We start from the raw sequence: 72,089 nt of genomic DNA on the forward strand, positions 1-72,089 counted from the left end.
CAGGACAAAACAGACAACACGGGGCTTGTAGTCAAGATGTTTTACTCCCTGTTAGTCTCACAGTTGCGCTGACCAATTACCCGTGGTATGCCAGGATTCACTGTCGTGGGCCTCCGCCGATCCCGAATAGTTCAAGGGTCAGTACCAGTGCACCCCTCAATCTGTCCTTCCTGGCTGTTTCACTAGCACTGACCTTCACTAGACTGTCCTGCACCTCCGCCACTGAGCCTGTCCAAAGGGTGGCTGACCTCAGTTCTTTTAATGCTCCCCCTTGCAAGTGATGGGTGGCAGGTTATGGCCTCGGGTGCCTGAAGCAACCTCCCCGGCCATCGACTTTTTATCATTCTAAAAGAAAAACAAATTAGCAGCAATATATTTCAAAACTTTTTACATTAAAGTTCCGACCACCCAAAGTTCAGTGGACCGGTTGTCCATTTTTATCAACATAAACAGGGGATCAGGGTGCCATCTTCAAAAAGAACAAGGGGCTAAGGAAAGATTAGGGTGACATTTTGACAAAGAAAATAGGCGCTAGAAAGGGGCTCTTTACATGTTGCGATTCCGGTATCTTACAGATTAGGATCCTGCTCTGGCACGGCTCCAGGTACCAGGTAGGCTGCTGATAGCATTGTCTGAGTTCCCTGGTTTTGGGAGCTTGCTGCAGGAAGACTCCTCTGTTGGTACTGTATCCTCCCGGTGAATATGGACGTCCAGAGCGTACCATCTGCGTGCACCCATTTGCCGGGTGTACTTTACTGTATCACCTAGGTGTACGTCCCGTCCTGGGTGACCTCTTTGCAGATGGGCCTCAATGTCCCTCCGGGACACAAAGATGTCTCTTTTCAGTCCCGGTTCTCGAATTAACCCCCATCCTCTTTCCAGGCTGAAGTCTATTATTTGGCCCTGCCGTACTGGGCCACGAGCAGCTCGTCTGGTCTTACGCAGCTTTTGTTTGGCTGCCAAATTTTCAGGCTCTTTTTCTTCCTGCTGAGCCCTCCGCTGCTCTCTCTCTATCCGGTACTGGGTCAGCTGCCAAGCTGCCATGTACAAAAGATTTCCGTGGCCGTCTGGGTCAGGACAGGTTGCGGGGGGACAGTCAGCCCACTATCTCTGACCAGTAATGCATCCCTGGAGAAGCAGGGCGATACTGCATCGGGTGCTCGGGCAGGAGGACTGGGAAGGGGCCCTACGAGGGTATCTGGGCTCTGCTGGGTTGCTGGGATTACTTCCTTACCGGTCTCCACTGCGGCAGCTAAGGGTATCTCACTTTCTGTGATGCAGGACGCCGTCTGGTTCACTGGCGCACGCTCCGGTTTGGTCATCTCCACTTCAGCTGCTCGCTGCTCGGCTCTGGTCTCGAGCTTTAGCAACCGCTGCTCCAGCCGCTTCTCCTCCTCAGCCAGGAAGCTCAGGCCTGGGACCGGTCTTAAATCCAAGGCACCTCCCGGTGTTTCAGAGAGATTGAACTCCGCCATGCCGCCTTTCAGGTCATCCCGGTTTCCCGCTCGTCATCTCTGCTCTGGAGCGCTCACCACCAGTCGACCCTTCATTGCTCTGAACGAATCTTCTCACTTCTGGAGTTGGGGTGGGTACGGCTGGCTGACAGTAGGTCATTACCCAGCCCACTAAGGGTGGCATCCCTCCACCCACTGCCCAGTACATCTTGACTGTTACTTTTGCTGGCCGCCACAGTCTCAATTTTCAAAAGTCCAGTCTCTTAGCGCACCATTTTTCAACACTCAGCAGAGCACGGAGGGGGCGGGGCTTATTTTCTCGCTCTTTCTCAACTGCTCTCTGTATGACGGAGTTTAATTTCTGTGGTAAATTAATGGCGACTTCAGTTTCCACACAGTAAAACAGTCTATCAAACACAGTTCTGAGGCACACAGTTCCCGGTGGCACCGGGCACGATCATCCTGTTCGTGACGCCAAAATGACTCCCCCACCCCCGGGCCTTAGGTGACTCGGTGTCGGGCCGGACTAGTCCGGGGTAATCAGCGGTGGCGGGGCCCGACTCCGTGACCCTGGCGGAGTCAATTAATGTGGCGGTATGGGGGAAGGGGGTAATAAAGTTTGTAAAGATTCGTGACGCCACCTGTGGATTGCGGCTTTGGAGCCGCGGCTACTGGACGGGACCTCCGGGGCTGGTGTTGTGGAAGCTGAGGTGTTTCTTGCTCCCTACAGGTGGAGCAGGTAACCCCGGGGCAACCGTTTGTAGAGTCTATGGTGAATGTTGACGAAGTGCAAGACAAAACAGACGACAAGGGGCTTGTAGTCAAGATGTTTTACTCACTGTTAGTCTCACAGTTGTGCTGACCGATTACCGATAGTATGCCAGGATTCACTGTCGTGGGCCTCCGCCGATCCCGAATAGTTCAAGGGTCAGTACCAGTGCACCCCTCAATCTGTCCTTCCTGGCTGTTTCACTAGCGCTGACCTTCACTAGACTGTCCTGCGCCTCCGCCACTGAGCCTGTCCAAAGGGTGGCTGACCTCAGTTCTTTTAATGCTCCCCCTTGCAAGTGATGGGTGGCAGGTTATGGCCTCGGGTGCCTGAAGCAACCTCCCCGGCCATCGACTTTATCATTCTAAAAGAAAAACAAATTAGCAGCAATATATTTCAAAACTTTTTACATTAAAGTTCCGACCACCCAAAGTTCAGTGGACCGGTTGTCCATTTTTATCAACATAAACAGGGGATCAGGGTGCCATCTTCAAAAAGAACAAGGGGCTAAGGAAAGATTAGGGTGACATTTTGACAAAGAAAATAGGCGCTAGAAAAGGGCTATTTACATGTTGCGATTCCGGTATCTTACAGATTAGGATCCTGCTCTGGCACGGCTCCAGGTACCAGGTAGGCTGCTGATAGCATTGTCTGAGTTCCCTGGTTTTGGGAGCTTGCTGCAGGAAGACTCCTCTGTTGGTACTGTATCCTCCCGGTGAATATGGACGTCCAGAGCGTACCATCTGCGTGCACCCATTTGCCGGATGTACTTTACTGTATCACCTAGGTATACGTCCCGTCCTGGGTGACCTCTTTGCAGATGGGCCTCAATGTCCCTCCGGGACACAAAGATGTCTCTTTTCAGTCCCGGTTCTCGAATTAACCCCCATCCTCTTTCCAGGCTGAAGTCTATTATTTGGCCCTGCCGTACTGGGCCACGAGCAGCTCGTCTGGTCTTACGCAGCTTTTGTTTGGCTGCCAAATTTTCAGGCTCTTTTTCTTCCTGCTGAGCCCTCCGCTGCTCTCTCTCTATCCGGTACTGGGTCAGCTGCCAAGCTGCCATGTACAAAAGATTTCCGTGGCCGTCTGGGTCAGGACAGGTTGCGGGGGGACAGTCAGCCCACTATCTCTGACCAGTAATGCATCCCTGGAGAAGCAGGGCGATACTGCATCGGGTGCTCGGGCAGGAGGACTGGGAAGGGGCCCTACGAGGGTATCTGGGCTCTGCTGGGTTGCTGGGATTACTTCCTTACCGGTCTCCACTGCGGCAGCTAAGGGTATCTCACTTTCTGTGATGCAGGACGCCGTCTGGTTCACTGGCGCACGCTCCGGTTTGGTCATCTCCACTTCAGCTGCTCGCTGCTCGGCTCTGGTCTCGAGCTTTAGCAACCGCTGCTCCAGCCGCTTCTCCTCCTCAGCCAGGAAGCTCAGGCCTGGGACCGGTCTTAAATCCAAGGCACCTCCCAGTGTTTCAGAGAGATTGAACTCCGCCATGCCGCCTTTCAGGTCATCCCGGTTTCCCGCTCGTCATCTCTGCTCTGGAGCGCTCACCACCAGTCGACCCTTCATTGCTCTGAACGAATCTTCTCACTTCCGGAGGCGGAGTTGGGGTGGGTACGGCTGGCTGACAGTAGGTCATTACCCAGCCCACTAAGGGTGGCATCCCTCCACCCACTGCCCAGTACATCTTGACTGTTACTTTTGCTGGCCGCCACAGTCTCAATTTTCAAAAGTCCAGTCTCTTAGCGCACCATTTTTCAACACTCAGCAGAGCACGGAGGGGGCGGGGCTTATTTTCTCGCTCTTTCTCAACTGCTCTCTGTATGACGGAGTTTAATTTCTGTGGTAAATTAATGGCGACTTCAGTTTCCACACAGTAAAACAGTCTATCAAACACAGTTCTGAGGCACACAGTTCCCGGTGGCACCGGGCACGATCATCCTGTTCGTGACGCCAAAATGACTCCCCCACCCCCGGGCCTTAGGTGACTCGGTGTCGGGCCGGACTAGTCCGGGGTAATCAGCGGTGGCGGGGCCCGACTCCGTGACCCTGGCGGAGTCAATTAATGTGGCGGTATGGGGGAAGGGGGTAATAAAGTTTGTAAAAATTCGTGACGCCACCTGTGGATTGCGGCTTTGGAGCCGCGGCTACTGGACGGGACCTCCGGGGCTGGTGTTGTGGAAGCTGAGGTGTTTCTTGCTCCCTACAGGTGGAGCAGGTAACCCCGGGGCAACCGTTTGTAGAGTCTATGGTGAATGTTGACGAAGTGCAAGACAAAACAGACGACAAGGGGCTTGTAGTCAAGATGTTTTACTCACTGTTAGTCTCACAGTTGTGCTGACCGATTACCGATAGTATGCCAGGATTCACTGTCGTGGGCCTCCGCCGATCCCGAATAGTTCAAGGGTCAGTACCGGTGCACCCCTCAATGTGTCCTTTTTGGCCATCTCACTAGCGTTGACCTTCACTAGACTGTCCTGCGCCTCCGCCACTGAGCCTGTCCAAAGGGTGGCTGACCTCAGTCCTTTTATTGCTCCCCCTTGCAGGTGATCGGTCGCAGGTAGTGGCCCCAGGTGCCTGAAGCAACCTCCCGGGCCGTCGAATTGCTAAAGGAAATGTCTTTCTTCTTTAGCCTGGGGTCCGTCCCCGTTTTGCAGCCAGATTCCTCCACCCAGTGTTTCTAGTTGAAAAAGCCCACGAAGGCCTCCCGCACATCCGTGGCACTCTGGAATCCCTTAAATCAGTGTCACCTGGACCTCGCAAGACCCCAGAATCTTCACCAACAACTTCCTTTTTTGGCTAGACTCCTCACTGACTAGATCTTTCTGTCCACTGTCACTTCTCTGACAGACTACCTCAACTGACTGAACTCGCCCAAACTGGTCCTAACCAGTTCTCCTCAACTGTTCACTTTTTAAACCTAGCTCCGCCCACTTTTTCTACTGACCCACTGACTCCTCCTACACCCCCCCTTGCCAGGCTCCACCTCTTTAGGCCAGTGAAAGGGACTTAAGGCTCCATACCCAGGTATACTGGTTGCTGCTTCTCAGCATTAATGGAGTACCTGCCTTAAACCCTGACCCAGTGTGTGACCTAACAATTGGTGTGTGCAGGTTTTGTCTGTGAACCAGTAGATGACTCCCTTCTTACCCAGGATGGGATACCACACCTCTGGCTGAGGTGCAGTACTTCTGTGGCGCCGAAAGCCTAAGGTGCGCCACATGCCAAGTTGGACTTATCATAAATTTTAAACTTTACAAACTAATATCTCTGCAATGGAAAGGAGAAATTAAAAAAAAATTAAAACTACATTTTACTCTGTTCTGCAATGAGTATTCCATGATATGGATAGTTTATCATGCTACATTGGTAAAAGATTCTCTAAGAAAGGTAACATATTAATAAAAACTTCTGAATGAGAGTCATTTTCAAATAGAGGGCTGCCTGTGCCTGTGGACATGCACAATTTGCTTACTAATTCAATGAGTGATTGCTACTTCTGTATTATTTAAAGTAATGAGAGCTTTGAAAGTCTATTAAATAGGATAGGTGTCATGGCATTGATTCAGTTTGCTATTTTGCTTAAATCAATGAAAACCCCCCAAAATGTTTGAATTGTGTGAATCCATTAAAAGTATTACACTTATGAGGTGAGATTTTAGTATGCTTGTTGACTTTGAAATACAATGATGTAAAAAAAAATAACATTTATAGTTTGTTAGGAAAAGTCAAAGGGTGTTTATTAAATTTAATAACAAAATTTGCACTTAGCAACTAAAATCTTGCATTATTTAAAATCAATGATTCTCAAAACTTTCTGTAGATTGATATGGATATTCTTATTTTTAGTTCTCTTGACACTGCACCGAGTTTTAAAATTCAGCCAATTTTATTTTCTGATGTATGTGTTTGCCATTTGCCATGGAAGAAAACTCTATTTAAGAAAACCTATCAATCTATTACAATCTGTTTCAATAGTCATTTGTCACTCACTTAGGAGATCAAATGTCAGGCAGATACAGCACACATCACTAGTCTTCACACAGATAACCATCCGCTCAATGTTTTCAGTTACCTGGAAAAATAAGTAAAACAATATACTAAAATGAAAGAAACGGTCTAAAAAAATTACACAATATTGTCCAACTAATTGAGGGAATTCTATGTTGTCCTTTTTCCTACTGGTTTCAAGTTCTAGAATTTCTAGTCATAACATGCATAAACTTGCTGTGTAACTTTATACACTATCGGGAGAAAAGTGTTGGGACATTTATAATATTGCATTCTAAATCCATACACACTAATTAGAGATGAGTGAGTACCGTAATATTAGTAATCGCTACACTTGTAACGAGTACTTTGTAATATTTGTCTATTTATTACGAATAGCGAGTACAATGCAAGTCAATGGGAAATGCGAGTAATTTTCCGCTGGATCCAACAGAGAGGTGTGGCCTAAGGAAAAGGCTGAAATGGATGGGAAAGTGAGGAAAGGGAATGAGGAGAGCCTGGAGACTGTACTTGTATGCATTTATGACTCACTTTTGTTTCTGGGAATGATGATGTCACAGTATTACGCCACTTATTCTCTCTCTCTTTCTTTTCATACTCACCGATCACCAGCAAGGCATGGCTGTTACACTGCTCCCGTGGCCTCAGATTCTTCTTCCCTACTCACTCATTAGCCTCATCACATATTCACTGCTTCTCCCTGTGATTGGTTGCAGTCAAACTCGCCCCAAGCTGAGTGACAGCTGTCTGACTGCAACCAATCACGTGGGTGGGTCTCTATCATATGGTAAAAAAAACCCCAAAGAATTAAAAAAATAGCTTGTGGTTCCCTCAATTTTGATACTCAGCCAAGGTAAAGCCTCACACCTGAGTGTTGGTATTCTCAGGCTGGGGAGACGCCCCCAGCCTAAAAATATCTGCCACCAGCCGCCGGAATTGCCGCATCCATTTGATGTGACAATCCCGGAACTTTACCTCGCTCATCCTGATTACGCTGGTGTGATGGCAATCGGGGTAATAAGGAGTTAATGGCAGCCCATAGCAGTCACTAAGTCCTAGATTAATCATTGCAGGCGTCTCTGAGACACCTCTCATCATTAATCTGTAAGTAAAAGAAAATAAACACAAACACCAAAAGAATCCTTTATGTGGAATAAAATGCAAACAGCACTCTCTTTCACCACTTTATTAACTCCAAAACAACCAAGTCCGAGTTAATGCACACGAGGTCCCATGACTTTCCTGGCTCTGCTACATCCGAACCTGGAGAGACCCCAAACATGTCCGATGTCTCCAGGCTCCGGGAAACACTGACAAAAAGGACCCATCTTGCAGCAGTGAAATCACTTAGTTCATCGGCAGTCATACCCGGGTTCCCACGGTATGACCTCTGGTGACCTGAAGCACTCTGGCATAAAGTGCGGGACCGTGTCCCGCACCCTGTCAGTACTTTAACAGTGACAGTTCCGGCATGGAGGTGCGAGCTGCCCCGCACTACCAGGACGGCATTGCCAGTGTTAAAGTGCGGGGCCTGTCCGGCTCCCCGCCAGCACTTCAACACTGACAATGCCGTCCCGGGGAGTGGTGCATAGCCTGACATCTGCTGTGAGCTAGGTGTGTCTCAGCAGTTCCTCCTGGCAGAGCACATAACTCTACTAGATGGAACTGCCGAGTAGTGATTTTGAGTACATGCTGTGGCAAGCGATGATCACAGCCCACCATCTGCTTTGAGCCAGGTGTGTCGGCAGCTCCTCCTAGCAGAGCTGTATGCTCTCCTAGGAGGAGCTGCGGACTCACTCCCGGGTGACAGCAGATGGTGGGCTGTGATCCCCACTTGCCGCAGCATGTACTGACCTCGGTCTACAGAAGCTCATCCTGGCAGAGCTTTATGCTCTGCCAGGTGAAGCTGCTGAGACACACCCGGCCCACAGCAGATTGCAGGGTGTGATCACTGCTCGCTGCAGCATGTACTAACCTCAGTCCTCAGCAGCTCCTCCTGGCAGAGCTGTGTGCACCACTCCCCCTGGACAGCATTGGCAGTGTTGAAGTGCTGACTGGGAGCGGGACAGGTTATGCACTTTAACACTAACAATGCCATGCAAGGAGTACGCGATAGTGCAGACTCCAGAGTGCTTCAGGTCACCAGAGGTCATACCAAGGGAACCCAGGTATGACCGCCGATGAACTGAGTGACCTCACTGCTGCTAGATGGGTCCTTCTTTTCACTGTTTCCTGGAACTGGAGAGATTGGAGATGTTTGCGGTCTCTCCAGGCTCAGATGTAGCAGAGCCAGGTCTGTCGTGGGACCTCGTGTGAATTACCTCGGACTTGGGTGTTTTGGGGTTAATAAAGTGTTGTAAGAGGGTGGTCTTGTATTTTATTACAAATAAAGGATTCTTTCGGTGTTTGTGTTTATTTTCTTTCACTTACAGATTAACGAAGAGAGGTGACTCAGAGACGCCTGCCATGATTAATCTAGGACTTAGTGGCTGCTATGGGCTGCCATTAACTCCTTTTTACCCTGATTGCTACCACACCAGGGTAATCGGGATGAGCGACGTAAAGCCCTGAGAATGTCACATCTAATGGATGTGGCAATTCCAGGCGTCTGCTGGCTGATATTTTTAGGCTGGGGGGCTCCCAAAAACGTGGGTCTCCACAGTCTGAGAATACCAGCCCTCAACTGTGAGGCTTTATCTTGGCTGCATATCAAAATTGGGGGGGACCGAATGCAGGTTTTTAAATTATTTATTTTACTGTGTGATATAGACCCGCCCACTGACAGCTGTGATTAGTTGCAGTCAGACAAATGTCACTTAGCGTGCAGGCGCGTCTGACTGCAACCTATCATGGCCACTGGTATATGGGGAAAGCAGTGAATACTGTATGTAATGAGGCTAATGTGATAGGTAAGAAGAATGAGGGGCAGTGGGAGAAGCATGACAGCCACGCGCGCAGGTGATCGGTGAATATGAAGCACTTGGAAAGAGATGCTGGCAATGTACTGTGCACAAAATGGCTGCGGCATTACTGTGATTGGTTAACCCTGCTGTTCTGTTCGGGTCATAGTGACCCATAGACACTTTTTTGTGGCCTTGTAGATATTTTTCTATAAGTTTCTAAAACTTGAGGTTACTTGACTTTTCCTCATTTGGGGGGACCTATCTATGAGTATTTTTTTTGTGTTTACTTTTAGCTACACGCCAATTTGTACAGTTGTCATGTTCGGGTCATAGTGACCCGGCATCATTTTTTACAGCTGTGAGGCCATATTTTCAGTGAAATAAAGGCGTTATAACCTCAGTTGGGTCTATTTATTGCATCTACTATTGTATATCAATTTATTTATTTCCTAAAGTAGTTCAATAGGGGTCGTACACACGATCTGCCGGGTGTATGCATTGAGATCTGCGCACCATAAAAATGGCTTTATATTGATTATTTTTGGTACACAGTCTATACTAAAATGTAGAGCGCATCCAGAGAGATCACTAGATGTGTACTAAACATGTATATTCTGCGCAGAATGGACTGTGCAGAATGCGTTGTGTAAGAGGGCCTTATTTTGTAAAACTGAGCTCTAAATGCCTCCAAATGATTTTTTTTTTGCTAAGTAAATCTGTCTTCCTGGCTTAGCTCCTTGTTTTCAGAAGGGTTCTTATCTTCTCTGCTCTTATCAGTAACATGCTCAGGAAAGTGAAACCATGGCTTCAACAACCACTTCTATCCCCATGGCCTCTACCAGCGGTGCTTCAAGAATACAAAGAAAAAGGTGCAACTATTGCCCTTATTCTTGTGATAATAAAACAAGTATTACATGTTCTGGATGCCAAAAATTCTTATGGAAAGCCCATGTTTATTGTTCTTCATGCAAGAATACATAAAGTAATATTACCATGTGAATATGTTCAAATCGAAGTGTTTATTATCTTTAATTTTTTTTCACGAAATGTTTGATTTGCTTGTTTTTTTGTTTTTTTTTTACCACATATGTGTAGTTTGCTATTTTTCGCTTTGCTTATTATTAAGTTTTTTCTGAATAAAAAAAAAAAAAAAAAATTTCAATTTCATTTTCTTTTTTTTATTTCCAAACATGTTCCCATACAGTCTAGTAAGCAAAAGGTATAAACATAATTGAGTTAGAGTATCTAAAATCAAGATTTAATAAACCGGGTCATAGTGATCCAGGAGCAATACAAGTGTATAGTGCATGGGAACAGAACAGCAGGGTAGCCCAAAGAAGCCCAACATGTTTAGTGGCTGCAAATCAGGCGCCAAAACAGCTAGGCGGGACATCTGATTATAGACAGGCAAACACACCATTACTCGCTATATAACGGATATACCAAGTGCCATACTATTCTGTGAATAGCGAAAAGTAACAAATACACTTGCTCATCACTAACACTAATATTTTGATATTTTGATGGTTCCCCCTTAGTAGCTAAAACAGCTTCCACTTATCTGGAAAGACTTTCTGCAAGATTTTAGAGAGTATCTTTGGGAATTTGTGCCCATTCATTCATAAGAATATGTGTAACATTAGGTATTGATAAGACGGCCAAGCTGAAAGTCTGGTTGTAATAAATAGATACTCACCAGTCTATAATCCTACAATAACTCTGACATTGTGCAAGTACATCAAGAATTAATGGTGAATAGAAGGCAAAGAATGGTGACATTAAAGGGAATCTGTCAGTAGATTCAATCCCCATAAAGCATCTATAAGCTTATTTAAAATGAAAGGGGGCATTACCAGTGTGAGACATGTAGATCAGGAGAACAGACTGCCAATCATTTACTTGTCATTCGTTTACAATGGGTGCTTAAATAACACAGGTCTGCGACTAAAAAGCTGTTTGATTATTTTCATCTAATTTCCATGTATTTTGGTGTGCTGAAAATTAAAAAAATATTGAAAACAAATCAGTCAGGATTTGCCACAAAATGCAAAATTCTCTTCAAATTTAGTAATTTTTTCATATTTTTTTTCGTTTTTTTTCAATTGTTTTATCTTTGTTCTCGCCTGTTCACACTGTTTAATCTCAGTTCGTGTTAGCTCTTCATATTCAACCGTGTTTCCCAAAATTAGCATTATGGCTCAGCGGAAGTGTATTAATTCGTCTGACAGTTTCTGTTACATTTGTGGTGAATATACAGTGTTGAAACAACAGCTGAATATTACAGATTTTGTAAAAAAAGTATGCTTCGCATATTTCGGACTAAAGCTTGGAGATCAAGATAAAGCTTGGGCGCCTCATAAAGTGTGCAAACGGTGTGTTGAGGACCTCCAAAATTGCTTCAAGGGTAAGAAAAAAGCTTTTCGTTTTGGGATTCCTATGGTATGGTGAGAGCAAAAGAACCATAGTGACGATTGTTACTTTTGTTCATGCAATGTGAAAGGGTATAATTCAAAATGGAAGCATTCCATTTCATACCCCAATATTCACTCAGCAATTCGTCCCATCCCCCATGGCTCGGATATGTTGCGGGCGGGGGGTTGGGAACGTCGCTCGTCTGGAATCGCTGGCGCTCAGGTCCGGTGCTTCTGCTCCTCGGTGGCTCGAGCACGAGGCCGGACCCGGGGCTCGAGCAGCGCCTCCTCACCCACGAGTGAAAAGGGGATGTATTTGGTGGGTATTTGGGATGTCGGTCATGACGCCACCCACGGGTTGTGGTGATGGTGGACACCACCGCTGCTGGTGATGGGGGATCCCGGGACCGATGGTGGAGAGCAGATGAGGTTTTGACCACTCTGTGGGTAGGGGTGTTGGTCCCGGGGCCCCCGTTGGGGAGTAGGGAGGAGGTATAGGTGCAGGTGCCGAGGTGGAGAGGCAGCGTTGGCGCGGATACAACGTTGCGGTGCAGCGCGGTGCCAAATGGCACTGTTGTACTCACTCAGAAACAGAAGGACAGAGTCTCTGGTAAACCAAATGGGTGGATGGACGGGGCCCACAGCCGGCTGCGGTGTTCTCACTCTCCCCGGACGATTGATGGTGGCTGTCGTTTTCCTGCACCTGTGTAAGTGTATTTGACTCCTATGGCTTTCCTCGGATAGTCCGCTCCCCAGCGTGTATGTGTCAGGAGAGCCCGTTTGCCCGCAGACACTGGCCCTTGGATCTCTGGCCCCTGGCGGTGACACTTATCTGGACGGGTTGGGCTGTTGCCTTCTGACGGGACTTAGGTGGGAATGAACCCCTGAGGTCCAGACCGCAATCAGATAATTTGACCTTTACAGCGGCTCCTAGCCTGGTTGGGGTCTGAGTACCCTGCCTTGGTGCTTGGCTTCAATCTGCTCCCCGGTTTGGTACCGGTGGGCCACCGCCCGACCCCGGTCCTATGGTTCCGCTGACCTCCACCAACTCCTGCAGATGGCCACCACCGTCTGCTGACCTTGCTGAATGTGCCTGGGCTCCAACCCAGACGCCAACAGTTTTCACTCCTCTCACTTTCACTGCCTAACACAATCTACTGTCTTTTCCCGCCTCCAGGCCTGTGAACTCCTCCGTGGGTGGGGTCAACCGCCTGGCTCCGCCCCACCTGGTGTGGACATCAAGCCTGGAAGGTGGCAACAAGGATTTGATTGACTGGTGTCACCTACCCAGGGGAGGGGGTTGTCTGTGTGATGTTAGTGTACTATGACCCCTTGGGGGCCAGGGCATCACAGATATACCAGTACCCAAGGCCCCTTCTACCTTGGAAAAGATAACTATGTCCGATGAAGGTGGAGTCATACCTGAACCAGATGAATCAAGTTCTGACTTTGAAGATGATACAAGACCAAAATTGTTTTCCCAGGAGGAGATGAATGATTTTTTAAGAGACTTAAATCTTCCCAAAGATGCCACTGACTTACTCAGCTCAAGGCTCAAAAGCAAGAAATTATTGTTGCCAGGAGTGTCTTTTTCATGGTTCAGACATCGTGAAGACGAGTTCGTTCCTTACATTGCCCAGTAAGATAAGTTGGTTTATTACATCGATGTCAAAGATTTGATGGGTCAATTCAAAATCCAATATGATTCAGCGCAATGGCGTCTTTTTATAGATTCTTCAAAAAGAAGTCTCAAAGCAGTTTACTCCACAACGGCAGTTTTTATGCTTCCATCCCTGTAGGTCATTCCGTACACCTCAAGGAAATCTACGAGAACTTGGAATTGGTTCTTCGTAAACTTAAATATGAAGACCACGGTTGGCAAGTGTGCAGGGATTTGAAAGTCTTGTGCATGCTGCTCGGGCAACAAGCTGGGTATACAAAATACCCTTGTTTTCGGTGTCTATGGGACAGTCGAGACTGAGAAAATCACTGGACCAAGAAGAATTGGCAGCTGAGGTTGCTCATAGTTGGTGAAAAAAATGTCCTCCGAGAAACTTTGGTTCCTCCCCATAAAGTTCTTCTACCACCTCTCCACATCAAATTGGGATTGATGAAGCAATTCATAAAATCACTTCCAAAAGATGGAGAATGCTTCAAATACTTGGTCGTCAAGTTTCCAGGCCTCTTGAAGGCAAAATTGAAGGAAGGTGTGTTCGTCGGACCAGACATTAAAAGGCTTACAGCTGATCAAGAGTTTATCAATACCATGACGCATCCTCAAAAAGAAGGGTGGATTGCATTTAAAGAGGTCACAAAGAAATTTTTAGGCAATAACAAGGACCCTGATTACAAACAAATCGTCAGACGAATGCTGAAAGCATTTCAAGCTTTAGGTTGCCTGATGAGTTTGAAAGTACATTTCCTCCATTCCGACCTTGACAACTTTCCTGAAAATTTGGGAGCTGTGAGTGAAGAGCAAGGTGAACGATTCCACCAGGACATTAAAGAGATGGAAAGAAGATACCAGGGAAGATGGAGCATAACAATGATGGCAGACTACTGTTGGACGCTTCAGAGAGACATTACAGATGCTACTGACAAGCGTAAATGTACCAAGAGAAGCCTCACAGGGAAGAAGAATCGATTTAAGTGTGTGATAGTGAGCTCATTGCAGTTAAAAAAATGATTTTCATGAAACATTTGTAATAAAAAATGAATTTTATGAGCCTATTTTCATTTATTTTGAGGTACTGTCTTATTTAACATAGTTACTTAAATTGACAGAAAACGTGATGTCCTATGACAAAATGGAGGAAATTTTTGGATTCAGCGCACTCAAAAAGATAAAGATTACGTGGAATAACCAAAACAGCTCTCGAAAAGGTTTTTTTGCAGACCTGTGTAATAGAAAATAGAAAATAGATAACACCACTGTAAAAGGGACATATAATACAAATATATTTCCATCTCACTTGTTTTTCACCAGGTTATCCAATATAACTGCACAAAATTTAGAAATAAACATTTCTGACATGCAAAAACAAAACCTCAAAAAAAATTACTGACCAATATAGCCACCTTTCTTTATGATGACACTCAGCAGCCTACCATCCATATATTTTGTCAGTTGCTTGATCTGTTTACGATCAACATTGCATGCAGCAGCCACCACAGCATCCCAGCCATGTGTATGTGATGGAACATTGTCCTTCTTGACAATCATGTTTTTCTTGAATGATACTGGCTTCTTCCTGCACGACTGCTTGAAGAAGTTGTCTTCATGAAACTGGCAATAGGTCTGGGAGTTAATAATAATAATAATCTTTATTTCTATAGCGCCAACATATTCCGCAGCGTTTTACAAATCAGGAGGAACATATACAATAAAGTAACAGTTATAGAAAATACAATATTTAGAGGGGAAAAAAAAGACAACCCTGCTCATGAGAGCTTACACTCTACAATGTTGAGCTTCACTCCATCCTCAACCCAAAAAAGGTCCCACAAGTTAATTTTTGATGATACCAGTCCATACCAGTACCCCACCTGCACCTTGCTGGCGTCTGAGTCGAAGTGAAGCTCTCTGCCCTTTACTGATCCAGCCTCTGGCCCATCCATTTGGCCCATAAAAAGTCACTCTCATTTCATCAGTCCATAAAACCTTTGAAAAATCAAATCTTGAGATATTTCTTGGCCCAGTCTTAACGTTTTATCTTATGTTTCTTGTTTAAAGGTGGTAGTTTTTCAGCCTTCCTTAACTTGGCCATGTATCTGAGTAAGGCACACCTTGTGTTGTTTGATACTCCAGTAATGTTGCAGCTCTGAAATATGGCCAAACTGGTGGCAAATGGCATCTTGGCAGTTTCACGCTTGATTTTCCTCAATTAATGGGCAGTTATTTTACGCCTTTTTTGCCCAACACGCTTCTTGCGAACCTGTTGGCTATTTGTCATGAAACGATTGATTGTTCGGTGATCAGGCTTCAAAAGTTTGGCAATTTCAAGACTGCTGCATCCCTCTGCAAGACATCTCACAATTTTGGACTTTTCAGAGCCCGTCAAATCTCTCTTCTGACCCATTTTGCCAAAGGAAAGGAAGTTTCCTAATAATTAAGCACACCTTATATAGGGTGTTGATGTCATTACACCACACCCCTCCTCATTATAGAGATGTACATCATCTGATTTACTTAATTGGTAGTTGTCACTCAAGCCTATTCAGCTTGGAGTAGGACAACATGTATAAAAAGTATCATGTGATCAAAATACTCATTTGCCTAATAATTCTGCACACAGTGTATTACTGCCACTGCACTTGCATGGACATATGCATACATATTAACCAAACTTACATGGATATACTTAAACCCAATTTTATCTGATAGGTGGAATTAGCCATACAAATTTTCACCGCACACACTTTCACCACTTACATGAACACACTCATATTGTCACGCTAGGTATGGGGAAGTACCACGCGTATGGCAACAGGGAAGGGAAACCCTGAGTCTAGGGAAGGGAGAGGTGGTGACTCTTGACCAATCCTTCCACCAGCCCTTGACTCCTCTGACCCATCTAGATAGATTCCGCACCTATGCGCCTAGCAGGATACCTAGCCCTGGCTTACCTTGAACTGGTCCCTAGGTAAGAAACGGGTAGGATGTGCAGTTAGTCAACCCAACTAAGCTCTAAGGAAAACGCAGGGAGAACAAACAGGGGGAAGTGAATAACTAACTTAGCTCCAAGAGTACTCAGGGAGAGGAAAGGAAACAACAATGTTTATTCAGTTGAAAATAAGCTTATTGCTCCAAGGCAAAGCTGTATAAGAATATAACTCTATCACCAGTAATCATCAAGGGAAAATATGGGTTTTAAGGATATAAGAGAAAGTGATGATGATTAACAGCTGAAAGGTGAGGATATCTGCAGGGTCCTAAATGTAAAGGGATTAACCTCAACCAGACCAGATACATAGGATACCATTGACACCAAAGTAGAAAAAAATAGAATGTCAGGGAGCATTTTTGTAGCCAAACATTGTAACCTTCTACAGCCGAACACCACAAGATTATCTGTCAACCATGACACACTCATAACACATATACTCATTCCCTACTTATATGGAAACATTCATACTCAATCTTATCACTTAATGGACACACTGATACACACATTCACCTCTTAATGAACACTCTCATACACATGTTCACCATTTCCAATGACACGCTGACACACATTTAACACACGACTACACTTCTACACATTTACCACTTTCATGGACACACTCATATGTGAATTTCTATTGACACATTCATATATATATATTTACCACTTACATGGATACACTCAAACACATTTACCATTTACATGGACAGACTCATACACACATTAATCCCTTATACATACCTGTTCATACAGATGTTAATACATATACGGATCCACAAATACACATGTTGCTCACACTCATGAACTTAAGGGTGCTTTACATGCTGCGACATCGCTAGCGATTGCTAGCAATGTCGAGTGCGATAGCACCTGCCGCCGTCGTTCGTGCGACATTTGGTGCTCGCTGCTGTAACGAACATTATCGCTACGGCAGCGTCACACGCACATACCTTGTCAGCGACGTCGCTATGACCGCCGAACAATCCCTCCCTCAAGAGGGAGGTGCGTTCGGCGTCATAGCAACGACACTGCGGCGTCACTAAGCGGCCAGTCAATAGAAGCGGAGGGGCGGAGATGAGTGCGAAGTAACATCCCGCCCACCTCCTTCCTTCCGCATTGCCGGTGGACGCAGGTAAGGAGATGTTCGTCGTTACTGCAGTGTCACACATAGCGATGTGTGATGCTGCAGGAACGACGAACAACATCATACCTGTGGCAGCAGAGATATTAACCCCTTAACGACCGCGGGCAGTAAAATTACGTCCTAAATGTCATAATGTTACTGCCCGCGGTCCTCCGGCGGCAGCATGCCGCGATCGGCGCACATCTCAGCTGATTTTCACAGCTGAGATGTGTGCCTGCTATGCACAAGCAGAATCGTTATCTGCTCGTGCCGATTAACCCCTTATATGGCGCTGTCAATATGTGACAGCGCCATTATAAGCGCGATCGCGGTAAAGTTTTACTTACCGCCCGATACCGGAAGTCACGTGACGCGATCATGTGACTTCCGATAGTTGTCATGGTAGCACAGGGTCATGTGATGACTCCTGTACTACACCTGACTTGCTTTCACTTTCGCTGTGCCCAGGGCACAGCAAAAGAGAAAGAGAGCGTATCTGCTGTTTACAGCCTTGTAGCTGTGATCAGCAGATATTGCAGAGCGATCGGAATGCTGATCACAATAGCCCCCTAGGGGGACTAGTAAAATAAAAAAAAAAGTTAAAAAAAAGTTTTAAAAAATTTAAAAAAAAAGCAAAAAAACCTAAAAGTTCAAATCACCCCCCATTCGCCCCATTGAAAATTAAAGGGTTAAAAAAATCAAAAATATACACACATTTGGTATCGCCGCGTTCAGAAACGCCCGATCTATCAAAATATAAAATCAATTATTCTGATCAGCATACTGCGTAGCGGCAAAAAAAATTCCAAACGCCAAAATGACGGGTTTTTTACTGCCACAACTTTTGCGCAAAATGCAATAAGAGGCGATCAAAACGTAGCATCGGCGCAAAAATGGTACCGTTAAAAACATTAGCTTGAGACGCAAAAAATAAGCCATCACTGAGCCATAGATCCCGAAAAATGATAACGCTACAGGTCACGGAATATGGCGTAAAACGTGCACCACTTTTTTCGGACAAACTTCCGATTTTTTTTTAACCCCTTATATAAAAGTAAACCTATACATGTTTGGTGTCTATGAACTCGCACTGACCTGAGGCATCACACCTACACATCAGTTTTACCATATAGTGAACACAGTGAAAAATATATCTCAAAAACCATAGTGCTATCGCACTTTTTTGCAATTTTTCTGCATTTGGAATTTTTTTGCAGTTTTCCAGTGCACTATATGGTAAAACTGATGGTTTCATTTAAAAGTACAGCTCGTTCCGCAAACAATGAGCCCTCACATGACAATGTTGACTGAAAAATAAAAAAGTTACGTCTCTCAGAAAAAGAATGGCGAAAAAAAAACGGAAAGCGAAAAATTGGCCGGTCTTGAAGGGGTTAAGGAAAGGAGCGATGTGTCAACGATCACCATTTTTTAACGATTTTGCGATCATTGATCGTCGCTTCTTGGTGTCCCTTGCTGCGATGTCGCTACTGGCGCCGGATGTGCGTCACTAATGATGTGACCCCGACGATATATCGGTAGCGATGTCGCAGCATGTAAAGCACCCTTAAGTCTCATCACATGGTCAGAGACATATCACTGTCTTACAGTAACGTACCATCACATTTTATACTGTATGAATGACAAAATTAGGACCTATCTAGACTTGCACAAGATCAATCTTCTTACAGAGCATTGCACGGTCACTCAGGTTAAGGCTTTGAACAATTATCTCTGTGTTTACATGTATTGTATTCATTGCCTTTCTGGCAACAAGTGGTTTTTAATACATAATTTGGTCTGACCTATCACCCGGCGGGTATAACTATTTAATGCCTCACAGGCTTCCATTCCTTGATGCTGATATTTCTAAAGTGGACACTGCTTGGAACTACAGCCTGTTGGATTTGTGTTTTTCCTGGTTTATTACTACTTTTGGATTACTTTGTTTTGCTCTGCACTTTCCACCAGTTTTTTAATGAGGTACGTAAAACCCTTGATAGACCCTTATGTGGGCTTTACACATTACAATCTATCGTGTGATTGCACGAGCGATCGTACCCGGCCCCGTCGTTTGTGCGGCATGGGCAAATCGCTGCCCGTGTCGCACAAAGTCGTTAAACCGCCGTCACACATACTTACCTGCTGTGCAACCTAGCTGTGGGCGGCGAACATCCTCTTCCTGAAGGGGGAGGGACGTTTGGCGTCACAGTGACGTCACACAGCCGCTGGCCAATAGAAGCGGAGGGGCGGAGATGAGCGGGACGTAAACATCCCGCCCACCTCCTTCTTTCCGCACAGCCGGCGGGTGCCGCGGGATGCAGGTAAGCTGTGTTCATCGTCCCCGGGGTGTCACATGGAACAATGCGTGCTACCCAGGTATGATGAACAACCGGCGCAATGTTAAATAAACAATTTTTTAAAACTCAGTGACGAGTACACGATTCACAATTTGTGAGCGATTCTGCGTCGCTCGGAGGTGTCACACGAGACGACGTCGTGAACGATGCCGGATGTGCGTCACGAAAACCGTGACCCCGACGATTCATCGCACGATAGCTCGTCTCGTGTAAAGCCCGCATTAGGTAGCAATTGGTCCAAGTGGTCATCTGAGTTACACGGTTAAGAGGGTTTCAGTCTGCGCCACGGCCTTCTGGGACAGCGAAGCTTAGACATCTAGTTTGTAAAAGAAGTGGGTAGGCAGGTCAGGTGTAGCAATCTTAGATAAAACCTTATTTTTATTTTCAATATTTGCCACGTATGTATTGTAAGGCACTCTTTACACGTCAGGGATTCTGGTATGTATGTTGTTGTTTTTATACGTACCAGAATCACAGACATGATTTCTCCCTGACGTGTTTCCATGTGGAGCACACGTGTGTCTGTGTTTTCCGCACGGAGACAAGTCTGTTTTTTTCTGGCATCAATGATGTCACACGGACCACACAGTGGTGTGATCGGTGAAACACGTAACAGAAAAATCCTGAACATTTAAAATAAAAAGCTTTTTAAACTCACCCGTCTCCAGCAATACTGTCTTCCGCCGCTGCTGTCCCATGCTTCCAGACCGGCTTATTATGCTTATGAATATGCACTGCTCAGCTAACCCAGAAGTAGCTGCAGAGGAGAGACAGCTGCGGCCGGAAACAGCATCGTAGGAGATATCAGCACTACAAAGAGCAGCGTCAGCGACAGGTGATTATAAGAACCTGATCCCTGTGTATTTTCTCCGATAGCACACGGAGGTGACACGTATGCCAAAATCATGGCACACGGAGGGACATACGCACATTAATCACGTCAGAGAAAAACGTGTGTTTTTCACTGACGTGTGAACGGGGCCTAATGTACATATCAGAGTCTCACTGACATTGCCTTGAAAGTTAGTAAATATGACTACAGGAAAAACTGAGATATTATAGAAAACAAAAAATAAAGACGTCTGCTATTAGAAAATTAGTTAAATAACACAATGCTACAATACCATATATGACCCTTGGATGAAAGTGGCACTATTTTTGTTAAATAGACAGAGTGGTTTTGATTTTCGTAGTCAACTGGTTTAATAAATATATATTGCCAACGTTATGATAGAAATTACATGTCATGTAAAAATTTGACCCCAGGAAATGATTAATACCTATGTGAAGTAGACATCTAAGAAAGCTACTGCAGTTTTGTAACAAACCTGGGTTGATCTTATTGTATACTAATTATACAGGCCTTTATTAAGTCAATTCGATTTGAAAAATAAAGTAAAATTGTGCATTGATGCTGGAGCTGACATTATAATACATCACCCCATTGTCTTAACAGTGCGAAATAATTTAATGTAAGACTCTTGCAAAGCAGCTACTTCTAGGGACGCATTTTTATTCTGTTATTGGATCAAGACTAACATTTATTATGTGACTCTAGAAAATCACAGATTTATGTATCTTTTGAAATATTCAACACCAGACTTCATTTACATAATGTTGTTACTGAAAAATGAATTTAATTAAACATGCGGTGAAAATGAAAGTTAGTGAAGATCATTAAGAAGGTTCTAATTTCTAAAAACACTCATTTGGTATTTACCTTAATTAATTGTGGTATACGGTTGGGCAAAAGTTAACTGTATTAAAGATGCTTAGAAAGGATGCAGGGCACATGTACACACAGTTATCTGTAACATACAACTAGGCAAAAACCTATGTACCGCCAGAGCATTAGGTTAAATGGGTTGCACGCTAATATATAATTAACCTAAAAAGTAAGAGCAAATTAAGTGATGAGATGTTACATTGTGTTAAAATTCTGCTTCTAGAAGTAAGAGAGCAAGGTGCGTTGGAATAACTACACCTGTTGCGGCTGCTTTGGATCTGACCGAGTAGATTTAGTCTGAAGCAATAATAGCAATATGGTCCCAATTCTTCATTTGTGTTTCTTTCATTTTTTTAATCTTCTGGCATTAGTTGTCTTTTTAATTCCAAATTTTTCACAATTCATGAACCAAAGGCCACTTTACACACAGAGATAAATCTTTGGCAGATCTGTGGTTGCAGTGAAATTGTGGACAATCAGTGCCAGGTTTGTGGCTGTGTACAAATGGAACAATATGTCCAAGATTTCACTGCAACCACAGATCTGCCAAAGATTTATCTCTGCGTGTAAAGTGGCCTTTAGTGCAAAGTCAACAATGGTCTTTCTTTTTTTTCCTGCTTTCAGCTCTCTTGTGACTTTTAGGGCCCAAAAGTCACCCATTGAGCAAAATGGTGCAAAACTATTGGCATACTTAAAAATGTACCAGGAGAGAACTGAAGTGGAGCTGCAACAAATTTTGCAACTTTTTAAAAAGTCGCAAATGATAAATCAGGCAAAAACATCTGGAATCACTAAACTCCGCCCACAAAGTGGACAATAAAAGAAAAACAGGTAAGCACATATATGGTAAAATAGGCATCAATAAAGTTACAAATAGAATGATGAACTGGGCGTACAAAAAAAAGGACAGAACATAAAAAATATGCATGTTTTTCTCACTATCTGACATGAAATCAGAATAAACCTTTTTCTGTTTTAGGTCAATTAGGAACCAAAATTATTTATATTTGCCAAATGCCAGAATATATAGTTACATAGTTACATAGTTACTAAGGTTGAAAAAAGACCTAGGTCCATCTAGTTCAACCTTCCTCCACCAGTTCTACATTTGGTCACTAAGTCATTTATAACCAACAATGTTGTGTGTACGGAGGAAATCATCCAGCCCTTTTTTGAAAGCTGTTATAGTATCTGCCATTACTACCTCTTGTGGTAGGGAATTCCACAGTCTGACTGCTCTAACTGTAAAGAACCCTTTCCTATTTAGCTGTCGGAATCGCTTTTCTTCCACTCGCAGTGAATGCCCCCTGGTCCTTAGTATTGTCTTTGGAAGAAATAAGTCATGTGCCAGTCCTTTATATTGACCACACATATATTTATACATATAAATGAGATCTCCTCTGAGACGTCTTTTTTCTAAGCTAAACATATCTAACTTTTTCAACCTGTCATCATATGGGAGGCCTTCCATTCCTTGTAGTAGTCTAGTTGCCTGCCTTTGAACTGACTCTAACTTCTGAATGTCCTTTTTAAAATGTGGAGTCCAAAACTGGACCCCATATTCCAGATGTGGCCTTACAAGTGATTTATAGAGGGGTAATAATACGTTGGGATCGCGGGATCTAATCTCTCTTTTTATACACCCTAGAATCTTGTTTGCTTTAGCAGCTGCTGCTTGACATTGAGTGCTGCTGCTCAGCTTATTTGTAATGAGAATACCCAAGTCCTTCTCCTGTTCTGTAGTCCCGAGTTTACTTCCATTTAATGTATACGCAGTTATAGGATTACTCCGTCCTAGGTGCATTACTTTACATTTCTCAACATTAAATCTCATTTGCCAAGTATCTGCCCATTCTGACATCTTATCCAGATCTTTTTGTAATATTATACTATCAAGGTCAGTTTTTAATATCCTACATAGTTTGGTGTCATCAGCAAAGACTGATACTTTACTATCAATCCCATCCACAAGGTCATTAATAAAGAGATTAAAAAGAATTGGTCCTAGCATAGATCCCTGCGGCACCCCACTGCTGACTATGGCCCATTTAGAGAATGTTCCATTTATGACTACTCTTTGTTTCCTATCTTTTAGCCAATTCCTTACCCAGTTGCATATAGTTTCCCCCAGTCCTTGCTTCTGGAGCTTTAGTATAAGCCTATTATGTGGTACAGTATCAAATGCCTTTGCAAAGTCCAAATAAATCACATCAGCTACATTACCAATATCCAGGTTTGCACTTACCCCCCCATAGTACCCCAACAGGTTGCTTAGTAGAGTTGAGCGCGGTTCGTGGTTCTCCAGTTCACGGCTCGAGTGATTTTGGGGGCTGTTCTAGATCGAACTAGAACTCGAGCTTTTTTGCAAAAGCTCGATAGATCTAGATACGTTCGAGAACGGTTCTAGCAGCAAAAAGCAGGGCTTTTTACAGCTACAGTGTGCAGGAGCCATCGCTGGCAGCCTGCCACAAGCTGGTAACCAAGATAAACATCGGGTATCCAACCAAAGCGCTTTGGTTAGTAACCCGATGTTTATCCTAGTTACGTGCAGGAAGCCCACATTTCCCCGCTCAGCTCGCTCCACCCCCTCCTGCTCGCGGTATGTACACACGTACACACACACACACACACTCTGCACACATGGCCCCGCTCGGCTTACCTGCGGTGATGAAATCCCGCCATCCCGACCTCAGCGCTGTCACTGTCCTCCATGGCCGCCGCTTGTCACATCACCTTCTCTCGCTTCCGACCCGAGACTGACTAGCGGTGACGTCACGGGCGTCTCGCGATACTTGGCTGTGAAGGCGGCGGTCATTGAACTCAGTGACAGGTGCTGTCAGCAGTGCAGGAGATCAGCGCAGGTAATGTACCTCGCTGACAGAAGCACTTGTCATGCCCTGCAGTGACCTGGGCTGACCTATTGATGTTAGCTCAGGTCACTGCACTGCTCTCCCAGCCAATGGGGAACATTCTGCTCTTCATTGACTGGGACAGTGTGGATCGTCATGGCAACCCCTTGGATTACACCAGACCTGGATTTGTTTTTCTTTCTAATAAATTGGTTAAAGAGGGAATGTTTTGGGGAGTGTTTTTTCAAATAAAAATGTGTTTGTCGTCTATTTTTTTTATTACTGACTGGGTTGGTGATGTCGGGTATCTGATAGACGCCTGACCTCACCAACCCCAGGGCTTGATGCCAGGTGACATTACACATCTGGTATTAACCCCATATATTACCCCGTTTGCCACCGCACCAGGGCGCGGGATGAGCTGGGGCGAAGCACCAGGATTGGCGCATCTAATGGATGCGCCACTTCTGGGGCGGCTCCGGCCTGCTATTTTTAGTCTGGGGAGAGTCCAATAACCATGGACCTCCCTAGTCTGAGAATATCAGGCCCCAGCTGTCTGCTTTACCTTGGCTGGTGATCCAATTTTGGGGGGACCCCTACGTGTTTTTTTTAATTATTTATTTAATTTAAAATAACAGCGTGGGGTGCCCTCAGTTTTGGATTACCAGCCAAGGTGAGGTTGCCAGCTGTGGTCTGCAGGCTGCAGCCGTCTGCTTTACCCTAGCTGGCTACAAAACTAGGGGGAACCCTACGTCATTTTTTTTTCTTTTTTTGGCTAAATACAAAGCTAAGCACCCCTTAGTGCCACATGAAAGGCACCAAAGGGTGCAAAATTACAAAATGCAGGAGAGTGGGACATTATGTGTCTTTCTGCCATTATAATAACAGAAAAGACTGATATGAAGTGCACAAGCACAGGAAAATCACCAGAGCGCTCTACGCTGTGAAAACCAGTAGAAAATGGCACTGGAGGGAACATGTGACCGCCTCATGTAGGATGAAGCTATGGATCCTGGGTAAATTTATGCATTTACCCTCCTTCAGTTTTTTTGCAGTACACAAAAAAAACGGAAGGCACACGGATGACAAACAGATCACATACGGACCGTCTACGGAACGGAAACGGATGCCACACGGATGCACCCGTGAAAAAAAACGGACTGTTTTTTGCAGACCGCAAAAATGGATCGGTCGTGTTAATGTTGCCTTATTCTGATCTGCCGTTTATAAACAGCAGGCAGAAATAAGTGAATAACGCCCCCCCAGCATCAGAAAATCTCCGGGGTTTCAGGGCTAGCTGAGACCCTGGAGATCAGGATTCAGGGCGGTTTTTCCGGTCCCCGCTCACGTGATCACAGGTATACTCCGTACACCGATGATCACGTTACAGTAAATTACAGCGCCGGTAAAAAATTATTTATCTCCCATCTGGCATGAACAAACACTTCTTCTCCACTTCTTCTCCACTTCTCCACTTCTTCTCCACTTTTTCTCCACTTCTCCACTTCTTCTCCACTTTTTCTCCAGTTTTTCTCCACTTTTTCGCCACTTCTTCCCCACTTCTTCTCCATTTTTTCTCCACTTTTTCTCCACCTTTTCTCCACCTTTTCTCCACTTTTTCTCCACTTTTTCTCCACTTTTTCTCCACTTTTTCTACATTTTTTTCTCCACTTTTTCTCCACTTTTTCTCCACTTTTTCTCCATTTTTTCTCCACTTTTTCTCCACTTTTTCTCCATTTTTTCTCCACTTTTTCTCCACTTTTTCTCCATTTTTTCTCCACTTCATCACTTTTTCTCCACCTTTTCTCCACTTTTTCTCCATTTCTTCTCCACTTTTTCTACTTTTTTTTCTCCACTTTTTCTCCACTTTTTCTCCATTTTTTCTCCACTTCTTCTCCACTTCACTTTTTCTCCACCTTTTCTCCACTTTTTCTACATTTTTTTCTCCACTATTTCTCCACTTTTTCTCCACTTTTTCTCCATTTTTTCAACACTTCTCCACTTTTTCTCTACCTTTTCTCCACTTTTTCTCCTTCTTTTCTCCACTTTTTCTCCATTTTTTCTCCACTTTTTCGACATTTTTTTCTCCACTTTTTCTCCACTTTTTCTCCACTTCACTTTTTCTCCACCTTTTCTCCACTTTTTCTACATTTTTTCTCCACTTTTTCTACATTTTTTTCTCCACTTTTTCTCCACTTTTGCTCCACTTCTTCTACACTTTTTCTCCATTTTTTCTCCACTTTTTCTACATTTTTTCTACACTTTTTCTACACTTTTTCTACACTTTTTCTCCATTTTTTCTACACTTTTTCTACACTTTTTCTACACTTTTTCTACACTTTTTCTCCATTTTTTCTCCACTTTTTCTCCACTTTTTCTCCACTTTTTCTCCACTTTTTTTACACTTTTTTTACACTTTTTCTATACTTTTTCTCCACTTTTTCTCCATTTTTTCTCCACCTTTTCTCCACTTTTTCTCCACTTTTTCTCCACTTTTTCTCCACTTTTTCTCCATTTTTTCTCTACTTTTTCTCCACTTTTTCTCCACTTTTTCTCCACTTTTTCTCCATTGTTTTCTCCATTTTTTTCTCCACTTTTTCTACACTTCTTCTCCACTTCTTCTCCACTTTTTCTCCACCTTTTCTCCACTTTTCTACATTTTTTCTCCACTTTTTCTACATTTTTTTCTCAACTTTTTCTCCACTTTTTCTCCACTTCTTCTCCACTTTTTCTCCACCTTTTCTCCACTTTTTCTCCATTTTTTCTCCACTTTTTCTCCATTTTTTCTCCACTTTTTCTCCACTTTTTCTCCATTTATTTCTCCATTTTTTTCTCCACTTTTTCTCCACTTTTTCTCCACTTCTTCTCCACTTTTTCTCCACCTTTTCTCCACTTTTTCTACATTTTTTCTCCACTTTTTCTACGTTTTTTTCTCCACTTTTTCTCCACTTTTTCTCTTTTCTCCACTTTTTCTCCATTTATTTCTCCATTTTTGTCTCCAGTTTTTCTCCACTTTTTCTCCACTTCTTCTCCACTTCTTCTCCACTTCTCCACTTTTTCTCCACCTTTTCTCCACTTTTTCTACATTTTTTCTCCACTTTTTCTACATTTTTTTCTCAACTTTTTCTCCACTTTTTCTCCACCTTTTCTCCACTTTTTCTACATTTTTTCTCCACTTTTTCTACATTTTTTTCTCAACTTTTTCTCCACTTTTTCTCCACTTTTTCTCCACTTTTTCTCCACCTTTTCTCCACTCTTTCTCCATTTTTTCTCCATTTTTTCTCCACTTTTTCTCCACTTTTTCTCCACTTTTTCTCCATTTCTTCTCCACCTTTTCTCCACTTTTTCTACATTTTTCTCCACTTTTTCTCCACTTTTTCTCCACTTTTTCTCCACTTTTTCTCCACCTTTTCTCCACTCTTTCTCCATTTTTTCTCCATTTTTTCTCCACTTTTTCTCCACTTTTTCTCCATTTCTTCTCCACTTTTTCTCCACTTTTTCTCCATTTTTTCTCCACTTTTTCTCCACTTTTTCTCCACTTTTTCTCCATTTTTTCTCCACTTTCTCCACTTTTTTCATCTTTTTCTCCACTTTTTCACTTTTTCTCCACTTTTTTTCAACTTTTTCTCCATTTTTTCTCCACTTTTTCTCCACTTTTTCTCCACTTTTTCTCAACTTTTTCTCCACTTTTTCTCAACTTTTTCTCCACTTTTTCTACATTTTTTTCTCAACTTTTTCTCCACTTTTTCTCCACCTTTTCTCCACTTTTTCTACATTTTTTCTCCACTTTTTCTACATTTTTTTCTCAACTTTTTCTCCACTTTTTCTCCACTTTTTCTCCACTTTTTCTCCACCTTTTCTCCACTCTTTCTCCATTTTTTCTCCATTTTTTCTCCACTTTTTCTCCACTTTTTCTCCACTTTTTCTCCATTTCTTCTCCACCTTTTCTCCACTTTTTCTACATTTTTTCTCCACTTTTTCTACATTTTTTTCTCAACTTTTTCTCCACTTTTTCTCCACTTTTTCTCCACTTTTTCTCCACCTTTTCTCCACTCTTTCTCCATTTTTTCTCCATTTTTTCTCCACTTTTTCTCCACTTTTTCTCCACTTTTTCTCCATTTCTTCTCCACTGTTTCTCCATTTTTTCTCCACTTTTTCTCCACTTTTTCTCCACTTTTTCTCCATTTTTTCCCACTTTTTTTCTCCACTTTTTCTCCACTTTTTCTCCACTTCTTCCCCACTTCTTCTCCACTTTTTCTCCACTTTTTCTCCACTTTTTCTACATTTTTTCTCCACTTTTTCTACATTTTTTTCTCCACTTTTTCTCCACTTTTTCTCCATTTTTTTCTCCATTTTTTTCTACATGTTTTCTCCACTTTTTCTCCACTTTTTCTCCACTTCTCCACTTTTTCTCCACCTTTTCTCCACTTTTTCTACATTTTTTCTCCACTTTTTCTACATTTTTTTCTCCACTTTTTCTCCACTTTTGCTCCACTTCTTCTACACTTTTTCTCCATTTTTTCTCCACTTTTTCTACATTTTTTCTACACTTTTTCTACACTTTTTCTACACTTTTTCTCCATTTTTTCTACACTTTTTCTACACTTTTTCTACACTTTTTCTACACTTTTTCTCCACTTTTTCTCCATTTTTTCTCCACTTTTTCTCCACTTTTTCTCCACTTTTTCTCCACTTTTTTTACACTTTTTTTACACTTTTTCTATACTTTTTCTCCACTTTTTCTCCATTTTTTCTCCACCTTTTCTCCACTTTTTCTCCACTTTTTCTCCACTTTTTCTCCATTTTTTCTCTACTTTTTCTCCACTTTTTCTCCACTTTTTCTCCACTTTTTCTCCATTGTTTTCTCCATTTTTTTCTCCACTTTTTCTACACTTCTTCTCCACTTCTTCTCCACTTTTTCTCCACCTTTTCTCCACTTTTCTACATTTTTTCTCCACTTTTTCTACATTTTTTTCTCAACTTTTTCTCCACTTTTTCTCCACTTCTTCTCCACTTTTTCTCCACCTTTTCTCCACTTTTTCTCCATTTTTTCTCCACTTTTTCTCCATTTTTTCTCCACTTTTTCTCCACTTTTTCTCCATTTATTTCTCCATTTTTTTCTCCACTTTTTCTCCACTTTTTCTCCACTTCTTCTCCACTTTTTCTCCACCTTTTCTCCACTTTTTCTACATTTTTTCTCCACTTTTTCTACGTTTTTTTCTCCACTTTTTCTCCACTTTTTCTCTTTTCTCCACTTTTTCTCCATTTATTTCTCCATTTTTGTCTCCAGTTTTTCTCCACTTTTTCTCCACTTCTTCTCCACTTCTTCTCCACTTCTCCACTTTTTCTCCACCTTTTCTCCACTTTTTCTACATTTTTTCTCCACTTTTTCTACATTTTTTTCTCAACTTTTTCTCCACTTTTTCTCCACCTTTTCTCCACTTTTTCTACATTTTTTCTCCACTTTTTCTACATTTTTTTCTCAACTTTTTCTCCACTTTTTCTCCACTTTTTCTCCACTTTTTCTCCACCTTTTCTCCACTCTTTCTCCATTTTTTCTCCATTTTTTCTCCACTTTTTCTCCACTTTTTCTCCACTTTTTCTCCATTTCTTCTCCACCTTTTCTCCACTTTTTCTACATTTTTCTCCACTTTTTCTCCACTTTTTCTCCACTTTTTCTCCACTTTTTCTCCACCTTTTCTCCACTCTTTCTCCATTTTTTCTCCATTTTTTCTCCACTTTTTCTCCACTTTTTCTCCATTTCTTCTCCACTTTTTCTCCACTTTTTCTCCATTTTTTCTCCACTTTTTCTCCACTTTTTCTCCACTTTTTCTCCATTTTTTCTCCACTTTCTCCACTTTTTTCATCTTTTTCTCCACTTTTTCTTCACTTTTTCTCCACTTTTTTTCAACTTTTTCTCCATTTTTTCTCCACTTTTTCTCCACTTTTTCTCCACTTTTTCTCCACTTTTTCTCCACTTTTTCTCAACTTTTTCTCCACTTTTTCTACATTTTTTTCTCAACTTTTTCTCCACTTTTTCTCCACCTTTTCTCCACTTTTTCTACATTTTTTCTCCACTTTTTCTACATTTTTTTCTCAACTTTTTCTCCACTTTTTCTCCACTTTTTCTCCACTTTTTCTCCACCTTTTCTCCACTCTTTCTCCATTTTTTCTCCATTTTTTCTCCACTTTTTCTCCACTTTTTCTCCACTTTTTCTCCATTTCTTCTCCACCTTTTCTCCACTTTTTCTACATTTTTTCTCCACTTTTTCTACATTTTTTTCTCAACTTTTTCTCCACTTTTTCTCCACTTTTTCTCCACTTTTTCTCCACCTTTTCTCCACTCTTTCTCCATTTTTTCTCCATTTTTTCTCCACTTTTTCTCCACTTTTTCTCCACTTTTTCTCCATTTCTTCTCCACTTTTTCTCCACTGTTTCTCCATTTTTTCTCCACTTTTTCTCCACTTTTTCTCCACTTTTTCTCCATTTTTTCCCACTTTTTTTCTCCACTTTTTCTCCACTTTTTCTCCACTTCTTCCCCACTTCTTCTCCACTTTTTCTCCACTTTTTCTCCACTTTTTCTACATTTTTTCTCCACTTTTTCTACATTTTTTTCTCCACTTTTTCTCCACTTTTTCTCCATTTTTTTCTCCATTTTTTTCTACATGTTTTCTCCACTTTTTCTCCACTTTTTCTCCGTTCTTTTTCTATGGTCGGTCTACCCATTAGCTCTGCCATGCATAGTGTAGCTCTACACCTACTGCACATGTTACTTTATGATTGACATCCCTTTCGTACCAGAGCTGTCTAAGCCTACTCTGACCCCATATTTGTCATTACTATATTGTCTTTGTACTGTATTATGACATTTGTATCATGTGTTTCATTTCTTGCTGTGTTGCAATTTTTTTGCTGCATCCCAATTGTACCTCTACATTGTTTGAGTTTATGTTATTGTTCTCTCACTCTTATGTGATACTGATTATTGTCATTTTTCATGATTACATGCAGATAAGTCCAATCTGACGAAGGCTCAGGCCGAAACGTCATTTGTAACTTGTTTTGGACAAAAACATATATGCTTATGAAAAAAATGTTTTCCTTAATACGGACCAATAAAGAGTGATTTTGCATTACTATCCGTTGTGACTTACTGACTTAGTCTGGGAGATTTAGAGTGCCGAGGTTACTCACTAATTTTATCTATTATTATCTCTGAGCACCTATATACCAGTGAGCAGAGCTTCCTCTACAGTAGTTCCCCTGATTAGGCATGCCCTTACCTCATGAGCAGGGCATTGCAGCTTTGGTAGCAACCATTACGACATGGACTCTGCTGCTGTGGACCCGGGGAGAGTGAGTGCAGATTCATTGCACCCACACTCCACACATGAAGGGTCCGCACTCCTAGAAAATGGGGGATACGTTCCCTGAGTGTCTCCCCCCCATATTCTAGACGGTCCAGAGTCATCGTGGGACCCCTTTTTTTTTTTTTCTTACAATAAATTGGTGAAAGAGGAAATGTTTTGGGGACTGTTTTTTCAAATAAATTTCTTTTGTCGATTTTTTTTTTTTTGTTAGTACTGACAGTTTATGATGTTGGGTATCTAGTGAATGCGCCACGTCTGGGGTGCCTGCGGCCTGCTATTTTTAGGCTGTGAAGGCCCAATAGCTATGGACCTTCCCACCCTGAGAATACCAGACCACAGCTGTCCGCTTTACCTTGGCTGGTGATCCAATTTGGGGGGGACCCTACTTTTATTGTGTAATTATTAATATTTATAAAATAATTATAAAAAAGAGCCTGAGGGGACCTCCACATTGGATCCCCAACCACGGTAAAGCTGCCAGCTGTGGTTTTCAGGCTACAGCCGTCTGCTTTACCCTAGCTGGCTATCAAAAATGGGGGGACCCAACGTCATTTTTTTTTTTAACTATTTTTTAAATAGAAAAAATTAATGGGCTTCCCTGTATTTTGATTGCCAACCAAGGTAACGGCAGGCAGATGGGGGTGGCAACCCATAGCTGTCTGCTTTATCTGCGCTGAGAATCAAAAATACCGCAGAGCGCTACGTCATTTTTTTAAAGATTTATTTTTACAGCACTGTGATGTCCAGCAATCAAAATACAGGGAAGCCCATTTTGTTTTTAGTTATTTAAATAAATAATTATAAAAAATATATATGGACTCCCTCTGCATTTTTTGTATTGCTAGCTAAGGGTAATCCAAGCAGCTACTGGCTGCTAACCCCCACTGCTTGGTGTTACTTTCACTGGCAATGGAAAATCCAGGGAAGCATTTTTTATTTTTTTTGCCAAAAAACTACAAAAAAAGGACGTGAGCTTCGCCATATTTTTGTATGCTAGCCAGGTATAGCAGGCAGGTGCTGGAAGAGTTGGATACAGCGCCAGAAAATGGCGCTTCTATGAAAATGCCATTTTCTGAGGCGGCTGCAGACTGCAATTCGCAGCAGTGGGGCCCAGAAAGCTCAGGCCAACCTGTGCTGTGGATTCCAATCCCCAGCTGCCTAGTTGTACCTGGCTGGACACAAAAATGGGGCGAAGCCTACGTAATTTTTTTCTAATTATTTCATGAAATTCATGAAATAATAAAAAAAGGGCTTCCCTTTATTTTTGGTTCCCAGCCGGGTACAAATAGGCAACTGGGGGTTGGGGGCAGCCATACGTGCCTGCTGTACCTGGCTAGCATACAAAAATATGGCGAAGCCCACATAATTTTTCAGGGGGCAAAAAACTTCTGCATACAGTCCTGGATTAAGTATGCTGAGCCTTGTAGTTCTGCAGCTGCTGTCTGTCTGTATGGAGACGAGCAGACAGCAGCTGCAGAACGTTTTTTGCCCACCAAAAAAATGACGTGGGCTTCGCCATATTTTCGCATGCAAGCCAGGTACAGCAGGCAGCCACGGGCTGCCTCCAACCCCCAGTTGCCTATTTGTACCCGGCTGGGAACCAAAAATATAGGGAAGCCCGTTTTTTTTAATTATTTCACTTATTTCATGAAATAATTAAAAAACAAATGACATGGGCTTTGCCCCATTTTTGTGTCCAGCCAGGTACAACTAGGCAGCTGGGGATTGGAATCCGCAACACAGGTTAGCCCGAGGTTTCTGGGCGCCTCTGCTGAGAATTGCAGTCCGTAGCGGTCCCAGAAAATGGCGCTCTCATAGAAGGGCCATCATCTGGCGCTGTATCCAACTCTTCCAACAGCCCTGGAGCCGGGTGGCTTGTTGGGTAATCATGAGTTAATACTGGCTTTGTTTTACTAGCCAGTATTAAGCCAGAGATTCTTAATGTCAGGCACGTTTGACCCGGCCATTAAGAATCTCCAATAAAGGGTTAAAAAAAACACCACACAGAGAAAAAATACTTTAATAGAAATAAATACACAGACACATTAGAGACTCCATCTTTATTACCCCCTGTCAGCCCTCCACGATCCATGGTCTTCTGTCTTTCTCGTTCAACAAATGCAGCTCTGCTACATCACTGCTGCATGGGGGAAGACGCTGCTTCCCGTGAAGCATTCACTCCGTGAAAGCTGCACGAGAAGCTGCGTGCAGCCTTCACTCCATGAGTTATCAGTGCTGCTAGCGGTAACAGCGGTAACGCTGACAGACGCATTACCATAGCAACGGTGCTCCCGGAGCCGCGGTTAGCGGTGACGTCACCGCTAACTGCGTTGCTATGGCAACGGTGATCTCCATTAATGACCGGCTGTGTCAGCCGGTCCCTAATGGAGCGGGGAGTCGACCATGTGCTAGAGCATGTCGCCGGTACACGGCGATACACAAATGTGCACCGTGTACCGGAGAGATGCACTCGCAGGTCCTACATGACGCGTCATAGTCATGTGACCAGTCTGTAGCCAATGAGATAATAGCCATGTGACTGGTCACATGGCTATTTTGACATCACGATAGGTCCTGCATCTCTGCTGGCAGTGCCGGTCACCGGGAGGATTCAGCGATCATCGGATGGAATAGCGGCAGGAGACAAAGTGCAGGAGGGATCGCGGGGACCGGTAAGTGTTATGGCAATGTTTATTAACTGTATGTGTACATTTATAATGCATTTTTATGTGTTTGTGATTGCCTCCCATTATAGCCTATTGGTTCGAGTTCGGTTCGTCGAACGTTCGACGAACCGAACTCGAACGGGACCTCGGCTCGGCGAACCAACCTCGAGCCGAACCGCGACCGGTTCGCTCATCTCTATTGGTTAGACACGACTTATCTTTCATGAATCCATGCTGTCTGTCAGTTATTATATTATTTTCTGCAACATATTTTTGCATGTCATCCCTTAAAATGCCCTCAGAATCTTTGCATACTACTGATGTCAGGCTTACTGGACGGTAGTTGCCTGGATCTACCCTCTTACCTTTCTTAAATATCGGTACCACATCAGCAATCCTCCAATCCTGAGGCACCAACCCTGTTACAAGCGAGTCTAAAAAGATGAGATACAGCGGTCTGTCAATTACGGAGCTCAATTCCCTCAATATTCGTGGATGAATGCCATCTGGCCCTGGGGATTTGTCAATGTTTAATTTACTCAGACGTAGGCGTACGTCTTCTTGTGTTAAATTGATTATATCTGGTGGGGAACTTTGATTTTTCACTTGTTGAATGATGCCTGGTACAGTCAGTTCTTTGGTGAACACAGATGAGAAATGCCTATTTAATATCTCAGTCTTTTATTTGTCCTCTATAACTAAATTGTTATTATATTTTAAGGGGCCAATACTATCCTTTGTTTTCCTTTTGGCATTAATGTATTTATAAAAGATTTTGGGATTTATTTTAATGTCATTGGCGATTTTTGTTTCAGTAGCTAGTTTTGCTTGTTTGATTTCTATTTTGCATTGCCTATTGATATCTTTATACTCCTGCAATGCTATTTCTGTATTCTCAGCCTTCAAGATTTTAAACGCCCTTTGTTTTTGTTTTATTATTAGTGATGAGCGAGTACTAAAAAGCTCGGGTGCTCGAAGCTCGGGCCGAGCCTCCCAAGATACTCGTGTACTCGGCCCGAGCAACGAGCCCAATGTTATCCTATGGGAGACCCGAGTATTTTTGTGAAATGACCTCCCGGCAGCATGGAGAAACCCTAAAAATGTCACAAAAGTCTCAGAAGAGTGCTCAAATGACATGGCAACAGCATGGGGAAGACCCCTTGAAGCATTTACCACTCAAAAGTCACAGCTGTGAACAATTTTGTCCGCGTTTTACGCCATTTTTACGGACTCACCAGAAAACCTTCCAAAATGACCCCAAAATGATTTTTCATGGCGGAAATGTTAAGGGCACATACCCAATAGTGAGATAGAGCTGGTGTATGTTACTTTTTGAGATCAATACATGAAAGATTTTACGTGAAAACATTGTGTGGCACTCCGATGTCCCTGAGAAGAGACGTACATGAAGGCCTCTTGAGTCTAATGTGCCCATTTTGAGGAAGTGAGTCATTGTAGTATTTTCCTTTGCCAGGGCAGTCCTAAATTGTGAGGTTCACCAATGCCCCTGCATACAGACGTGCATGAGGGCCTCAAAACATTAAGTGTCCATTGTCAGGAAGTGGGTGTATTATAGTATAGCCCTTAGGCAGGGCAGCCAAAAATTGGGAGGCTCCACATTGTCCCTGGGTAGAGACGTGCATGATGGCCTTTAAACCTGAAGTGCCCATTGTAAGGAAGTGGGTCTATTTCAGTATAGCCCTTTGCCAGGGCAGCCAAAAATTGGGAGGCTCCACATTGTCCCTGGGTAGAGACGTGCATGAGGGCCTCAAAACATTAAGTGTCCATTTTAAGGAAGTGGGTGTATTTCAGTATAGCCCTTAGGCAGGGCAGCCAAAAATTGGGAGGCTCCACATTGTCCCTGGATAGAGACGTGCATGATGGCCTTTAAACCTGAAGTGCCCATTGTAAGGAAGTGGGTCTATTTCAGTATAGCCCTTTGCCAGGGCAGCCAAAAATTGGGAGGCTCCACATTGTCCCTGGGTAGAGACGTGCATGAGGGCCTCAAAACATTAAGTGTCCATTGTCAGGAAGTGGGTGTATTATAGTATAGCCCTTAGGCAGGGCAGCCAAAAATTGGGAGGCTCCACATTGTCCCTGGGTAGAGACGTGCATGATGGCCTTTAAACCTGAAGTGCCCATTGTAAGGAAGTGGGTCTATTTCAGTATAGCCCTTTGCCAGGGCAGCCAAAAATTGGGAGGCTCCACATTGTCCCTGGGTAGAGACGTGCATGATGGCCTTTAAACCTGAAGTGCCCATTGTAACGAAGTGGGTCTATTTCAGTATAGCCCTTTGCCAGGGCAGCCAAAAATTGGGAGGCTCCACATTGTCCCTGGGTAGAGACGTGCATGAGGGCCTCAAAACATTAAGTGTCCATTTTAAGGAAGTGGGTGTATTTCAGTATAGCCCTTAGGCAGGGCAGCCAAAAATTGGGAGGCTCCACATTGTCCCTGGATAGAGACGTGCATGATGGCCTTTAAACCTGAAGTGCCCATTGTAAGGAAGTGGGTCTATTTCAGTATAGCCCTTTGCCAGGGCAGCCAAAAATTGGGAGGCTCCACATTGTCCCTGGGTAGAGACGTGCATGAGGGCCTCAAAACATTAAGTGTCCATTGTCAGGAAGTGGGTGTATTATAGTATAGCCCTTAGGCAGGGCAGCCAAAAATTGGGAGGCTACACGTTGTCCCTGGGTAGAGACGTGCATGAGGGCCTCAAAACATTGTTCCCATTGCAAAGGAGCGGGTCTCCTGTCGTTGTAATGTCCATTCTGCAAAGAATGGGCGAAAAAATTTACCACTGGGGGTATACCTGAAACAAAGACCTAACTATTGTAACGGTCATCATGATGGCGCATGAGGAGAAGGAGGAGCAGTCCAGCGATTATCCAAAGTCGAGAAGTGTACCCATGGGTGAGTGGAGGTACATGGCAAACTTTAAATTCCGCTCTCATTTGCTGGTGGTGTGGTGAAGTCTGGCCCAATCCAACCCTTGTTCATCTTTATCAGAGTCAGCCTGTCAGCATTTTCAGTTGACAGGCGGGTGCGTTTATCTGTAATGATTCCACCTGCGGCACTAAAAACACGCTCTGACAAAACGCTAGCAGCAGGGCAGGCCAGGACTTCCAAGGCGTAGAGAGCCAATTCATGCCACGTGTCCAGCTTGGATACCCAATAATTGTAAGGCACAGAGGAATGTCGGAGTACAGTTGTTCGATCTGCAAGGTACTCCTTCAGCATCTGGGCAAACTTAGGATTTCTTGTGGCACTACCCCGCACCTCAGGGGCTGTGGTACGTGAGGGGCTGAGAAAACTGTCCCACATCTTAAAGACTGTTCCCCTACCTCTGGCGGATTGGACTTGTGCCTCTCTCGGCTGTACGCCTCGGTTGTCCACTGATTCCTGACCTATGCCGCTAGCGTTTTGTGAGGGGAATGCTTTGCCTACTTCCGTGAGTATGGCCTTCCGAAACTGCTGCATTTTGGTTGACCTCTCCTCCACGGGAATAAGAGACAAAAAGTTCTCCTTGTAGCGTGGGTCTAACAGTGTTACCAACCAGTAATGATTGTCGGCCAAGATGTTCTTAACGCGAGGGTCACGAGACAGGCAGCTTACCATAAAGTCAGCCATGTGCGCCAGACTCTTAACAGCCAGGACTTCAGTAGCCTGACCAACAAGATGACTGAACATGCTGTCCTCCTCCTCCTCCTCCTCCTCCTCCTCCTCCTCCTCCTCATCTACCCTGTCCTCTGGCCAGCCACGCTGAATCGAGGATATGACTGGTGTGCATGTCATATCCTCAATTTGGCCGGAGAGTTGCTCCATGTCTTCATCCTCCTCCTCGTCATAGTCCTCCACTGCACGTTGTGATGAGACGAGGCTGGGCTGTGTGTTATCACCCACACCCACTACTGTTTCTTGCTGCAACTCATCGCGCTCCGCCTGCAATGCATCATGTTTGTTTTTCAGCAGGGACCGTTTTAGAAGGCAGAGTAGCGGTATGGTGACGCTAATAATGGCGTCATCACCACTCACCATCTTGGTGGAGTCCTCAAAGTTTTGGAGGATGGTACATAGGTCTGACATCCATCTCCACTCCTCAGGTGTTATGTGTGGAGTTTGACCCATTTCCCGACGGCTTAGGTGATGCAGGTACTCAACAACTGCCCTCTTCTGCTCACATATCCTGACCAACATGTGCAGAGTTGAATTCCAACGCGTGGGGACATCACACACCAGTCTGTGAGCCGGAAGATGCAAACGGCGCTGAAAGCCGGCAAGGCCGGCTGAAGCAGTAGGTGACTTTCGAAAATGTGCAGACAGGCGGCGAACTTTTACCAGCAGATCAGACAGCTCTGGGTATGACTTTATAAACCGCTGAACCACGAGGTTGAGCACATGGGCCACGCATGGAACATGTGTCAGCTGGCCTCGCCTCAAAGCCGCCACCAGGTTCCGGCCATTGTCACAAACGACCTTTCCTGGCTTTAGGTTCAGAGGTGTGAGCCAGTGATCTGCCTGCTGTTTCAGAGCTGTCCACAGCTCTTCTGCATTGTGGGGTTTGTCACCTATGCAGATTAGCTTCAGCACAGCCTGTTGCCGCTTCGCCGAGGCAGTGCTGCAGTGCTTCCAGCTTGTGACTGGTGTGGAGGGCACAGTGGATGAGGATGCGCAGGAGGAGGAGGAGGCTGAAGAGCATGACATTCCGGAGCTGTAGAGTGTGGGTGAAACACTGACTGAGGTAGGGCCTGCAAACCTTGGTGTGGGAAGGACGTGTTGCGTCCCTCGCTCAGACTGGGTCCCAGCTTCCACAATATTAACCCAGTGTGCCGTCAACGAGATGTAGCGGCCTTGCCCACAAGCACTTGTCCACGTGTCTGTGGTTAGGTGGACCTTGGGTGAAACAGCGTTGTTCAGGGCACGTGTGATGTTTTGTGACACGTGGTTATGCAACGCGGGGACGGCACACCGGGAGAAATAGTGGCGGCTGGGGACCGAGTAACGTGGGACAGCTGCCGCCATCAGGTCACGGAATGCTTCTGTCTCCACCAGCCTAAAAGGCAACATTTCCAGCGCAAGCAGTCGCGAAATGTTAGCATTTAGAACTGTGGCATGTGGGGTGTTGGCAGTGTATTTGCGCCTGCGTTCAAAGGTTTGCTGAATGGATAACTGAACGCTGCGCTGGGACAAGGACGTGCTTGATGATGGTGTTCTTTCTGCGTAGGCAACTGTAGGTGCAGGAGTGGAGGAGGCTTGTTCGCAGGCAGCATGGACAGAGGATTGGCTCGCATGCACAACCAGCGAAGACGTAGCAGTGACATCAGCAAGCACTGCTCCTCGACTCTGTTGTACTTCCCACAAAGTCGGGTGCTTGGCTGACATGTGCCTGATCATGCTGGTGGTGGTCAGGCTGCTAGTTTTGGTACCCCTGCTGATGCTGGCACGGCAGGTGTTGCAAATGGCCTTTTTTGAATCATCTGGATCCAACTTAAAAAACTGCCAGACTCGTGAAGACCTAACATTTGGACAGGCACCTTGTGTCGTCGTGTTGTTCCGGGGAACGGTTGCCTGACTTCTGCCTGGGGCCACCACCCTGCTTCTTACTGCCTGTTGTGATGCTACGCCTCCCTCCCCCTGTGCACTGCTGTCCTCGCTCTGCATATCCTCCTGCCAGGTTGGGTCAGTTACTGGATCATCCACCACGTCGTCTTCCTCTTCCGCACCCTGCTCCTCCTCCTGACTTGCTGACAATTGTGTCTCATCATCGTCCACCACTTGTTGAGACACGTTGCCAACTTCGTGAGAACGTGGCTGCTCAAATATTTGGCCATCTGTACAGACGATCTCCTCATGACCCACTTCAATATGAGCTGGCGAGAGGCCAGAATGTGTGAATGGAAACGTGAACAGCTCTTCCGAGTGTCCAAGTGTGGGATCATTAATGTCCGAGGAGGACGTGTACTCAGCCTGGTGGTAGGAAGGAGGATCAGGTTCAGAAATGTGCGGTGCAGTATCACGGCTACTGACACTTGACCGTGTGGAAGACAGAGTGTTTGTGGTGGTGCCAATCTGACTGGAAGCATTATCCGCTATCCAACTAACAACCTGTTGACACTGGTCTTGGTTCAAGAGCGGTGTACTGCTGCGGTCCCCAAGAATTTGGGACAGGACGTGCGAGCGACTAGATGTGGCCCTTTGTTGTGGCGAAATTAGAGCTTGCCCACGACCTCGGCCTCTGCCTGCACCACCATCACGTCCACTTCCTTGTTCCTTGCCAATGCCCTTGCGCATTTTGCAATGCTGTGCACTGCTGACGTGTATATTCACTACTTGTGCGTTATATCAAAGTTTCTGGAAATTGCACACAAGTGCACCTGTACGCTGCCACCGACAGGCACACACGTGCGGTTTTAAAAACCAAGCACGGACGCAATAATAACCTAACACAGGTTTTAGGAGCAAAAATTAAGAACTCTGACACTATCAGCCACTGCTGACTGACGTGTATTATACACTACACTTGTGCGTTATATAATAGTTTGGTAAACGCACACCAGTGCACCTGTACGCTGCCACCAACAGGCACACACGTGCGGTTTTAAAAACCAAGCACGGACGCAATAATAACCTAACACAGGTTTTAGGAGCAAAAATTAAGAACTCTGACACTATCAGCCACTGCTGACTGACGTGTATTATACACTACACTTGTGCGTTATATAATAGTTTGGTAAACGCACACCAGTGCACCTGTACGCTGCCACCAACAGGCACACACGTGCGGTTTTAAAAACCAAGCACGGACGCAATAATAACCTAACACAGGTTTTAGGAGCAAAAATTAAGAACTCTGACACTATCAGCCACTGCTGACTGACGTGTATTATACACTACACTTGTGCGTTATATAATAGTTTGGTAAACGCACACCAGTGCACCTGTACGCTGCCACCAACAGGCACACACGTGCGGTTTTAAAAACCAAGCACGGACGCAATAATAACCTAACACAGGTTTTAGGAGCAAAAATTAAGAACTCTGACACTATCAGCCACTGCTGACTGACGTGTATTATACACTACACTTGTGCGTTATATAATAGTTTGGTAAACGCACACCAGTGCACCTGTACGCTGCCACCAACAGGCACACACGTGCGGTTTTAAAAACCAAGCACGGACGCAATAATAACCTAACACAGGTTTTAGGAGCAAAAATTAAGAACTCTGACACTATCAGCCACTGCTGACTGACGTGTATTATACACTACACTTGTGCGTTATATAATAGTTTGGTAAACGCACACCAGTGCACCTGTACGCTGCCACCAACAGGCACACACGTGCGGTTTTAAAAACCAAGCACGGACGCAATAATAACCTAACACAGGTTTTAGGAGCAAAAATTAAGAACTCTGACACTATCAGCCACTGCTGACTGACGTGTATTATACACTACACTTGTGCGTTATATAATAGTTTGGTAAACGCACACCAGTGCACCTGTACGCTGCCACCAACAGGCACACACGTGCGGTTTTAAAAACCAAGCACGGACGCAATAATAACCTAACACAGGTTTTAGGAGCAAAAATTAAGAACTCTGACACTATCAGCCACTGCTGACTGACGTGTATTATACACTACACTTGTGCGTTATATAATAGTTTGGTAAACGCACACCAGTGCACCTGTACGCTGCCACCAACAGGCACACACGTGCGGTTTTAAAAACCAAGCACGGACGCAATAATAACCTAACACAGGTTTTAGGAGCAAAAATTAAGAACTCTGACACTATCAGCCACTGCCGACTGACGTGTATTATACACTACACTTGTGCGTTATATAATAGTTTGGTAAACGCACACCAGTGCACCTGTACGCTGCCACCAACAGGCACACACGTGCGGTTTTAAAAACCAAGCACGGACGCAATAATAACCTAACACAGGTTTTAGGAGCAAAAATTAAGAACTCTGACACTATCAGCCACTGCTGACTGACGTGTATTATACACTACACTTGTGCGTTATATAATAGTTTGGTAAACGCACACCAGTGCACCTGTACGCTGCCACCAACAGGCACACACGTGCGGTTTTAAAAACCAAGCACGGACGCAATAATAACCTAACACAGGTTTTAGGAGCAAAAATTAAGAACTCTGACACTATCAGCCACTGCTGACTGACGTGTATTATACACTACACTTGTGCGTTATATAATAGTTTGGTAAACGCACACCAGTGCACCTGTACGCTGCCACCAACAGGCACACACGTGCGGTTTTAAAAACCAAGCACGGACGCAATAATAACCTAACACAGGTTTTAGGAGCAAAAATTAAGAACTCTGACACTATCAGCCACTGCTGACTGACGTGTATTATACACTACACTTGTGCGTTATATAATAGTTTGGTAAACGCACACCAGTGCACCTGTACGCTGCCACCAACAGGCACACACGTGCGGTTTTAAAAACCAAGCACGGACGCAATAATAACCTAACACAGGTTTTAGGAGCAAAAATTAAGAACTCTGACACTATCAGCCACTGCTGACTGACGTGTATTATACACTACACTTGTGCGTTATATAATAGTTTGGTAAACGCACACCAGTGCACCTGTACGCTGCCACCAACAGGCACACACGTGCGGTTTTAAAAACCAAGCACGGACGCAATAATAACCTACTAACAGGTTTTTTTGGGGAGCGACAATTACAGTACAGACAAGTCAGACACTATCTGGACTGTTTTACACTGTGTACACCAGCCCCAGATATGAAGGCTGGTATACGGTCACCACTACCCTGCCTGCCTGCCTGCCTGTATACTGCTACAATAGTCCTGACAAGGACTCTTTTGGTCACTAGCCTGTATTCAGACCTGGCTATACCCTGCCTGTATATAGCAACAATAGTCCTGAGAAGGACTCTGCTACTGTACTCCGACCTGGCTATACCCTGCCTGCCTGTATACAACTAGAATAGTCCTGAGAAGGACTTTTGGTCACACTGTTTGCAGCCCTGCAACTGAAAAAGCTATAAAGGGCCGCAAAGCTTTCCCTGAATCAGCGACACTCTCCCTACACTCACTGTCAGAATAGCTGTGAGCAGAGCACAGCGCGCCGGCCGATATAAAGGCTCGGTGACGCTGTGCAGGCCGGCCAATCACTGCAATTCCACAACTAACAGGGCTGTGGCATTGCAGTGGTCTGCCAGCCAATCCCTGCATGAGGGCTGGCTCTCAAAAGAGCGCCAACATGCAGAAATGAAGACCACGAGTAAAGCACGAGTATCGCGAGATTACTCGGTCCCCGCCGAGCAGCCCGAGTACAGTGATACTCGTGCGAGTACCGAGTAGTGACAAGCATGCTCGCTCATCACTATTTATTATACTTTGTACAGTCTTATTTATCCATAGTGGTTTCTTTTTATTCCGGGACGTTTTATTACCAGAGGGTATAAGTTTTTTACAGGACTCTAGCAATATATCCTTAAACTTTCCCCATTTATGTTCAGTATCCCCAGTTACCATGACTTTGTCCCAATCTACACATTTAAGCTCTTCCCTTAATTTGTTGAAATCAGCTTTCCTAAAATTCCAGGTTTTAGCATTTCCCCTTTGAAATGTTCTATTAAATATTACGTTGAAGCTTAGCATATTATGATCGCTGGTGCCCAAGTGCTCCCGGACCTGTAGATCTGAAATTGTATCCGGTCTATTTGACAGGACCAAATCTAGCAAATTATCTCCCCTCGTCGGTTCATCTACCATCTGAGAGAGGAAATGGTCTTGAATGGTAGATAAGAATTTACAGCTTTTAGCACAACCAGAAGATTCTATGTCCCACTGTATGTCTGGATAGTTGAAATCCCCCATAATAAGAACCCGATTATTATTATTAGCTGCCTTTTCAATTTGTTCCAGCATTTCACCCTCTATTTGTTCAGGTATGTTAGGAGGCTTATAGCAAACTCCAATTAGCATTTTTCCATTATTCTCCTCCCCATGTACATTTACCCATACTGACTCTACATTGTTGCAGTTCCCCCCAATGTCATCATTCATCACAGGTTTTAGGTTAGATTTGATAAATATACATACCCCACCAACTTTTTTTGTCTTTCCTGTCCCTCCTAAATGTACTATAACCCTGTATGTTTGTCACCCTGTCATGGCTTTCATCCAGCCAGGTTTCCGTAATGCCCACCACATCATAATCCATGGTTGACATAAGAGTCTCCAATTCATTCATTTTGTTTGCAAGACTTCTTGCATTTGCCAGTAGACATTTTATCCTATTAACACCTTTATTACTCCTAGCCTCCCTACGTTCCTTGCATGTCCCATCCCCCCTAATCCTTCATTGACCCCTACCATCTCACTGTCTCTATCTATCCCCTTTTTTGCTCCACTACCCTCCCTCCCCCCAGATCCTAGTTTAAAAGCTCCTCCATCCGTCTGACCATTTTCTCCCCCAGCACAGCTGCACCTTCCCCATTGAGGTGCAGCCCGTCCCTACCGTAGAGCCTGTAGCCAACTGAGAAGTCAGCCCATTTCTCCATGAACCCGAACCCTTCCTTCCTGTACCAATTTCTAAGCCACGTGTTTATCTCCCTAAGCTCCCGCTGTCTTTCTAGTGACGCTCGTGGCACCGGTAGTATCATAGTATAATAGTATCATAGTATCATAGTTTTTAAGGTTGAAGGGAGACTCTAAGTCCATCTAGTTCAACCCGTAGCCTAACATGTTGATCCAGAGGAAGGCAAAAAACCCCAATGTGGAAAACAAGTTCCAATGGGGAAAAAATTTCCTTCCTGACTCCACATCCGGCAATCAGACTAGTTCCCTGGATCAACACCCTGTCATAAAATCTAATATACATAACTGGTTATATTAAATTTTTCAAGAAAGGCATCCAGGCTCTGCTTAAATGTTAGTAGTGAATCACTCATTACAACATCATGCGGCAGAGAGTTCCATAGTCTCACTGCTCGTACAGTAAAGAATCCTCGTCTGTGATTATGATTAAACCTTCTTTCCTCAAGACGTAGCGGATGCCCCCGTGTTCCAGTCGCAGGCCTAGGTGTAAATAGATCTTTGGAAAGGTCTCTGTACTGTCCCCTCATATATTTATACATTGTGATTAAATCTCCCCTAAGCCTTCGTTTTTCCAGACTAAATAACCCCAAGTTTAATAACCTGTCTTGGTATTGCAGCCCCCCCATTCCTCTAATAATCTTGGTCGCTCTTCTTTGCACCCTCTCCAGTTCAGCTATGTCCTTCTTATATATCGGTGACCAGAATTGTACACAGTATTCTAAGTGCGGTCGCACTAGTGACTTGTACAGAGGTAGAACTATATTTTTTTCATGAACACTTATAACTCTTTTAATACATCCCATTATTTTATTAGCCCTGGCAGCAGCTGCCTGACACTGGCCACTAAAGTGAAGTTTACCATCCACCCATACACCCAAGTCTTTTTCTGTGTCTGTTTTACCCAGTGTTCTACAATTAAGTACATAATCATAAATGTTATTTCCTCTACCCAAGTGCATGACCTTACATTTATCTACATTAAACTTCAATTGCCACTTCTCAGCCCAATCCTCCAATTTACATAAATCTCCCTGTAATATAAAATTATCCTCCTCTGTATTGATTACCCTGCAGAGTTTAGTATCATCTGCAAATATTGAAATTCTACTCCGCATGCCCCCAACAAGGTCATTTATAAATATGTTGAAAAGAAGCGGGCCCAATACTGACCCCTGTGGTACCCCACTATGAACTGAGACCCAGTCCGAGTACGTACCATTAATAACCACCCTTTGTTCCCTATCACTATAGTATTTCTGAAAACATCACCTTGGAGGTCCTGGACTTCAGCTTCTCTCCTAGTTCCCTGTAATCATTTTTAAGGACCTTCCTCCTGCCTCAAACTTTGTCATTAGTACCAATGTGCACCATGACCGCTGGGTTTTCCCCAGCCCCACCCAGCAATCTGTCTATCCGATCCACAATATGCCGAACCCGAGCACCCGGCAGACAACACACTGTTCGGCATTCACGGTCTCGGCGACATATCCTGTCTGTCCGCCTAATTATAGAGTCCCCTACCACTAATATCTGTCTGGGCTTTGCTGCACTCCTATTTCCCTCCTTCCTACAGCAGTTGTTTTCCTGGTTGCTAGGAGCAACGTCCTGCTGTAGTGACCCTAGTCCTGGCCCTTCATTCCTGATATCAGCCAAACAGGCATATTTACTAGGTTGTGCCATGTCAGGACTAGGCTCCCTGACACTTTTTCCCCTACCTCTTCTTCTAACGGTTACCCAACTACCTACCTCTTGGTCCTGATCTTCTCCACCTCCACCCTCCTCCATATGCCCCATATCACTGGCCCCAGCCAGAGAAAGCTCAGTGAGCTCTAAACTCCTCTCCAGGTTTGCAATGCCCCTGAATGTTGCAAGCTGCTTATTTAGATCAGTTACCTTGGCTTCCAAACACACAACATACTTGCATCTACTGCAGACATATTCACCCTCAAACGGCTGCTCAAGGCATGCATACATCTGACAAGATACACACCTGGTAGCATTGTCCATGGAGCACCTATCAAATGGGGATAAACAGTAAAGTAGAAAAACAAAGAGAAAAAAATAAAAAAAAACAATGGGAAACGTATAAGGATAAATTCAAACTATGTTCTTGTGTCAAACTATGTAATTGTGTTGAAACTATGCCACACTTATCTTTAAAACCTGCACACTTTGCTGCAGAACCTCGCACGCTCAGCACCTCGCTTGATCTGGCTGGTTTATATAGTTCTACAGGACTTCTAGAAGCTGCCAGAAGCTTCTAGAAACAGGTGTGACTAATGCTACTGATTGAATCCCAAGACAAACTTTTTTTTTTTGCTTTTTTAACAGTATCACAGACAAACAGACAAACAATTCCCTAATAAAATTAAACAATTACAGTTATCACCACTATGTAGTTGTGTTGAAAGTGAAACTATGCAGCACTTATCTTTAAACCCTGCACACTTTGCTGCAGAACCTCACACGCTGAGAGATAATGAGAGAGAGAATGTTTTAAGGCATTTTTATTACTTTCTGCAAAGTGAAAAGTTTACATACACTAAGAGGAGTATGCCTTTTAACAATATAGGACAGTCAATATGATGATCTCATGTTTTTGGAATCTTCGGATAGGTTTATTGGCAACATTTGAGTTAATTAGAGACACACCTGTGGATGTATTTACATGCAAAACTGAAATACACTGCTAATTTGTGTAGTATCATGGGATGTTATGACTAAGGGCACCTCTGTGCCAGAAATACTTCAGTGAATGTTCATTTTTGCTTTTTAATGTAGACCAATAAATTGGATGTTTTAATATACTGGATGGTTTATGCTGCACTCCTCACTCCTCCTCCAATTGCCTTCATCGTTTACTCTGGTTAGCCTATCTATGAGTGAACATACATCAGGTTGAATCCTGAGTCTGCCTGTGTTCATTAGAGACACCAGAGAAACCATTGGGTGAAGTGTCAAAATGTGCAATGTAAACACAGCCTGACTGCCATGACAGTCGATGAAGTGTGTGCAAAACTCTATATGACAATGATTAGCTTTGTTGTACGAGGCTCAAGGTTGACTGCCCGGAAATGTTCCAAAGCTCTCACCTCAGCATACAATGTTCTGCATGCATGAGACTCCATACTACATGTATACAAATAATTTTTTAAAAGGGTTGTTTACCAGTTTAGTATTGATGGCCTATTCTTGGAATAGGTCATCAACATCAGATAGGTGGGGGTGTGAAAATTGGCTCACACACTAATCAGCTCTTCCCAGCGCCACAAACTCCATAGTGCAACAGTCGGATACTGCAGATTTACCCTGTCAAGCTTCCACTAGGGGGCGCAGGGACTCAGTGGAGATTGAATTCCAAAGTACAGTAATACAAAATCCCACCAGAGGTCCCTAGCACAAAAGTAAGAGTAGTCAGTCAAGTCAAAGTCAAACTGGGATGTCACGTCAATACAGGGGAGTGAGCTAGCTGAAGTCAGATGGAAGCAAGGGTTTCAAAAGCCGAGAAGTCATGTAAGAAGCTGAGGAGGAGCAGAGCCATAGACAGGGGACGATACTGAGGTCAGAGGCTGGAAGAGGATGTAAATACAAAGGTGAAGGTGGAGGCAGAGACACGGGACAGGACGAGACCAGGGTCAGGTAGACGGGGCGGACAAACAGTGGAGGGGGAACGGAGGTCAGGGAGAGGTAACTGGGTAGTGGGACAGATCAGAGCTAACTCTCAGGAAACAGTCTGCACGCTACAGAGGAGGAACTATTACTGGTGGTGTCCTGGAGGAGTCCACCCAATAGTAAAGTGGCGAGAGTCCCGGAACGAGGCACGACCAAACAGACCCCTCCCACCTGACAACCCCATCAGAGCCAAACAATAGTCATGACACACTCCTATTCATTTGAATAAAGGTGAATGTGCAGTATCCGGCTGCGGCCTCTATAGAGTTGAAAAGGATGTGCTGTTCCAGTTCAGTATCTCAGCTAGGGCAGATTGTAGTGTGGACCTGATGGTAAAATTAAATTCTATAGAAAACATATACTTTGACTGTTAAAATCTGTGTTAGACACCTATATTGCAAATTTCATGTATAATGTTTTTCCATTACCGTGCTCTTTCACCCTTCACTATTTCAAGCCATGGCAAAAATACATCAATTTGACCTGGTCTGAAGGTAACCTAAAGGTCTTCAGAATTTTTGATTAGGAAAAATCTTTTGACCCATCATTATCTAATGTTTATGGCCAGCAATTATAATGCCTGTACATTTGGATTAGTGGGCTGTTAACTATACTAAATGAGAACTGTTGCCTGATATCCATTATCTGACAGGAGCTTGACCCTGTGACATGTTTCCTTTAAATATCTCAGACATTACCTGTTTTTGAAGCACTAGAGATGAAACGTAAAAGCAAAATATTCATGCTAATATATTAATTAAAACATTTGATTTCTTTAATATGTAAATGTGTCCTGGTGGTTTCAAGACATCAAATAACGAAGCTATTAACTTAAGAATAATTTTACTTTCCTTTCATAGATATAGAAGACGAATTGGAGATGAAAGTAAATTTCCATGTGTTTATAATTAATGCATTGTTTATTCAGATATATAAACCTTGTTGTGAAAGGCAAAACAACAGATTGTTAATTTATTCATTGAAAAGTTACTTATTTAAATTAATTTATTTGTTTTTACAAGTTTTTGTAACAACTACAAGTAGCACATGTCCCCACTGCAAAATGTGCAATAATAATGTTTATATTGCTCACTACAGATATTAGAAAAGTCCTCCGTAGACTAAAATCACACAAGCCAGTCTTCATGCAGTTTTTAAGACCTTACTTCTTTATCCTTACTTCTGAATTCCCTATTGGCTTTGGTTAAAAAATGTATTGCATGTGTAAATCCAGTCATAGCCCCTTAGCCCCCACAATATCACGTGCGTGGGTACCCGTGTGTAGACGCAACTCACGAGCTGAGCTGCTTCCACATGCGTCTGATGTCAGCATTGGATATGGGTGAATTTAAGTGGAATTGAATTCAACAAAAATCCGATTTCTCTAGAATACAGGGTTTTTTGTATTTTCTCGGCCTGAATTTGACATTATGGCAGCAAACTGGTACATCTCAAACTGCTATGCCAGGCCAGAATTGGTATATCACTGCCCATGTCTGTTTTGCCAAATTAATAACACTTAGGGATACTTTGCACGCTGCAACATCGCTAGCCGATTGTAGCGATGCCGAGCATGATAGTACCCGCCCCCGTTGCAGATGCGATCTCTTGTGATAGCTGCCGTAGCGAACATTATCGCTACGGCAGCTTCATATGCACTTACCTGCCCTGCAACGTTGCTCTGGCCAGTGACCCGCCTCCTTCCTAAGGAGGAGGGTCGTGCGGTGTCACAGCAACGTCACATGGCAGGCGGCCAATAGTAGCGGAGGGGCGGAGATGAGAGGGACATAAACATCCCGCTCACCTCCTTCCTTCCTCATAGCCGGTGCAGGCAGGTAAGGAGATGTGTGCTGCTGCAGGAACAAGGAACAACATCGTACCTGTCCCTGCAGCGAAATTATGGAAATGACCGACACTACACAGATCACTGATTTTCAACGCTTTTGCGATCGTTTATCGGTGCTTCTAGGTTTTACACGTTGTGATGTCGTTACCGGCGCCGGATGTGCGTCACTTTTGATTTGACCCCGACGATATCGCAGTAGCGATGTCGCAACGTGCAAAGTACCCCTAAGGTTCAGATGCAACTTTAGAGGAGGCAATTAACCCCTTAAGGACGAAGCCAGTTTTGTACTTAATGCCCAGGACATTTTTTGCAATTTTGACCAGTGTCACTTTATAAGGTTATAACTCTGGAACGCTTCAATGGATCCCGGTGATTCTGAGATTGTTTTTTCGTGACATATTGGGCTTCATGTTAGAGGTAAATTTAGGATGATATTTTTTTATTTTATTTGTGAAAAAATCTGAAATTTGACAAAAAAATTAAACATTTTGCAATTTTCAAACTTTTAATTTTTATGCCCATAAACCGGAGAGTTATGTCACACAAAATAGTTAATAAACAACATTTCCCACTTGTCTACTTTAGATCAGCACAATTTTTGAAACAAAATTTTTTGGGGTTAGGAAGTTAGAAGGGTTCAAAGTTCATCAGCAATTTCCCATTTTTTCAACAAAATTTACAAAACCATTTTTTTAGGGACCACATCCCATTTGATGTGACTTTCAGAGGCCTGGGTGACAGAAAATACCCAAAAGTGACACCATTCTAAAACCTTCACCCCTCAAGGTACTCAAAACCAGATTCAAGAAGTTTATTAACCCTTCAGGTGCTTCACAGGAACTAAAGTAATGTGGAATGAAAAAAAATAAAAATTAACATTTTACCTAAAAATGTTACTTTAGCACTTCCCTTAAGGCTTCTATCGAGGGGTATACTGAGCATTTTGGACCCACAGGTACTTCACAGATTTTGATAATATTACTTTGTCATATTGAAAATTGTAATTTTTTTTCTCAAAAATGTTGTTTAGCATCAATTCTCTCACTTTTTCAAGAGGTAATTCCAAAAATTTGACCCAAATGTTTGTTACCCACTTTTTTATGAGCACGGTGATACCTAACATGTGGTCTGAAACCTTTGTATGGACAAATGGGAGGGCTTGGAACGAAAGGAGCAATATTTGAATTTTGGAAAGGAAATTTGGCTGAAAAAGCTTGCGGGCACCATGTTGCATTTGGAGGACCCCTAAGGTACGTAAACAGCAAAAAAAACCCACAAGTGACCCCATTTTGGAAACTAGGCCTCTCAAGGAATTTATCTAGATGTTTGGTGAGTACCCTGGACCCCCAGGTGCTTCACAGAAGTTTATAACGTTGAGCCATGAAAATAAAAAAATAAAATTTTACCACAAAATTGTTACTTCAACCAGGTAGCTTTATTTATCACAAGGGTAACAGGAAAATAATCACCATGAAATTTATTGTGCAATTTCTCCTGAGTTTGGTGATATCTTATATGTGGTGGAAATCAACTGTTTGGGCACACGGCGGGGCTCGGAAGGGAAGGAGTGCAATTTGACTGAACATTTGGCTGGAATAATTAGTGGACGCTATGTCGCATTTGGAAAGCCCCTAAAGTGCCTAAACAGTGGAGTCCCCCCACAATTGACCCCATTCTGGAATCAAGACACCTCAAGGCTTTTATCTAGGTGTATATTGAGCATTTTGAATCCACGAATACTTCACAGAATTTGATAAGCTTAGGTTGCCATATTGAAAATTTTCATTTTTTTCACAAAAATGTTTCTTTAGCATCACATTTCTCACTTTTTCAAGAGGCAACAACAAAACGTGGACCCCACAGGTTGTTATCCAATTTCTTGTGAGCGCAGGGATAACCCATATGTGGCCAAAAACCTCTGTTTGGATATATGGGAGGGCTTGGAATGGAAGGCGCACCATTTGAATTTTGGAAAAGTTGAAATAAATTGCGCGCACCATGTCACATTAGCAGGGCCTCTTGGGTACCTATACATTAGAAACCCCCCACAAGTGACTCCATTTTGGAAACTGGACCCCTCAAGGATTTTATTCAGGAGTATAGTAAGCATTTTGAATCCACAGGTACTTCACAAAAATGTTGCTATAGCAACAAATTTCTCACTTTTAGGCGATGTGGCCATGATCCAGCGACACGGTGTCTAGTACACAGTGTCAGCCTTCCTGCAGAGATGTGAGTGTTGTCCACGGGAGAACGCAGCTGCCCATGCCCATGATTTGGGTTCAGGCTGCTGTGGACTTTAGTTCTATTCTACCTGCAGAGAACACTCATCTCCGCAGCATAAATTGACATGCTGAGGCTCGGGAAGCTGCGCCACAGGTCAGTTTATGCTGCGGAGTAAAGAAGCACAGTGGGCATGGGATTTCTAAAAATCCTTCCACTGTGCTTCTACTGCACAACGCAGCGTTATGGACGCAGGGAAAACACTCTGCGCCCAAAACGCTGAAAACCCTGATTGTGGGCACATAGCCTAAAATGCTACAGTGGATGAATGGGTAGATGTCAAACATATATAACGTCCCACCCCCCTGCATATTCTAAGCTGGCGCCCTTTAGTGCCTTTCATGTGGCACTAAAGGGTGCCTAGCCTTGTATTTAGCCCAAAAAGAAAAAAAAATAATTAAAATAAATGACATGGGGTCCCCCCTATTTTTGATAGCCAGCTAGGGTAAAGCAGACAGCTGTAGCCTGCAAACCACAGCTGACAGCTTCACCTTGGCTGGTGATCAATTTGGAGGGCTCCCCAAGCTGTTTTTTTTTTTAATTATTTATAAATAAATAATTAAAAAAAAAAACAAAACATAGGGTCCCCCCAAATTAGATCACCAGCCAAGGTGAAGCTGACAGCTGGGGTCTGGTATTCTCAGGGTGGGAAGAGCCATGGTTATTGGACTCTTCCCAGCCTAAAAATAGCAGGCCGCAGCCGCCCCAGAAGTGGCGCATCCATTAGATGCGCCAATCCTGGCGCTTCGCCCCAACTCATCCCGCGCCCTGGTGCGTTGGCAAACGGGGTAATAAATGGGGTTGATACCAGATGTGTAATGTCACCTGGCATCAAGCCCAGCAATTAGTTATGTCACGGCGTCTATTTGATACCAGAGATAACTAATTGACAGTAATATTAAAAAAAAATTGACAACAAAAAAAAAATTTATTTGAAAAACCACTCCCCAAAAACATTCCCTCTTTTGGCCAATTTATTGAAAAGAAAAAAAAAAAATCTGGTCCCTGCTGTAATCCATTGTGAAAGTCCCGCGGCGATTCTGGACCTTCTAGAATATGGGGGGCACGTTCAGGGAACGTATCCCCCATTTTCTAGGAGTGCAGACCCTCCATTTGAGGAGAGTGGGTGCAAAGAATTTGCACCCACCCTCCCCGGGTCACAGCTGCAGGCTCCGTGCAGCAGCAGCCAGCGTCTCTGAACACAGGAAGCTGACAGCTGCGCTCTGCACATGTGACCGGCATCTGCTGAGAAGGAGCCGGAGGAGGGGGCCGCGGGGATAAGTGCTCCGACAGGTATGTGGGACACCGGGGGACACCGGGGTGGGGATAGGGGGGGACCCGGCAGGGCCTGGGGAGCAGGTTTCTGTCGTATGTGTCATAGCATATGCGACAGAAACCATAGGAAAGGGGGAAATGCGGCCGGCGCGCTGCTGTGCGCGCCGGTATGTGCTGCGCCATGTTAGATTTTCGGGAGGGAGGGGGGGTTGGGGGACACTTTGGCGACACCGGGGGACCGGAGAGGACCGGGGGAGGAGATTTATCTCCCATCTGACATGTTTGTTTATGCCAGATGGGAGATAAATGATTTTTTACCGGCGCGGTCATTTACTGTAACCTGATCATCGGTATACGGTGTATACCGGTCATCAGGTGAGCGGGGACCGGAAAAAACGGCCAGAATCATGATCTCCAGGGTCTCAGCTACCCTCGGCAGCTGAGACCCCGGAAATTTTCTGACTCTGGGGGGCGCTAGACCCTTTTTTCCGACCGCCGTTAAAAAGCGGCGGATCGGAAGAAGTACCCTAATTTGTCGCCGTTAAAAGGCGTATCGGCGGTCGTTAAGGGGTTAAGTAATCTAATATATAAAGCTGAATGTGTGTGTGTGTGTGTATGTCCGGGATTGGCATCTGCACCGTCGCAGCTACAACCACAAAATTTTTCACACTCACACGTCTGGACCCCAAGAGCATCATAGGCTATGTTGTGAAGCGTAATTTTAACCCCGTGTGTTCCAATTTACCAATCAATTGTGCTCTTATCTACATGCTGGGGAAAAAGTGAAACGAAAAGTGTTGGAGACAAATTGACAGCTGCCAAATTTGAACAAGGGGGACTTAAAGAATTGAAAGAAATGGCGCTAAAGAGTATATACCGTACAGTTGCTAAGGTGGGATACTCACCTCACTCGGGGATACACACACAAAATGCGAAACACACTACCACGTGCTTGAACACATATACCACCCTCAGCACACATTTCACCACATACACCAACATCGCCACATAATCAGTCTAAAACACACACAAGTCTGGTACATATACCACCCTCAGCACACAATTCACCACACATACACCAACCTCACCACATAATTGCCCTAAAACACACGTAAGTCTGGTGTCATGGTTCGCCTCCCTGTCCACATGGCTAGGGGGCGGAGCCTTCTCTCGAGCCTCCCTTCCAGACCCTGGATGCCTTAAAAGCTGGCATTTCCAGTGAACCAGAGTCGGCTATAAGCTTAGCACTGCTTTGCCTGTGATTACTGGTCCTGTGAGTGATATCCTGATCTGTCTGTTCCTGTGCCCCCGTGCCCTTGTCTGTGTTCCATCCCCTGGTCGTCCCTCCTGTCCTCTGTCCCCTCTCCTATTTCCCCACTCGGTTGCTTCCTCGGTACTGACCTTGGCCTGACTTTGACTCCGCTTTTGCTTGTCCCTCCGGTCCTGCTTCTGCCCGTACGGTGTTTGACCCAGCCTGTGTGACCATTCCTTGCATGCTCTGCAGCTCTGCTTCTCAGCTGTGCTTTGAGGTAATGCATGAGAACGCTGTGAATTCACTTCCTGGTTCTCATTGCTCTGTGTAGTGTATTATGCTACAGAGCTCTGGCTCCCCCTGGTGGCAGCATTACATCTGGTATTATCCTTCAAAAATAAAAATCTGATTAATAAGCAGCCAAACTACAAGAACAACAAATGAACCATATAGGAAATATGCCAGCTGTCAGTTACATGACCTGTCTATTTTGTGTATGTGTGAGCTAATATATAATGTCAGGGGGGAGGGCTTTCTGTTGCCTGGGGATTTTTTAGACTGCCAATAGCAATCAATCACAGCTCAGCTTCTCATTTGCTACAGTTAATTAATCTGAGCTCTTATTAGCTAATATAGGCAACAAAGGACATTCTCAGTATAACAAAGCTTGTGTGAGGTAATAGGATGTCAGTAAGGGTGTGTTGATGGAAAGGCTGATGTCAGTCACAATACTAGAGTTGAGCGCGGTTCGCGGTTCGAGGTTCTCTAGTTTGAGGCTCGAGTAATTTTGGGGGCTGTTCTAGATCAAACTAGAACTCGAGCTTTTTGCAAAAGCTCGATAGTTCTAGATACGTTCGAGAACGGTTGTAGCAGCAAAAAGCAGGGCTTTTTACAGCTACAGTGTGCAGGAGCCATCGCTGGCAGCCTGCCACAAGCTGGTAACCAAGATAAACATCGGGTATCCAAGCAAAGCGCTTTGGTTAGTAACCCGATGTTTTTCCTAGTTACGTGCAGGAAGCCCACACTTCCCCGCTCAGCTCGCTCCGCCCCCTCCTGCCCGCGGCATGTAAACACGTACACACACACACACACACTCTGCACACACACTCTGCAACCATGGTCCCGCTCGGCTTACCTGCGGTGATGAAGTCCCGCCATCCCGACCTCAGCGCTGTCACTGTCCTCCATGGCCGCCGCTTGTCACATCACCTTCTCTCGCTTCCGACCCGAGACTGACTAGCGGTGACGTCACGGGCCTCTCGCGATACTTGGCTGTGAAGGCGGCGGTCATTGAACTCAGTGACAGGTGCTGTCAGCAGTGCAGGAGATCAGCGCAGGTAATGTACCTCGCTGACAGCAGCACTTGTTATCCCCTGCAGTGACCTGGGCTGACCCATTGATGTTAGCTCAGGTCACTGCATTGCTCTCCCAGCCAATGGGGAACATTCTGCTCTTCATTGACTGGGACAGTGTGGATCGTCATGGCAACCCCTTGGATTACACCAGACCTGCATTTGCTTTTCTTTCTAATAAATTGGTTAAAGAGGGAATGTTTTGGGGAGTGTTTTTTCAAATAAAAATGTGTTTGTCGTCTATTTTTTTTTATTACTGACAAGGTTGGTGATGTCGGGTATCTGATAGACGCCTGACCTCACCAACCCCAGGGCTTGATGCCAGGTGACATTACTAGAGATGAGCGAACTGGTCCCGGTTCAGCTCGAGGCCGGTTCGCCGAACGGGGGTCCCGTTCGAGTTCGTTTCGTCGAACGTTCGACGAACCGAACTCGAACGTATAGGCTAGAATGGGAGGCAATCACAAACACATAAAAATGCATGATAAATGTACACAAACAGTTAATTAACATTGCCATAACACTTACCGGTCCTCGCGATCCCTTCTGCACTCTGTCTCCTGCCGCTATTCCATCCGATGATCGCTGAATCCTCCCGGTGACCTGCACTGCCAGCAGAGATGCAGGACCTATTGTGACGTCAAAATAGCCATGTGACCAGTCATGTGGCTATTATCTCATTGGCTACAGACTGGTCACATGACTATGACACGTCATGTAGGACCTGCGAGTGTATCTCTCCGGTACACGGTGCACATATGTGTATCGCCGTGTACCGGCGACATACTCTAGCACACGGTCGACTCCGCGTTCCGTTAGGGACCGCCTGACACAGCCGGTCATTAACGGAGATCACCGTTGCCATAGCAACGCAGTTAGCGGTGACGTCACCGCTAACCGCGGCTCCGAGAGCACCGTTGCTATGGTAACGCGTCTGTCAGCGTTACCGCTAGCAGCCAGCAGTGATCACTCACGGAGTGAAGGCTGCACGCTGCTGCACGATTGTAGTGAGCATTGTAGTGAGGATGGAGGTTCCCCAGCCCCAAGTGATGAGCTGGTGAATCTCATCCTTCCTCACTACAATCGTCACTACTACTACACTAGAAAGAAAGAAGACAGAAGAGCAGGATCGTGGAGGGGTGACAGGGGGTAATAAAGATGGAGTCTCTAATGTGTCTGTGTATTTATTTCTATTAAAGTATTTTTTCTCTGTGTGGTGTCTTTTTTTTAACCCTTTATTGGAGATTCTTAATGGCTGGGTCAAACGTGCCTGACATTAAGAATCTCTGGCTTAATACTGGCTAGTAAAACAAAGCCAGTATTAACTCATGATTACCCAACAAGCCACCCGGCTCCAGGGATGTTGGAAGAGTTGGATACAGTGCCAGATGATGGCGCTTCTATGAGAGCGCCATTTTCTGGGACGGCTGCGGACTGAAATCCGCAGCAGAGGCGCCCACAAACCTCGGGCTAACCTGTGCTGCGGATTCCAATCCCCAGCTGCCTAGTTGTACCCGGCTGGACACAAAAATGGGGCGAAGCCCACGTCATTTGTTTTTTAATTATTTCATGAAATAAGTGAAATAATTAAAAAAAACGGGCTTCCCTATATTTTTGGTTCCCAGCCGGGTACAAATAGGCAACTGGGGGTTGGAGGCAGCCCGTGGCTGCCAGCTGTACCTGGCTAGCATACAAAAATATGGCGAAGCCCACGTCATTTTTTTGGTGGGCAAAAAACTTCTGCATACAGTCCTGGATGGAGTATGCTGAGCCTTGTAGTTCTGCAGCTGCTGTCTGCTCTTCTCCATACAGACAGACAGCAGCTGCAGAACTACAAGGCTCAGCATACTCCATCCAGGACTGTATGCAGAAGTTTTTTGCCCCCTGAAAAAATTATGTGGGCTTCGCCATATTTTTGTATGCTAGCCAGGTACAGCAGGCAGGTACGGCTGCCCCCAACCCCCAGTTGCCTATTTGTACCCGGCTGGGAACCAAAAATAAAGGGAAGCCCTTTTTTTATTATTTCATGAATTTCATGAAATAATTAGAAAACAAATGACGTAGGCTTTGCCCCATTTTTGTGTCCAGCCAGGTACAACTAGGCAGCTGGGGATTGGAATCCGCACCACAGGTTGGCCTGAGCTTTCTGGGCCCCACTGCTGCGAATTGCAGTCTGCAGCCACCTCAGAAAATGGCATTTTCATAGAAGTGCCATCTTCTGGCGCTGTATCCAACTCTTCCAGCACCTGCCTGCTATACCTGGCTAGCATACAAAAATATGGCGAAGCTCACGTCCTTTTTTGTAGTTTTTTGGCAAAAAAAATAAAAAATGCTTCCCTGGATTTTCCATTGCCAGTGAAGGTAACACCAAGCAGTGGGGGTTAGCAGCCAGTAGCTGCTTGGATTACCCTTAGCTAGCAATACAAAAAATGCAGCGGGAGCCCATATATATTTTTTTTAATTATTTATTTAAATAACTAAAAATAAAATGGGCTTCCCTGTATTTTGATTGCTGGACATCACAGTGCTGTAAAAATAAATCTTTAAAAAAATGACGTAGCGCTCCGCGGTATTTTTGATTCTCAGCGCAGATAAAGCAGACAGCTATGGGTTGCCACCCCCATCTGCCTGCCGTTACCTTGGCTGGCAATCAAAATACAGGGAAGCCCATTAATTTTTTCTATTTAAAAAATAGTTAAAAAAAAAAATGACGTTGGGTCCCCCCATTTTTGATAGCCAGCTAGGGTAAAGCAGACGGCTGTAGCCTGAAAACCACAGCTGGCAGCTTTACCGTGGTTGGGGATCCAATGTGGAGGTCCCCTCAGGCTCTTTTTTATAATTATTTTATAAATATTAATAATTACACAATAAAAGTAGGGTCCCCCCCAAATTGGATCACCAGCCAAGGTAAAGCGGACAGCTGTGGTCTGGTATTCTCAGGGTGGGAAGGTCCATAGTTATTGGGCCTTCACAGCCTAAAAATAGCAGGCCGCAGGCACCCCAGACGTGGCGCATCCACTAGATGCGCCAATCCTGGCGCTTCACCCCAGCTCATCCCGTGCCCTGGTGCAGTGGCAAACGGGGTAATAAATTGGGTTGATACTAGCTGTAAAGTCACCTGAGATCAAGCCCAGCAGTTTGTGATGTCATGGCGTCTATTAGATACCCAACATCATAAACTGTCAGTGCTAACAAAAACAAAAAATCGACAAAAGAAATTTATTTGAAAAAACAGTCCCCAAAACATTTCCTCTTTCACCAATTTATTGTAAGAAAAAAAATAAAGGGGTCCCACGACGACTCTGGACCGTCTAGAATATGGGGGGGAGACACTCAGGGAACGTATCCCCCATTTTCTAGGAGTGCGGACCCTTCATGTGAGGAGTGTGGGTGCAATGAATCTGCACTCACTCTCCCCGGGTCCACAGCAGCAGAGTCCATGTCGTAATGGTTGCTACCAAAGCTGCAATGCCCTGCTCATGAGGTAAGGGCATGCCTAATCAGGAGAACTACTGTAGAGGAAACTCTGCTCACTGGTATATAGGTGCTCAGAGGTAATAATAGATAAAATTAGTGAATAACCTCGGCACTCTAAATCTCCCAGACTAAGTCAGTAAGTCACAATGGATAGTAATGCAAAATCACTCTTTATTGGTCCATATTAAGAAAAAAATTTTTTTCATAAGCATATATGTTTTTGTCCAAAACAAGTTACAAATGACGTTTCGGCCTGAGCCTTCGTCAGATTGGACTTATCTGCATGTAATCATGAAAAATGACAATAATCAGTATCACATAAGAGTGAGAGAACAATAACATAAACTCAAACAATGTAGAGGTACAATTGGGATGCAGCAAAAAAATTGCAACACAGCAAGAAATGAAACACATGATACAAATGTCATAATACAGTACAAGGACAATATAGTAATGACAAATATGGGGTCAGAGTAGACTTAGACAGCTCTGGTGCGAAAGAGATGTCAATCATAAAGTAACATGTGAAGTAGGTGTAGAGCTACAGTATGCATGGCAGAGCTAATGGGTAGACCGACCATAGAAAAAGAACGGAGAAAAAGTGGAGAAAAAGTGGAGCATAAGAGGAGAAAAAGTGGAGAAAAAGTGGAGAAAAGTGGAGAAAAAAGTGGAGAAAAAGTGGAGCATAAGAGGAGAAAAAGTGGAGAAAAAGTGGAGAAAAAGTGGAGCATAAGAGGAGAAAAAGTGGAGAAAAAAGTGGAGAAAAAGTGGAGAAAAAAGTGGAGAAAAAGTGGAGCATAAGAGGAGAAAAAGTGGAGAAAAAGTGGAGCATAAGAGGAGAAAAAGTGGAGAAAAAGTGGAGATTAAGAGGAGAAAAAGTGGAGAAAAAAGTGGAGAAAAAGTGGAGCATAAGAGGAGAAAAAGTGGAGATTAAGAGGAGAAAAAGTGGAGAAAAAGTGGAGAAAAAGTGGAGCATAAGAGAAGAAAAAGTGGAGAAAAAAGTGGAGAAAAAGTGGAGAAAAAGTGGAGATTAAGAGGAGAAAAAGTGGAGAAAAAGTGTAGAAAAAGTGGAGAAAAAATGGAGAAAAAGTGGAGCATAAGAGGAGAAAAAGTGGAGAAAAAAGTGGAGAAAAAGTGGAGCATAAGAGGAGAAAAAGTGGACAAAAAATGGAGAAAAAGTGGAGAAAAAGTGGAGAAAAAGTGGAGCATAAGAGTAGAAAAAGTGGAGCATAAGAGGAGAAAAAGTGGAGAAAAAGTGGAGAAAAAGTGGAGCATAAGAGGAGAAAAAGTGGAGAAAAAGTGGAGAAAAAGTGGAGCATAAGAGGAGAAAAAGTGGAGATTAAGAGGAGAAAAAGTGGAGAAAAAGTGGAGCATAAGAGGAGAAAAAGTGGAGAAAAAGTGGAGATTAAGAGGAGAAAAAGTGGAGAAAAAGTGGAGCATAAGAGGAGAAAAAGTGGAGAAAAAGTGGAGAAAAAGTGGAGAAAAAGTGGAGCATAAGAGGAGAAAAAGTGGAGAAAAAAGTGGAGAAAAAGTAAAGCATAAGAGGAGAAAAAGTGGAGAAAAAGTGGAGAAAAAGTGGAGAAAAAGTGGAGCATAAGAGGAGAAAAAGTGGAGAAAAAGTGGAGCATAAGAGGAGAAAAAGTGGAGAAAAAGTGGAGAAAAAGGGGAGCATAAGAGGAGAAAAAGTGGAGAAAAAGTGGAGAAAAAGTGGAGCATAAGAGGAGAAAAAGTGGAGATTAAGAGGAGAAAAAGTGGAGAAAAAGTGGAGCATAAGAGGAGAAAAAGTGGAGAAAAAGTGGAGAAAAAGTGGAGCATAAGAGGAGAAAAAGTGGAGATTAAGAGGAGAAAAAGTGGAGAAAAAGTGGAGCATAAGAGGAGAAAAAGTGGAGAAAAAGTGGAGAAAAAGTGGAGCATAAGAGGAGAAAAAGTGGAGAAAAAAGTGGAGAAAAAGTGGAGCATAAGAGGAGAAAAAGTGGAGAAAAAGTGGAGAAAAAGTGGAGAAAAAGTGGAGCATAAGAGGAGAAAAAGTGGAGAAAAAAGTGGAGAAAAAGTGGAGAAAAAGTGGAGAAAAAGTGGAGCATAAGAGAAGAAAAAGTGGAGAAAAAAGTGGAGAAAAAGTGGAGAAAAAGTGGAGAAAAAGTGGAGATTAAGAGGAGAAAAAGTGGAGAAAAAGTGGAGAAAAAGTGGAGAAAAAGTGGAGAAAAAGTGGAGCATAAGAGGAGAAAAAGTGGAGAAAAAAGTGGAGAAAAAGTGGAGCATAAGAGGAGAAAAAGTGGAGAAAAAGTGGAGAAAAAGTGGAGAAAAAGTGGAGCATAAGAGGAGAAAAAGTGGAGAAAAAAGTGGAGAAAAAGTGGAGAAAAAGTGGAGAAAAAGTGGAGAAAAAGTGGAGAAAAAGTGGAGCATAAGAGAAGAAAAAGTGGAGAAAAAAGTGGAGAAAAAGTGGAGAAAAAGTGGAGAAAAAGTGGAGATTAAGAGGAGAAAAAGTGGAGAAAAAGTGGAGAAAAAGTGGAGAAAAAGTGGAGCATAAGAGGAGAAAAAGTGGAGAAAAAAGTGGAGAAAAAGTGGAGCATAAGAGGAGAAAAAGTGGAGAAAAAGTGGAGAAAAAGTGGAGAAAAAGTGGAGAAAAAGTGGAGCATAAGAGGAGAAAAAGTGGAGCATAAGAGGAGAAAAAGTGGAGAAAAAGTGGAGAAAAAGTGGAGCATAAGAGGAGAAAAAGTGGAGAAAAAGTGGAGAAAAAGTGGAGCATAAGAGGAGAAAAAGTGGAGATTAAGAGGAGAAAAAGTGGAGAAAAAGTGGAGCATAAGAGGAGAAAAAGTGGAGAAAAAGTGGAGAAAAAGTGGAGATTAAGAGGAGAAAAAGTGGAGAAAAAGTGGAGCATAAGAGGAGAAAAAGTGGAGAAAAAGTGGAGAAAAAGTGGAGAAAAAGTGGAGCATAAGAGGAGAAAAAGTGGAGAAAAAGTGGAGCATAAGAGTAGAAAAAGTGGAGAAAAAGTGGAGAAAAAGTGGAGCATAAGAGGAGAAAAAGTGGAGAAAAAGTGGAGAAAAAGTGGAGCATAGGAGGAGAAAAAGTGGAGATTAAGAGGAGAAAAAGTGGAGAAAAAGTGGAGCATAAGAGGAGAAAAAGTGGAGAAAAAGTGGAGAAAAAGTGGAGATTAAGAGGAGAAAAAGTGGAGAAAAAGTGGAGCATAAGAGGTGAAAAAGTGGAGAAAAAGTGGAGAAAAAGTGGAGAAAAAGTGGAGCATAAGAGGAGAAAAAGTGGAGAAAAAAGTGGAGAAAAAGTGGAGCATAAGAGGAGAAAAAGTGGAGATTAAGAGGAGAAAAAGTGGAGAAAAAGTGGAGCATAAGAGGAGAAAAAGTGGAGAAAAAGTGGAGAAAAAGTGGAGATTAAGAGGAGAAAAAGTGGAGAAAAAGTGGAGCATAAGAGGAGAAAAAGTGGAGAAAAAGTGGAGAAAAAGTGGAGAAAAAGTGGAGAAAAAGTGGAGCATAAGAGGAGAAAAAGTGGAGAAAAAAGTGGAGAAAAAGTGGAGCATAAGAGGAGAAAAAGTGGAGAAAAAGTGGAGAAAAAGTGGAGAAAAAGTGGAGCATAAGAGGAGAAAAAGTGGAGAAAAAGTGGAGCATAAGAGTAGAAAAAGTGGAGAATAAGTGGAGCATAAGAGGAGAAAAAGTGGAGAAAAAGTGGAGCATAGGAGGAGAAAAAGTGGAGATTAAGAGGAGAAAAAGTGGAGAAAAAGTGGAGCATAAGAGGAGAAAAAGTGGAGAAAAAGTGGAGATTAAGAGGAGAAAAAGTGGAGAAAAAGTGGAGCATAAGAGGTGAAAAAGTGGAGAAAAAGTGGAGCATAAGAGGAGAAAAAATGGAGAAAAAAGTGGAGAAAAAGTGGAGCATAAGAGGAGAAAAAGTGGAGATTAAGGGGAGAAAAAGTGGAGAAAAAGTGGAGCATAAGAGGAGAAAAAGTGGAGAAAAAGTGGAGAAAAAGTGGAGAAAAAGTGGAGATTAAGAGGAGAAAAAGTGGAGAAAAAGTGGAGCATAAGAGGAGAAAAAGTAGAGAAAAAGTGGAGAAAAAGTGGAGAAAAAGTGGAGCATAAGAGGAGAAAAAGTGGAGAAAAAAGTGGAGAAAAAGTGGAGAAAAAAGTGGAGAAAAAGTGGAGAAAAAGTGGAGCATAAGAGGAGAAAAAGTGGAGAAAAAGTGGAGCATAAGAGGAGAAAAAGTGGAGAAAAAGTGGAGATTAAGAGGAGAAAAAGTGGAGAAAAAGTGGAGCATAAGAGGAGAAAAAGTGGAGAAAAAGTGGAGAAAAAGTGGAGAAAAAGTGGAGCATAAGAGAAGAAAAAGTGGAGAAAAAAGTGGAGAAAAAGTGGAGAAAAAGTGGAGATTAAGAGGAGAAAAAGTGGAGAAAAAGTGGAGAAAAAGTGGAGAAAAAGTGGAGCATAAGAGGAGAAAAAGTGGAGAAAAAGTGGAGCATAAGAGGAGAAAAAGTGGAGAAAAAGTGGAGCATAAGAGGAGAAAAAGTGGAGAAAAAGTGGAGAAAAAGTGGAGCATAAGAGGAGAAAAAGTGGAGAAAAAGTGGAGAAAAAGTGGAGCATAAGAGGAGAAAAAGTGGAGATTAAGAGGAGAAAAAGTGGAGAAAATGTGGAGCATAAGAGGAGAAAAAGTGGAGAAAAAGTGGAGATTAAGAGGAGAAAAAGTGGAGAAAAAGTGGAGCATAAGAGGAGAAAAAGTGGAGAAAAAGTGGAGAAAAAGTGGAGAAAAAGTGGAGAAAAAGTGGAGAAAAAAGTGGAGAAAAAGTGGAGCATAAGAGGAGAAAAAGTGGAGAAAAAGTGGAGATTAAGAGGAGAAAAAGTGGAGAAAAAGTGGAGCATAAGAGGAGAAAAAGTGGAGAAAAAGTGGAGAAAAAGTGGAGAAAAAGTGGAGCATAAGAGGAGAAAAAGTGGAGAAAAAAGTGGAGAAAAAGTGGAGCATAAGAGGAGAAAAAGTGGAGATTAAGAGGAGAAAAAGTGGAGAAAAAGTGGAGAAAAAGTGGAGCATAAGAGAAGAAAAAGTGGAGAAAAAAGTGGAGAAAAAGTGGAGAAAAAGTGGAGAAAAAGTGGAGATTAAGAGGAGAAAAAGTGGAGAAAAAGTGGAGAAAAAGTGGAAAAAAAGTGGAGCATAAGAGGAGAAAAAGTGGAGAAAAAAGTGGAGAAAAAGTGGAGCATAAGAGGAGAAAAAGTGGAGAAAAAGTGGAGAAAAAGTGGAGAAAAAGTGGAGAAAAAGTGGAGCATAAGAGGAGAAAAAGTGGAGCATAAGAGGAGAAAAAGTGGAGAAAAAGTGGAGAAAAAGTGGAGATTAAGAGGAGAAAAAGTGGAGAAAAAGTGGAGCATAAGAGGAGAAAAAGTGGAGAAAAAGTGGAGAAAAAGTGGAGATTAAGAGGAGAAAAAGTGGAGAAAAAGTGGAGCATAAGAGGAGAAAAAGTGGAGAAAAAGTGGAGAAAAAGTGGAGAAAAAGTGGAGAAAAAGTGGAGCATAAGAGGAGAAAAAGGTGGAGAAAAAAGTGGAGAAAAAGTGGAGCATAAGAGGAGAAAAAGTGGAGAAAAAGTGGAGAAAAAGTGGAGAAAAAGTGGAGCATAAGAGGAGAAAAAGTGGAGAAAAAGTGGAGCATAAGAGGAGAAAAAGTGGAGAAAAAGTGGAGAAAAAGTGGAGCATAAGAGGAGAAAAAGTGGAGATTAAGAGGAGAAAAAGTGGAGAAAATGTGGAGCATAAGAGGAGAAAAAGTGGAGAAAAAGTGGAGATTAAGAGGAGAAAAAGTGGAGAAAAAGTGGAGCATAAGAGGAGAAAAAGTGGAGAAAAAGTGGAGAAAAAGTGGAGAAAAAGTGGAGAAAAAGTGGAGCATAAGAGGAGAAAAAGTGGAGAAAAAAGTGGAGAAAAAGTGGAGCATAAGAGGAGAAAAAGTGGAGAAAAAGTGGAGAAAAAGTGGAGAAAAAGTGGAGATTAAGAGGAGAAAAAGTGGAGAAAAAGTGGAGAAAAAGTGGAGAAAAAGTGGAGCATAAGAGGAGAAAAAGTGGAGAAAAAGTGGAGCATAAGAGGAGAAAAAGTGGAGAAAAAGTGGAGCATAAGAGGAGAAAAAGTGGAGAAAAAGTGGAGAAAAAGTGGAGCATAAGAGGAGAAAAAGTGGAGAAAAAGTGGAGAAAAAGTGGAGCATAAGAGGAGAAAAAGTGGAGATTAAGAGGAGAAAAAGTGGAGAAAATGTGGAGCATAAGAGGAGAAAAAGTGGAGAAAAAGTGGAGATTAAGAGGAGAAAAAGTGGAGAAAAAGTGGAGCATAAGAGGAGAAAAAGTGGAGAAAAAGTGGAGAAAAAGTGGAGAAAAAGTGGAGCATAAGAGGAGAAAAAGTGGAGAAAAAAGTGGAGAAAAAGTGGAGCATAAGAGGAGAAAAAGTGGAGAAAAAGTGGAGATTAAGAGGAGAAAAAGTGGAGAAAAAGTGGAGCATAAGAGGAGAAAAAGTGGAGAAAAAGTGGAGAAAAAGTGGAGAAAAAGTGGAGCATAAGAGGAGAAAAAGTGGAGAAAAAAGTGGAGAAAAAGTGGAGCATAAGAGGAGAAAAAGTGGAGATTAAGAGGAGAAAAAGTGGAGAAAAAGTGGAGAAAAAGTGGAGCATAAGAGAAGAAAAAGTGGAGAAAAAAGTGGAGAAAAAGTGGAGAAAAAGTGGAGAAAAAGTGGAGATTAAGAGGAGAAAAAGTGGAGAAAAAGTGGAGAAAAAGTGGAAAAAAAGTGGAGCATAAGAGGAGAAAAAGTGGAGAAAAAAGTGGAGAAAAAGTGGAGCATAAGAGGAGAAAAAGTGGAGAAAAAGTGGAGAAAAAGTGGAGAAAAAGTGGAGAAAAAGTGGAGATTAAGAGGAGAAAAAGTGGAGAAAAAGTGGAGCATAAGAGGAGAAAAAGTGGAGAAAAAGTGGAGAAAAAGTGGAGATTAAGAGGAGAAAAAGTGGAGAAAAAGTGGAGCATAAGAGGAGAAAAAGTGGAGAAAAAGTGGAGAAAAAGTGGAGAAAAAGTGGAGCATAAGAGGAGAAAAAGTGGAGAAAAAGTGGAGAAAAAGTGGAGCATAAGAGGAGAAAAAGTGGAGATTAAGAGGAGAAAAAGTGGAGAAAATGTGGAGCATAAGAGGAGAAAAAGTGGAGAAAAAGTGGAGATTAAGAGGAGAAAAAGTGGAGAAAAAGTGGAGCATAAGAGGAGAAAAAGTGGAGAAAAAGTGGAGAAAAAGTGGAGAAAAAGTGGAGAAAAAGTGGAGCATAAGAGGAGAAAAAGTGGAGAAAAAAGTGGAGAAAAAGTGGAGCATAAGAGGAGAAAAAGTGGAGAAAAAGTGGAGAAAAAGTGGAGAAAAAGTGGAGCATAAGAGGAGAAAAAGTGGAGAAAAAGTTGAGCATAAGAGGAGAAAAAGTGGAGAAAAAGTGGAGAAAAAGTGGAGCATAAGAGGAGAAAAAGTGGAGAAAAAGTGGAGAAAAAGTGGAGCATAAGAGGAGAAAAAGTGGAGATTAGGAGGAGAAAAAGTGGAGAAAAAGTGGAGCATAAGAGGAGAAAAAGTGGAGATTAAGAGGAGAAAAAGTGGAGAAAAAGTGGAGAAAAAGTGGAGCATAAGAGAAGAAAAAGTGGAGAAAAAAGTGGAGAAAAAGTGGAGAAAAAGTGGAGAAAAAGTGGAGATTAAGAGGAGAAAAAGTGGAGAAAAAGTGGAGAAAAAGTGGAGAAAAAGTGGAGCATAAGAGGAGAAAAAGTGGAGAAAAAAGTGGAGAAAAAGTGGAGCATAAGAGGAGAAAAAGTGGAGAAAAAGTGGAGAAAAAGTGGAGAAAAAGTGGAGAAAAAGTGGAGCATAAGAGGAGAAAAAGTGGAGCATAAGAGGAGAAAAAGTGGAGAAAAAGTGGAGAAAAAGTGGAGATTAAGAGGAGAAAAAGTGGAGAAAAAGTGGAGCATAAGAGGAGAAAAAGTGGAGAAAAAGTGGAGAAAAAGTGGAGAAAAAGTGGAGCATAAGAGGAGAAAAAGGTGGAGAAAAAAGTGGAGAAAAAGTGGAGCATAAGAGGAGAAAAAGTGGAGAAAAAGTGGAGAAAAAGTGGAGAAAAAGTGGAGCATAAGAGGAGAAAAAGTGGAGAAAAAGTGGAGCATAAGAGGAGAAAAAGTGGAGAATAAGTGGAGAAAAAGTGGAGCATAAGAGGAGAAAAAGTGGAGATTAAGAGGAGAAAAAGTGGAGAAAATGTGGAGCATAAGAGGAGAAAAAGTGGAGAAAAAGTGGAGATTAAGAGGAGAAAAAGTGGAGAAAAAGTGGAGCATAAGAGGAGAAAAAGTGGAGAAAAAGTGGAGAAAAAGTGGAGAAAAAGTGGAGAAAAAGTGGAGCATAAGAGGAGAAAAAGTGGAGAAAAAAGTGGAGAAAAAGTGAAGCATAAGAGGAGAAAAAGTGGAGAAAAAGTGGAGAAAAAGTGGAGAAAAAGTGGAGCATAAGAGGAGAAAAAGTGGAGAAAAAGTTGAGCATAAGAGGAGAAAAAGTGGAGAAAAAGTGGAGAAAAAGTGGAGCATAAGAGGAGAAAAAGTGGAGAAAAAGTGGAGAAAAAGTGGAGCATAAGAGGAGAAAAAGTGGAGATTAGGAGGAGAAAAAGTGGAGAAAAAGTGGAGCATAAGAGGAGAAAAAGTGGAGAAAAAGTGGAGAAAAAGTGGAGATTAAGAGGAAAAAAAGTGGAGAAAAAGTGGAGCATAAGAGGAGAAAAAGTGGAGAAAAAGTGGAGAAAAAGTGGAGCATAAGAGGAGAAAAAGTGGAGAAAAAAGTGGAGAAAAAGTGGAGCATAAGAGGAGAAAAAGTGGAGATTAAGAGGAGAAAAAGTGGAGAAAAAGTGGAGCATAAGAGGAGAAAAAGTGGAGAAAAAGTGGAGAAAAAGTGGAGAAAAAGTGGAGATTAAGAGGAGAAAAAGTGGAGAAAAAGTGGAGCATAAGAGGAGAAAAAGTGGAGAAAAAGTGGAGAAGAAGTGGAGCATAAGAGGAGAAAAAGTGGAGAAAAAAGTGGAGAAAAAGTGGAGCATAAGAGGAGAAAAAGTGGAGAAAAAGTGGAGAAAAAGTGGAGAAAAAGTGGAGAAAAAGTGGAGCATAAGAGGAGAAAAAGTGGAGAAAAAGTGGAGCATAAGAGGAGAAAAAGTGGAGAAAAAGTGGAGCATAAGAGGAGAAAAAGTGGAGATTAAGAGGAGAAAAAGTGGAGAAAAAGTGGAGCATAAGAGGAGAAAAAGTGGAGAAAAAGTGGAGAAAAAGTGGAGAAAAAGTGGAGAAAAAGTGGAGCATAAGAGAAGAAAAAGTGGAGAAAAAAGTGGAGAAAAAGTGGAGAAAAAGTGGATATTAAGAGGAGAAAAAGTGGAGAAAAAGTGGAGCATAAGAGGAGAAAAAGTGGAGAAAAAGTGGAGCATAAGAGGAGAAAAAGTGGAGAAAAAAGTGGAGAAAAAGTGGAGAAAAAAGTGGAGAAAAAGTGGAGAGAAAGTGGAAAAAAGTGGAGAAAAAGTGGAGAAAAAGTGGAGAAAAAGTGGAGCATAAGAAAAGAAAAAGTGGAGAAAAAGTGGAGAAAAAGTGGAGAAAAAGTGGAGATTAAGAGGAGAAAAAGTGGAGAAAAAGTGGAGCATAAGAGGAGAAAAAGTGGAGAAAAAGTGGAGAAAAAGTGGAGCATAAGAGGAGAAAAAGTGGAGAAAAAGTGGAGCATAAGAGGAGAAAAAGTGGAGAAAAAGTGGAGAAAAAGTGGAGAAAAAGTGGAGCATAAGAGGAGAAAAAGTGGATAAAAAGTGGAGAAAAAGTGGAGCATAAGAGGAGAAAAAGTGGAGATTAAGAGGAGAAAAAGTGGAGAAAAAGTGGAGCATAAGAGGAGAAAAAGTGGAGATTAAGAGGAGAAAAAGTGGAGAAAAGTGGAGCATAAGAGGAGAAAAAGTGGAGAAAAAGTGGAGAAAAAGTGGAGCATAAGAGAAGAAAAAGTGGAGAAAAAAGTGGAGAAAAAGTGGAGAAAAAGTGGAGAAAAAGTGGAGATTAAGAGGAGAAAAAGTGGAGAAAAAGTGGAGCATAAGAGGAGAAAAAGTGGAGAAAAAGTGGAGAAAAAGTGGAGAAAAAGTGGAGCATAAGAGGAGAAAAAGTGGAGAAAAAAGTGGAGAAAAAGTGGAGAAAAAGTGGAGAAAAAGTGGAGATTAAGAGGAGAAAAAGTGGAGCATAAGAGGAGAAAAAGTGGTGAAAAAAGTGGAGAAAAAGTGGAGCATAAGAGGAGAAAAAGTGGAGAAAAAGTGGAGAAAAAGTGGAGAAAAAGTGGAGCATAAGAGGAGAAAAAGTGGAGAAAAAGTTGAGCATAAGAGGAGAAAAAGTGGAGAAAAAGTGGAGAAAAAGTGGAGCATAAGAGGAGAAAAAGTGGAGATTAAGAGGAGAAAAAGTGGAGAAAAAGTGGAGCATAAGAGGAGAAAAAGTGGAGATTAAGAGGAGAAAAAGTGGAGAAAAGTGGAGCATAAGAGGAGAAAAAGTGGAGAAAAAGTGGAGAAAAAGTGGAGCATAAGAGAAGAAAAAGTGGAGAAAAAAGTGGAGAAAAAGTGGAGAAAAAGTGGAGAAAAAGTGGAGATTAAGAGGAGAAAAAGTGGAGAAAAAGTGGAGCATAAGAGGAGAAAAAGTGGAGAAAAAGTGGAGAAAAAGTGGAGAAAAAGTGGAGCATAAGAGGAGAAAAAGTGGAGAAAAAAGTGGAGAAAAAGTGGAGAAAAAGTGGAGAAAAAGTGGAGATTAAGAGGAGAAAAAGTGGAGCATAAGAGGAGAAAAAGTGGTGAAAAAAGTGGAGAAAAAGTGGAGCATAAGAGGAGAAAAAGTGGAGAAAAAGTGGAGAAAAAGTGGAGAAAAAGTGGAGCATAAGAGGAGAAAAAGTGGAGAAAAAGTTGAGCATAAGAGGAGAAAAAGTGGAGAAAAAGTGGAGAAAAAGTGGAGCATAAGAGGAGAAAAAGTGGAGAAAAAGTGGAGAAAAAGTGGAGCATAAGAGGAGAAAAAGTGGAGATTAGGAGGAGAAAAAGTGGAGAAAAAGTGGAGCATAAGAGGAGAAAAAGTGGAGAAAAAGTGGAGAAAAAGTGGAGATTAAGAGGAGAAAAAGTGGAGAAAAAGTGGAGCATAAGAGGAGAAAAAGTGGAGAAAAAGTGGAGAAAAAGTGGAGAAAATGTGGAGCATAAGAGGAGAAAAAGTGGAGAAAAAAGTGGAGAAAAAGTGGAGCATAAGAGGAGAAAAAGTGGAGATTAAGAGGAGAAAAAGTGGAGAAAAAGTGGAGCATAAGAGGAGAAAAAGTGGAGAAAAAGTGGAGAAAAAGTGGAGAAAAAGTGGAGATTAAGAGGAGAAAAAGTGGAGAAAAAGTGGAGCATAAGAGGAGAAAAAGTGGAGAAAAAGTGGAGAAGAAGTGGAGCATAAGAGGAGAAAAAGTGGAGAAAAAAGTGGAGAAAAAGTGGAGCATAAGAGAAGAAAAAGTGGAGAAAAAGTGGAGAAAAAGTGGAGAAAAAGTGGAGAAAAAGTGGAGCATAAGAGGAGAAAAAGTGGAGAAAAAGTGGAGCATAAGAGGAGAAAAAGTGGAGAAAAAGTGGAGCATAAGAGGAGAAAAAGTGGAGATTAAGAGGAGAAAAAGTGGAGAAAAAGTGGAGCATAAGAGGAGAAAAAGTGGAGAAAAAGTGGAGAAAAAGTGGAGAAAAAGTGGAGAAAAAGTGGAGCATGAGAGAAGAAAAAGTGGAGAAAAAAAGTGGAGAAAAAGTGGAAAAAAAGTGGATATTAAGAGGAGAAAAAGTGGAGAAAAAGTGGATATTAAGAGGAGAAAAAGTGGAGAAAAAGTGGAGCATAAGAGGAGAAAAAGTGGAGAAAAAGTGGAGCATAAGAGGAGAAAAAGTGGAGAAAAAAGTGGAGAAAAAGTGGAGAAAAAAGTGGAGAAAAAGTGGAGAGAAAGTGGAAAAAAGTGGAGAAAAAGTGGAGAAAAAGTGGAGAAAAAGTGGAGCATAAGAAAAGAAAAAGTGGAGAAAAAAGTGGAGAAAAAGTGGAGAAAAAGTGGA

Source organism: Anomaloglossus baeobatrachus, chromosome 1, assembly GCF_048569485.1.
Source record: "Anomaloglossus baeobatrachus isolate aAnoBae1 chromosome 1, aAnoBae1.hap1, whole genome shotgun sequence".
In the NCBI taxonomy this organism is placed as follows: domain Eukaryota; kingdom Metazoa; phylum Chordata; class Amphibia; order Anura; family Aromobatidae; genus Anomaloglossus; species Anomaloglossus baeobatrachus.